This window comes from Chionomys nivalis, chromosome 9 (assembly GCF_950005125.1).
Source record: "Chionomys nivalis chromosome 9, mChiNiv1.1, whole genome shotgun sequence".
Classification (NCBI taxonomy): domain Eukaryota; kingdom Metazoa; phylum Chordata; class Mammalia; order Rodentia; family Cricetidae; genus Chionomys; species Chionomys nivalis.
This window is the reverse complement of record NC_080094.1, coordinates 79,403,057-79,475,145: the sequence shown is the minus strand read 5'-3', so window position 1 is coordinate 79,475,145 and position 72,089 is coordinate 79,403,057. Positions and strand designations below refer to the sequence as shown.

The 72,089-nt window shown below is 38.1% G+C and overlaps 1 pseudogene; it reads right to left on the bottom strand.

The window, feature by feature from the left end:
* Positions 1-28,460: 28,460 nt before the first annotated feature.
* Positions 28,461-34,202, bottom strand: LOC130881030 (peptidyl-prolyl cis-trans isomerase A-like; annotated as a pseudogene).
* Positions 34,203-72,089: the final 37,887 nt, after the last annotated feature.

The window sequence follows — 72,089 nt, the reverse complement described above, 5'->3', positions numbered from 1 at the left end:
GCTGAAATTGCGGAGTTGATTAGTGGAGACAGAGACTTTGTGACCCACCAAATATAAAGTGCTGTGCACTGGGCTATTTGCAGAAAAAGCTTTTGTCTTTCACAAAATAAGATTCCAAGTAATTGTCATGAAAATGGTTTGTTTACCAGGTGGCTGCAAGATAACCCATTGGGGAAACAAAAATATGCTTTGGCTTCTATTATTTCTTTCTGTTTTTTAAAGAATTTCTAAACAACTGTCCTTGAATATATAATGCTTATTCTAACAATATTTAGTGAAAGTATGCAACATACAGATTTATGTTTGAGTACATAGTATGCATATTTACAGATGGTTTTCAATTTACAATAATTTAGCTTAACAGTTTTTACTTCATGATATTTAACAAGTAACTCAGTCCCAGCAGAAGCCAGCTAACTACTTCACAAACTTCCATTCACTCTCCTGTCTTTACCTCTCATCTCACCATGGGAGAGTTACATGTGAATTAATTGTTACATTTAGCTTCACTTAAGTTCTTAGGATTCAAGCTAAGGTCCCCAAACTCTACCCAGTACAGAATGTTAGTCTGAATTCTAAATTTACTGAACTACACTACAAATTCAGTACTGTGCCCTGTGCTAGGCAGTAGTGATGAGAGTGCTGCAGTGCCAATTGGCTACAAGGGTACTGATACTTAGTGTGCTGTGTTGCTGATAGCTCTGTCATCTGTCTATATCTATCTATCTATCTATCTATCTATCTATCTATCTATCTATCTATCTATCTATCTATCATCTATCTATCTATCTATCTATCTATCTATCTATCTATCTATCTATCATCTATCTATCCATCTATCATCTATCTGTCTGTCCATCCATCTGTCCGTCTGTCTGTCTATCTATCTATCTATCTATCTATCTATCTATCTATCTATCTATCTATCATCTATCTATCCATCTATCATCTATCTGTCTGTCCATCCATCTGTCCGTCTGTCTGTCTGTCTATCTATCTATCTACCTATCATCTATCTATCATCTATCTATCTATCTATCTATCTATCTATCTATCTATCTATCTATCGCTTAAGGGAAAGAAGAATGAGAAAGAGTAAGAGGAGAGAGTATGTAGGGCTAAAAAAATTTAAATTATTTTAGAATGGCCAAAAATGCCAAACCAAATCAAACCAAGCCAAACAATCAAACCCCCCCCAGAGACAATCTTGCCAGCAGCTGTCATGCTATTATCACCCTGGGGAAGACTGTTTACTTTTAAACCAACTCTCCTCCCAGCCCATTGCTATACCTATATACCAGTATACCTGTTCCTGTGTAGACCTGGAACGCTCTCTCTTTGGAAGATGGCATGATGTAACTAAATGCTCATTTAAAGGATGTTGTGAAAGAATTAAATGCAACAGAAGGAGAAGAAGACAGACTGAGCATCTGATTACTGAAGCCAGACACACTGTGGAAACATCAAACGAATAAACAATCACATCTGCTTTGTTTCTGAATTTTAAAGAGAGTGGCATTTCTATTCATCATTTATCTTGCCTGGGATTTGAACAAATGTAGGGTTTCTGGCAGCAATTATTGATTTTTCAATATTTATAGAAAATGACACATGTTCTGCAAAATGTGATATTTGGGAAGTGAGGTGAATTCTATAAATGCAGAGGCCGGGAGATTCTGCTACCAGGACAATTTGTAAAATATATTTACACTGATTAATTAGAAATAGAAATGTCAATGAGTCACTAAAGCGAAACAATAAAGGGGTTGCTGAGACCCAGCAGGAGTAATGTTGCCTTGTTTCTTGGCTGGACTGGACTTGGCAGAGCATGGAAAAGCTTCCAGCCTCCCAAAAAAGTCTGGTAATAGAGCAAAGAAGCATTCAACAGTCTGTACAGGCTGTCAGTGGATGAGAAGATAATAAGCAATGTTCGTTCTTTCAGGCAATCTGGTCTTCTTTTCTATAGAATTTGCTGCTTAGATCTTTTGGATATCTGTTTCTTATAAATTTTATGCATATGCACATGTCTGAGTCCTGAAAACTCCTGGTATGTGGCAAGGGCTGTTTAGAAAATGTGACTCTTTGTAAGGATGGAAGGAGATGCTAAATCTTCTGAGACAACACTTTAGGAGAATGTGTTTGTTCTTGACTGCACTGTCTTGCCAGCCAACAGTGAATACTCATTCTCAGCCACATTGCCTGATTGTTTGAAGTTTCTGGAAGCTATAGGTATAAACAAGACTAACTTTCACCAAATTTCTGGGTGTAGTCATTGGTAGGCTTGTGCTATAAAATCACCAGGCAAGAGGAAAGTGTACATAAATAAGGTGCCTAAGCACTGAATATGTGGAAAGATTCAAGGCAGGAATAAGTCAGCCTTTAACAAATAGGCCCTTCTCTGTATTTAACCACTCTGCTGTGATAGATATGTGCTCTGAAGAGGGACAAAGAGAAGCACGTTGGTGTGGAGTTATACTGGGAGCCTGGGTAGATTCTTAGGTAGGTCCCACTCCCTGAGTGTAGCACAGGGGCAGATGTGGTTGATGTCAGCCTCGTGCTTCAGATTAGGTAGCAGTCTCGAGCAAGAGCCCAGTGGCTCTTTCCCAAGCTATTTTCTCTGTTTACTGTTAAATGTGATACTGAATTTGGTTAAACAATTTGCTTTCTTCTGCAGACCAAGTCCTGTAAACTAATCTTAGATCAGGTGATTGAATTTAGATATAAAATCCAGTGATTTTTAACTTGACCTTAACTAGTATAGTTTTTTTTTTCCCTGCAGTTCAGGGCTGATCTATGTGTTGATTTGATCTCTCAGTTCAAAACAAGTCCAATTCCAAATATTCCATCAACAACATTGTATTCCATCAAATGCAATAGACAATTTATCTATGCTAGATGAGAAAATACTTAGAAGTCTTGTTTCTACATGTCCCTTTCTTTCTGATCAGCTTGTGAAAAGCTGTTTTCCGCATGTCACCCTCAATATATCTGGCTTTGCTGTTTAACTAAAGATTTTTCACACTCATCAGGTCAGGGACTTTCTAATGTCAAATTAATAACTATCACATTGACTGTAGACCCAGTCTTTCAGATAATGCAATTTGTGACTTTCTTTCATGGTAATGTTTATCATGAGACTGTCAACATATATGCCGGATAACTAGGGACAAAACAGATCTTGCCTTTCATTGAATCTATGGTTTATTCAAGAATTCTCGCAGGCTCTTAGGCAGCCTTCTGGTCTCTGATATCTTGGGGGCAAATGGTATTCTGAACAATGAAGCAAGCTCCTTTCCTGCAGAAATGTAGGTGATAATGTTAACATTCACTGTGAAAGCCTGACCGTTGATAATAGAGATAAATACCATAGTGTTGATGGGGGTTGGAAAGAGGCACACACCATCAGGTTGGGGTTTTAATTTTTGTCCTGTCCACTGGCTCAGGCTTGTGGTTGAATACTTGTTTGGGGTAGGGAATCAGGACTTTGAAATACTGATGACCCAAAGATTTAAACACTTAAAGTGTAGACATTTACTATTGTTTTCAAAGACAGATTAATGCACAGGTTAAAGGGACAGATGGGACTGCCAGATGTGATCCAGAAAATTTAAGCTTCACCTACATTGCAGTGTTGCTGAGAGGATGTGTTCATTCATGTGACAGCCTTGAAATAGTTGTTAGTAAGTAGGTGTCCTGAAAATGTTTGCCTTTGTGCGAAGTGGGAGGAATGTCAAAATATAACTAAGAGATGACACCTGCTATCAAACTCCTAATACCACTATAGATGGTATAGAGAAGCTGAGTCATGAATGTACAGGGAAGATATTATATAATGCATAACACATTGACTATATAATTTCCAGGGTCAAAGAGGTATGGGTTTGAATTTTGGCTCTGCTACAAGCTGAAGCTTAGGCAGGTAGCAAACTTTTGGGCCCTATTAAGTTATTTGGGAAGTGGGATAATACGGTAATGGAGTCTGTGAAACTAGCTACTATTATAGATGTTAGTGTTAGAGAACTAGCATAGTTTGTAGGGACAAGAGGCACTTCTTTGCTTAGAAAATAGCATTTGACCAGGTCCACCCATTGCTACTAGTGTGGCTTTACAGTGTGGCTTGGAGATCTGTTTCATTAAAAACAGAGGAGGTTGAGAGGCTAGGTTGTTGATCTGGATGTAATCTTGGTGAGTCACTCTTCTGGGAATTTCATGTTTGCTGTACTAGAACCTGAATAACTCAGTCTGTGATGGCATCCATGCTTTTAAACCACGCATAGTCTAGTGGGTAAAACATCAAGAAGATGAGAAGTGGCAACACAGTGATGAATGTCAGAACTAGGAAAGTAGAAAGCAGAATGGAAAATTTTCGTCTAGTAGATGAGATGAGATGAAAGATGTGGTGGCTGAGTCCATAAATAGATGAGAAGTTACGTGGTGGGGTTACAGATAATAACCATGGTCTTCTTGGTATGCCTCCTCAGCTGATGTAACTCTGTCATCTCTGTATGCTCTTTAGTTTATACACGTAGGTCTTTCAAAGCCTCCTCAGCTGACAATGATCTTCTCTACATGCTCCCTTTACTTTACCTCACTTCTTTGCTTAACTTCTTTCTCTTGCTGGCAGTGTCTCTCCACCTACTCTGCCTGTCTCTGAATGTCCTCTCAGGGAGTTTATATCCATAACTCCATCATCACTGTTTCTAATTAATACTCACCTTTTTTCTATACTCCTCTTATATTCATTTTTAAGTAACTTCCAGGTTAAAGGCTTTAACATAAGTGTTAAGTACATTTAATGGTTCCTCTTTCTCTTACTGAACTTGTGCTTGGAATTGATAAAGATACCTTCTTTGTCTTCCCAATAGGTCCCAGTGTTTCTTCTAAGACCAGGAATATAACACACTGTCAATAAATATTGAATGAGGCCAGGCGGTGGTGGCGCACGCCTTTAATCCCAGCACTCGGGAGGCAGAGGCAGGCGGATCTCTGTGAGTTTGAGGCCAGCCTGGTCTACAAAGAGAGTTCCAGGACAGGCTCCAAAGCTACAGAGAAACCCTGTCTTGAAAAACCAAAAAAAAAGTATTGAATGAACAATTAAATAAATGATAGGATACATGAATTAAAAATCTTGTATTAAATTTCTTGTTCCAGTGACATGAGAAAAAATGCTAGGAAATGTGATATTTTGAGGTCATAAATTTGATTCTCATAGAAACATTGAAATCACAGAGTCTAACTATTTAATATACGTACTTGGTAAATATGTAGACAGAAACAAGGTATTATCTATTACGGACAGTGATTAATCATATGAAATGTTGATTTAATGTCAATCAGAGGACATGATGTCTGTGTATTTTATGCTGTCATAGAGATAAAGAGGAGAGAGATGGTGTAGAATTGGGTCCATGAAGTTAAGGGATTCATAGTTGTTATTATTTTCCATTATATAGCTGTGTTAGCTTTCCACTATTATATCAAACACATGATATGTGTGCGAAAGGTATAAGGTGGACCACAGCTTTAAAGATATTATTTCATGATCAGTTTTCTGTTATTATTTATTGACAATAACTGTTGGTTATTGACTAAGAATGTATTTCTTGCAGGAAATATAAAATGGATCTGATTCTTTCACATAATGGCCAAGAATCAAAATAAATAGAAAAAGACTAGAATTCAACAATCTACTTTAAAGACACCCCCACAATGACCCAGTCTTTCACTAGTCCCTCACTTTTCAAATTCACACACTTCCTAATAGCCTTGTCCTGGGAAGTAAGTCCTTATTACATAAACCTTTGGAAAACACTAGGACCCAATTTATATTGGTAAGTTTGACTCCTATGTTAGCTAATTTTCTGTTGGGGCAAAATGCCATGATCAGCAGCAACTTTTAGAAGTAAGAGTCTATTTCGGCTTATGGCTCCAGAGAGATAGTCTATAATGGTAAGGATAGCAAGGCCAAATGAGGTGGGAGTAGGGAAGCTGAGAGTTTACATTTTCAACCACATGCAGAAAGCAGAGAGAATGAACTGGAAGTGAGGAGTGGGTATGAACTCCCAAAGCGTGTGGTCATACTTCCTCTAGCAAGGTTCACCTTCCTAAAAATCTCACAAGACCTCTAAACAAAACTTCTAACTTGGGAGCAAATGTTCAAATACATGAGCCCATGGGAGACATTTTTCACCCAATCCAAGACAGTTTCAATTTAAAGTTTAAATATTACGGAAGGCCCATGAATATTTGTGCAAAACAATTCATAATTGTCAATATACACACCAAGACATATTTTTTTAACATGAGATTATAGTTTCATTTTCTGCAGAACAAATGCATGTCTATTGCAGTCATTTAAAATAGATTTTTTAAAATAAGCCTTTTATGCCAATTTATTCTTAAGTTTACATACAAAAATATCTTCTTGAGGAAAATAATGCTTAAAATAGTGATAAAATAAGATTTTTATCTCATCCTAAAATAAATAGATATTTAGAGGAACTTTTGATAGCAAGTGATTTTTCAGACTTTCAAATACTTTCCAAGATTATTTTTATTTAGTGAACTTATTCAGTATATACTACCAGGTTCATGTGCATAGGACTGTAATGTTTTTGAGACTAGATTCACATTCGCCTCCTTCTCTGACATGTCCCCTAAGTCTTTGTTATCCCCAGTCTTAGGATCTGAATCTTAGGAATTTATCTTATTTCATAACATGAGAACTCATGCAAAATCTCATGTGCATGATAGCTTGTCAAACACTGAAGTTTACTGACATCTGGGTAGCTCTAGATTCTCCCTTACTAATTCTGATAATTTTTAACTTTCATAAATTTTCAGTGACTCCATTTTTTCTCAAAAGATACACTGGAATACAATTTCTTCTTTATGACTACCATGATTCTCATCTTCAATAAATTCTCTTTAGGGCTGGAGAGATGGCTCAGAGATTAAGAGCATCGCCTGCTCTTCCAAAGGTCCTGAGTTCAATTCCCAGCAACCACATGGCGGCTCACAACCATCTGTGATGGGGTCTTGTGCCCTCTTCTGGCCTGCAGGCACACACACAGACAGAATATTGTATACATAAAAATAAATAAATAAAAAAATGAGAACATTCTTTAAAAAAAAATTAAATTCTCTTTAATCATTTTCAAAAGAGCAATACCACCAGGTAGCCTATCATCTATACAACAGCAACTGAGGCTCAACATTTGATGTGAAAAGTCTTTAAAATGGGAACAAGTCTTTATACCTCTGATTTATAGACTATCCCACTTCAACCCTGTTTAACACAAATCTTACATCTACTCCACTTTTCTTGACTATCTGAAACTTTAAATATCTTCACCTGGTCAATTGTCTCCTTCATCTCACCTGTTCCTCCACTTCTGTTTTTAGTTTTCTGTTTTTTTGTCTCATTGTTGTAACAAAGAACTGGAGAAAAACAATGTAAAGAAAGGTTTATCTTGATTCATAATTCCAGATTATAGTTGATCATAATGGACAGTGTATTGTAGCAGGAGTATGGCACAGTTGAACACATTGCATCTTCAATCAGAAAACATCTATAGCTGAATAATGATATTTAGCAAGTTTTCCACTTTTCACATGCAATGGTGCTGCCGACCTCAATTAACTAACCCTAATAAACTTTCATAGATTTACTCAGACACTTCTTTCTGTAGTTAGTTTAGATTCTGTCAAGCTGACTGTCAAGAGATGTCACCATATTCAGTGATTGGCTCCATTGCATACACATCTGTATAGGCTAGCAACCTGGCACGAGTCATTGGATCTTCCCTCTCTCTTACTCCTAAAACCCAAAACATCATCATACCATGTTGATTCTCTTTTAATTGTGCCTTTATTTTATTCATCCTCTTGATGTTAACTACAATTCTAGCTACTTATTTCTTATGATTTCCACTGTAAAAGGAACTATTCTTTCTTTTTAACTGATGTTACAAATTTCTACTCCTTTCCCAAACACTTCTCCTTTTCTAATTCATTCCTCATTTGTCAGTCAGAATAATCTTTAAAATGTTTAAATATGATTACACAATCATCTTTCCTTTAAATGTACATGACTTTATACTACTTTTAATAGTAAAAAATAAAAAAGATGGTATCTTAAAGTTGTCTTGATTTGCATTTCCCTGATTGCTAAGGAGGCTGAACATGACCTTAAGTGTCTTTTGGCCATTTGAACTTCTTCTGTTGAGAATTCTCTGTTTAGCTCAGTGCCCCATTTTATAATTGGGTTGATTAGCCTTTTACGGTCTAGTTTCTTGAGTTCTTTATATGTTTTGGAAATCAGACCTTTGTCAGTTGCGGGGTTGGTGAAGAAGAAAAACATATAGGTATCCTCCTGAATATTAACCTTCATCAGGCGATGAAAGGAGACAGAGGCAGAGACCCACACTGGAGCACCGGACAGAAATCAGGAGCAGAAGGAGAGAGAGCATGAGCAAGGAACTCAGGACCGTGAGGGGTGTATGCACACACTGAGAAAATGGGGATATTCTATTGGGAACTCACCAAGGCCAGATGGCCTGGGTCTGAAAAAGCATGGGATAAAACCGGACAATGAGGACTACTGAGAACTCAAGAACAATGGCAATGGGTTTTTGTTTTTTTTTTTTTTTTGTTTTTTTTTTTTTTTTTTTTTTTTCCCATTAATCTTTGCTTTATTTTTTAAGGCAAACTTCAGTTCAATAGGCTGGTTTTAATTAAAACTCCCCGCATTTCATGACTCGCTCCTGTTGTACTATGGAAAGGGCAGTCCATACAATTTCAGGGGAGCAATTCCCTTAACTACAAATATGCAAAATAGGGCTTGCTTCCTCAGTCTCGCTGGGCTGTTTTCTGCTTTCTGAGATGAGTCAGGGCACTCAAGGTTTCCGGGAAGAGGGGAAGAAAAGCATGCTGAGAAATGGTCTACCCCTTTAAAACAATGGCTGCTCTACCACAGTCTGAATAAATCTGCCCCCACCTCCCAGTTCTCTCTCTGAGAGAGCTAAGATGCTCTGCTAAGCTGTCCTTCCCCATTTATGGTTTAGCTTGGTACCTGGCTCTTCCATGCTCCTTGTCACATGGGCTAACCCAGACTAAATAATGTAGTATCAGACTTGGTGGCAATGGGTTTTTGATCCTACTGCACGTACTGACTTGGTGGGAGTCTAGGCAGTTTGGATGCTCACCTTAATAGACCTGTATGGAGGTGGGGGGGTCCTTGGACTTCCCACAGGGCAGGGAAACCTGATTGCTCTTCAGGCTGACGAGGGAGGGGGGACTTGATTGGGGGAGGGGGAGGGAAATGGGAGGCGGTGGCGGGGAGGAGGCAGAAATCTTAAATAAATAAATAAATAAAACTAAAAAAAATAAAAAAATAAATAAATATTTTAATCTGTGCAAAAAAAAAAAAAAAAGAATCATGGCACGGTTTTCATCAACTAGCATGGCCTGGATCCTCCTTCACTGCATGTTGTGTAGCCTTTCTCCCTTTTACCACTATTTGATGCAGCCACATGCTTTCCATTCTTTGTTTCTTGGTCCTCTGTCTAGATGTATCACATTGTACACTCTTCAAGTTGTTTCCTTTCTTCTTGACTGAATGATTGTTTCTTTACCTTTTATTTCATTGCTCACTTAGGAAAATTATGAAGTCACTAAGTAGGTCAACCTTCCTGGGATTGGCAGAGTACAACATGTGTTATAGTTGAAAGATCAGAGTTCCTGATGATGTATAAATTCTGTGAGAACTGGGTCATTTCTCATAATTGTTTTTCACAGCTTGGTACAGGATAGATGACTACTAAGTATCTGTTTAATAAATAAATGAATGAATAAGGGTATTTGCTTATATCTGATTATCAAGGAATTATCTCTGAAGCATGGTAGATTTACTTATGAAAGTTACCAACGATCTCTGAATATTTTAAAAGAATAAAGTGATACATAGTCATGTAAGTAAGGAGAGAAAGAAACTAAAATGTATTAATTAAAAATTTGTTTTCTTTTTTTGAGACAGATTTTGTCTGTGTTGCCCTGGATGACAAGAAATTGCTATGCAGACAATGCTGTCCTCCAACTCAGGGATCTACCTGTCTCTGACTCCCAAGTTCTGGGGTTAAAGGCATGTGCCACCACATCAGGCTCCAGGATATTTATTTCAGTAAAGGACTATATATAAAATTTAATTATTAACACTTGCTTTTATCTACCATTTTGTGTGAGTGTTGTGCCTCCATGTGCACCTTCATGCTCACACATGTATGGAAATATATGTGAGTGTAAAGACCAGAAGCTGATGTTGAACATCTTCCTCCATCATTTTTTAATTTATTTCCTAAGCTAGGATCTTTTTCAGAATCCAGAACTCCCAACTATAGCGAATTCAGACATCCAGCCTGCTTTGGGGGACCCCTTACCTCTGTCTCAGGCACACTGAGATTCTGAAAAATGCTGCCAAAACCATTGGTGATTATGTGGGCTCAAGGGACTGAATATTTGTCCTCACGCTTGCATGGCAGGTCTTTACTTGACTGATTCATATTTTCAGTCCATGTTTTTGTTTCTTACAGATTTCTGCTGTAATTTAGTTTGTGCTTGTGTATGGGCACATTGATACAGAGGTATACAACCAATTGAGCCTCATCTAAATCCAAAATGTTGATTTTATACATTGAGGATATTTAATTTTAATATTAATTTATATAAAGAATTAAATGCTGATCCTTTCTACTCTCCATTAGGGGAACTGAGACTAAAAAAAATCTCAGCCTCTGCAATGGACTCTGCAATTTCTCTTTATCTAAAAGGTTACTCACTTCCACCTTTAAGCTCCCTGAGCAATTTACCTCAATAATATTCTTCAATTCAGAGTTCCATAGATTAATTTTACATTGTGTAAGGATCACTTTCCTTTGATCTAAATGCTGTCATAGTCAAGTATTATGGGACAAGGTTAATCGGATCACACCATTAGATTTTTTATACCATCCTCATTATTTCATATATCTTTATCTCCTCTTATTATTCCCTTTCAGAGTCCCCTAAATCATCTGCCACATGCAGAAAGTATTTGAAATGTTCCTTGAAAAGCTAAATTGATCTGGGTTCAAGAACTGGTACAAACACTGTTGATAGCAACTTGTCTGTGTTTTAAGAATTCTACCTTAAATATGATACATATGCAATGAAAGCTTTCAGTGAGATTCTATGAGGCACAATGCTTGCAATGCATTCACATTTGGAAATAAATAGCATTGGTGACAATGAAGGACAATCCTTGTAGAAAGACATGCTAAAGAAGATTCTCATGACAAAAATATTCAGCAGAGATGAAAATAAACAGGAGTGGTAAATTATTCTCTCAGGGGTTTGATAGCGAATACACTAGGAAGAAGAAACAGGATTCACACGAAGACCTGCAAAGGAATAGAAGATGTACATGCTAGCTCAGGCATTGTTTCATAAACAGCATATTTTGAGTATGATTTTTATCATTTATTGTTTCAACTAGGAACCAATGAGGTATTTTTTAACTCCATATATATGATTCCCTTCTTTCTTTTCTCAGAAAGAACCTTTCCTCCTCTCCTTCTCTGCTTCTCTCTTCGCATCCCTTTCTATTTCTCTTCTTTCTCTGTCTTCTCCTTTGTCTCTGTTCTATTACTGTCTACTCCACCTTAAATCTTTAATGTCTCTATCGCTTAGAGTTCCCATCTTTGCTAGCACATGGTTCACACCACTGTGATCTATAAACCAAAACTATGTAATGATAAAAGAGGACAGTGAAGCACGGCATCTTTACATTTGGTTCACATGGCTCCAAATGGTCACTTCTAACTGCCTTTGTAACATGTACCATGCTTAAAGATGTGTAGTTTCCAGGTTCTGGGTTGCACCCACATACTGAGACAATGGGGATGATCTTTCGGGAACTCACCAAGGCCAGCTGGACTGGGTCTAAAAAAGCATGGGATAAAACTGGACTCACTGAGCATAGTGGACAATGAGGGCTGCTGAGAAGTCAAGAACAACGGAACTGGGTTTTTTTTTCTTGATTCTTTTTTACTTAAAATTTCTGCCTCCTCCCCGTTTCCCATTTCCCTCCCCCTCCTCCCACAAATTGCCCCCTCCCCCACTCTCCCCCCACTCATCTCCCCCTCTTCCCACTCCTCTCCCCCTCCCCCCACTCCATTCCCCCTCCCTCTAGGTACTGAAGAGCAGTCCAAATTCCGAGATAGAGACAGAGACCCAATTTAGAGCAACGGACTGAGTTCTAGGTCCAAATGAGGAGCAGAAGGAGGGAGAACATGAGCAAAGAAGTCAGGACCACGAGGGGTGCACCCACCCACTGTGACAGTGGAACTGATCTATTGGGAGCTCACCAAAGCCAGCTGGACTGGGTTTTGATCCTTCTGCACGTACTGGCTTTGTGGGAGCCTAGGCAGTTTGGATGCTCACCTTACTAGACCTGGAAGGAGGTGGGAGGTCCTTGGACTTCCCAAAGGACAGGGAACCCTGACTGCTCTTTGGGCTGATGAGGGAGGGGTAGTTGATTGGGGGAGAGGGAGGGAAATGGGAGGCGGTGGCAGGGAGGAGGCAGAAATCTTTAATAAATAAGTAAATAAATAATAAAAAAGATGTGTAGTTTCCATGCTCATTTGTCTGAAAAGAAGATTTCTCTACTTATAATCACCTGGTATCTCTTCGGTTTCTGTTTTGAGAAATTGTGGACCATGATTATGTGAGTGTATCTAGGACTCTTTAGTTGGTGGTTCTAATTCATTCTTTCTTAGATATGCTTCATATCTTCATATATTCAGCATTTACTTCTAGCCTTTTATTCTCAATTTGGTGTAAAGAACATTCTCTTTACAAGAAAAGAAGCAATAATGAACAACCAAACACCAAAAAGAAATCGGAAATAATAATTCAGCTGTTTTTTTTTTTCCTTTTAGGCTGTCTTCAAGCTTTTGTAAGGCTGCAAGAAGAGTTTACAGACTTCCCATTTGGAAAGCTTCTTTCATTAAACTTTATGTCATTTAATACAAAGTTTTACATAACTTTAATGGGATTGCCAAATTAGAAAATCAACGTGAACACTACGTCTTCACACACAGACTTTATTCATGTTTTCCCAGCTATTCTAGTAATGTTGACTAAGTTTATTGATATTGTGGTCGCCATAAGAAAACTGTATATATAGGTGTGTATATATATATCATATATATATGATATATAGTACATTGTAATTATTTGATATGTGTATATTATAACATAATTTTCACAACCAGGCTACTTAATATACCTATCATTTGATAGTATTACTTTCAACTCCTGAGATGAAAACAATTAAGATATACTAACTAATCTCAAGTATAAAACACTTTTTGTTAAGTATAGTCAGTCACTCTGTTTTAAGTTCACATTCATTTGTCCTATAACTGGAAGTGTATACCCACTGAATAGTATCTTATTGATACTTCCACATTGAGAAATGCTTATTTGTATCCTTGGCACATTTTTGTATTGCTTTGTCTTGACTTCTCTATTAAGTTGTATGAATTCCTTATATGTTAGAAGTAATATCCCCTTAGTGATTTGTCAATATTTCTCATTCTGTAGCTTGCATTTTCATTTTGTTGTATATCTTGAAAACCTTTTCAATTTGATGTGGTCCTGCTTGTTTGTTTTTCTTTTTGTTGCTTGTGCTTTAGAGTCTTATCCAAGAACACACTGCTAAGATTAGTGTCAAGGGGCCTTTCCCCTGTATTTTCTTCTAGGAATTCAAAGTTTTCAGTCTCTATGTTTATTCTTTAATCAATTTTAGATGACTTTTGTGTATAGTTTGTGTATAGTCTCAGTAGATGATTTCAACATCCTATTCTCAGCAGAAGACAGGCCATCCAGAGAGAAAATTAATTAAGCAATAGTAGATGAGACTATATTTTAAATAAAATAGGACCAAGAGACATCAGAAGAGCTGAAAGCGGCAGAATATGCATTCTTCTTGTGTCTTTGCTGAGTAGCTCTGTATGCTGCTGGATAGATGATATATCAGGCAGCAAGTCAAACCTGAGTAATTTTAAGGAGATTGAAATCATGATGACTTTATTTTCTGACCACAACAGTATAAATTGTAGATCATGAATATAATGTATATAGTATATAGAAATGAGATAATGTACTTCAGAACAGCCAGTAAAAATAAAGACATAAAAGGGAAACAAAAGCATAATTTTGTACAAGTGAAAATGAAAATAAGGATAGCAAAACTTGCAGGGTATAGCAAATGTCGGTATAAGCAGGAAGTGCACAAGTTAAGAAGAAAATATTTCAAGTTAACCACAGAACTTTATATTCCCCAAACACACGAAACAAAAGAAATGAAGCAGAAAGTTATCAGAAGGACAGAAATTAATCACAGAACAAATAAATGGTATTGATACTAATTTAAAAAGCCAGGCAGGATCAGCAAAATTAAGATGGTTTGGTAAGAAGTAGTTTGGTGAAAAGACCAAATAAAATTGATAATTCTGTAACTGTATCAATGAAGAAACGGGAAGAGAGATTAAAATTCTCCAAAATAAAGTATGATATATTATAACAGATAAGATATTAAAAGTACAATAATCACAGTACTATAAACAACTATCTGCACATAAATTTGGTAACCTGTTAAAACTGGTTATATCCAACATGTATAAGAACATCAGAAATTTCAGCTCATTCTTGCTGGAATATCATGGGTTTGAGTACACTTCAGGCTACATGTACCCTGAGGTAAAGAATGTAAAGTATGCTACATATAAATATCTACAAATAGAAGCCAGTAGAAATTTAGAATTATTTGGTAAGGTGGGTATGGAACCTAATGTTTTTTGATTAATAATAACCTGACAATGCTACGGAACTAACTTCTAAACTACCAAAACAACATACATCCAGATTTCTTTTTAAATTTTTAGTGCCAATTTACTAGAAAATATTAGGAAATAGGCCTTGGAATATTTTGCAGTTTTTGTAGTGCTGGGAGCTGAAATCAGAGCTTTCTCCATGCTGGGGAAGCATCTTACCAATTTTGCTATAACTCCATACCTGATTCATGTTTTTCAAAAACTTTTGCATATACCTAAAAGTAGATCTATAGAGTGCTCTGTGTACCATCACATAAGATTCTTACTGTCTTTGCCTTCATATAAATAATGTTAGACACATGAATGAATAGATGAATAACCAATTTTAAAATCATTAGGTGTTTTCCCTATAGTTCAGGCTGAGCAGAATGTAACTCTGTTTCTTAACTGAACTGCAAAGTGTTCCTGACATAAGCATAAACTACTTTTTAAATTAGAATAAAAAACACTGCCAAGAGAAAGTTTTGAATATAAACTCAACTGTTGGTTGCAAAATGGGTTGCAAAGGACAGGTAAGGAGATAAGAGGCCACGACAATCATCATGAAATGAGGGTTTTCAGAGGAAATGCTTGGTTGTAGAGAGATGACAATTTCTAAACACATTTTATAGGTGTCACCAGAAAAGCTTGTTTCTTGAAATGAATGAGAAGACTAGAGAGAGAGAGAGAGAGAGAGAGAGAGAGAGAGAGAGAGAGAGAGAGAGGGAGGGAGGGAGGGAGAGAGGGAGAGAGAGAGAGAGAGAGAGGGGGGGGGGAGAAATACTTAAAAGGTAGACTTTTTTCATCTGCATCGTATTTCAGGTTGAATTACCAGTTTGCCAAGACATCTGAAAGTTTATCTTTATTTAGCTGTATGAATAAAAACACCATTAATAACCAGACCTTCACAGACCATTCAGGAGGTCAATGAATCTTTTAACTTAGAATTTATGCATATGCTTTACTGCAAATAAAGTTCATAGCTTTCATCATATACTCAACGATGTCTTTGAACAAGGTTAAAAGCTTCCATTATCTTATTATCCTACAAAATTCTATGTAATAACCACTCCAGAACTCAGTGACCTAAACTGCCATCCATGTTTCTCATGTACATCTTAGTAGTTAGCCTGGTAGTTTCTGCTGCTTCCCACTGGCCTTGGCTGCATGCTGTTCTATGTCTGGAGTTTAGTATCTTATACTGGATGCATTGAGCATCCTTTTCAGCTCAAGGAATTTTCAATATACCATTTTTGAGGGGATAGCAGAATATGAGAGTGAAAACCTAGGCCAACAAGGACATTTCGTGTTCCTAATCAGAAGTGACAGCTGGTCTTCCATTGGCCCAAAGTGAAGAATCACCAAGATAAAGATGAGAACACTGCACCTTTAAGTTGTAAGAGTGCAAAATTACAAATGACAATCAAAATGGCCAAGAGGAATGAGATCTTGCTATGTATATTCTTTTTGTTCTTACTGTGTCAAGGTCTCATGTACAGAAGCTTCCACTCCAGCTTGCTTTGTAGATGAGCTAACCTTGAGCTTCTGATCTTCCTGCCACTTTCCAAGTGCTGGGTTACACTTAGTTTATACTGTTGTGTGGAACCAGGGTGTCATACAAATCATGGAAGCCACTCTACCAACTATATCCCTATCTATTCATTTGTATATTTATGTTTTTTAATTTTCCTTCTTTATCTTGTGGTACTATAAGTGTGGAGTTGGGACCTTGTGACTCTTGAATGCATCCAGTTCTCCCATCCTTGCAGCACTCCCTTCCAGTAATCTCCCTCCTAATCTTCGGATGTGATTTGAACAGTGCTAGCATGAGACATTGTAAATTGTCTTATAAATGAACTTGACAATAATCAACCTCATGGCTTGTAAGGATGAAATGGTTTTTCCCTAACTGAGTTTCTTTTCCCATTTGATAGTTATAGTCACGTCTTAAGTAGAAATTAAAGAACCTCAACACATAAAAAGTCTGTAAAGACATGTCTATCCATTGCAGTGTGATTTCAGATTCTCAGCAGATAGACAGTCCCTGGAACTCCATCTGGGGGGAAGGACATGAAAATAAGAAGGTACTACTAGGAAATAGGGAGGGGAATGGGCTAGGATATGAATGAGGCTAGATATGATCAAATTACATTATACTATGTATGAGAATATCCTTTGTAAAATTAATATACTAGAATTAAAATAAACAGAAAGTCCATTCAGAGTATATTATCTTTCCAATTTCAGAACACCTTAACCACAAAGTATCATATTTTAAATCTTTTGAAAATGCAAACAGTGAGATGATCTACATACAAAATCAGTAAATTTTGTACACTCCTGCCAACAGGAGAAAAGCTCATCTGTCTATAGAGCCAGAGATTCCCCCAAAATCACATTGAGAGGCATTTCAATCAAAACTCTGTATAGGAAAGTTTCTCATGTTCAGATGCATTTTAAAATATTTTCTTTCATTTTTTCATCTTTTCTTGAAGAACAATATGTGTATTTTGGAAAACAACCTGTCTTTCTTTTAAGAAAGACATGCAACTAAAAAATATTATATATATGTATATATAATTTTATTTGCTTTATTTAAATTGTATATAATTGAAATCTTTTTTCTGCCTCTAGCCTCTCCCAAGTACCCCCTCCTGATATTCTGTTTTTCTTTTATTATTATTGTTACCTATAAAGGTATATGTACACACATATAAATATAAACTGCTGAGTTTATTTTTGTTTGTGTGTATATGATTTCAGGATTGAGCATTTTACATTAGATAACCAATAAAAGGCCTCCATGGGAGATGCTGCCTCTTATTGGTTACCCAATATAAATAATTTTCTCAGTAGTCATTAGTTACCTGTAGTTCTTTTTCCAAGGGTAGGGCCATGAAATTCACCCCTTTCCAGGTTAACATTTCCATTGATATTTACCACTGTTCTGGCCTTTAAGCAACTATTTCTGGGAGGCACTGTTTCATGATAGACTTCCTGGTATTTTGACTCTTATAATCTTTCTCTTCTTTCTTCTATGATGTTTCCTGAGCCATAGATGCAGAAAATGTGTTGCGGAGGTGCAGCATGAATAATAAAAACCCAGAGTCAGATATTGGGGTTCAACCCCAAAACCAGAAAAGCAAAGCAGCCAAGCCACTAGAGAAGTCTCGTCTCTACCAAGACTGGGCAACCATAGACTAAGCAAACAGCACCTTTCTCTTCTCATTTTATATTCCTTCTAGTGCTGGGATTAAAGACATATGACTCTCTAGTACTGGGATTAAAGGTATAGGCTACCACCACCTGGATTCATTTCTGCATTGATCTTGTGTAGCCCATGGAGGCCTTGAACTCAAAGATAGCCATCTGATTCTGTGTCCCAAATCCTGGGATTAAAGGTATGTGTCACCATTGCCTGACCTCTCTAGTGGCTTTAGCTATGCCTCTTGTCTTCAGGCAAGATTTATTTATCAAAATATAAATAATATATTACTTCACAGATGTGTCCTTTGGGATGGGAATCCCTACAATTTATTAATCTTTTTGTTGTGTTCATTCATTCTTTTGAGTGGTGGTCTCCATTTGCTGTAAGGAGAGGCTTCTTGGATGGTATGTGATAGCAACGCTTACCTGTACATATAAGGATAAGATTTAGAATGTGTCGAGGAATTATGCTGGTTTACTAAAGTGATAGTAGTAGATGCTTTTTTATGGCTCATGATCTCATGGCTAGTTTTCCACGACCAGGTATAATTTTCCTCTTGTTGAATGAGCTTTTAGTCCAATTAGACAGTTTGTTGGTTACCACTAGCAGGTAAGTACCACTTACTATGCCTTTAGAGATCTTTTGTATCTGGTCCTTGTCATTTGCAAGATGTTGTGGCTATGTAGGACTGTTTAGTTGCTTCCTTTGCTAGCTTCTGTTCTAGTACAACGGAAGCTAGGATACAGGAAGGAGGCTTCAGGTCAGACCCAGCTCAAATCATCCTACTCTCACGTCCTGCATGTGCAGTATCTCCCGCTAATGGAGTGAGTCTATGGTCCTTAAAAGGAGCATTGTCAGCAGCTGAACGTGTGTGTGTGTGTGTTTGCATATACTTACATATATTGTGTACAAGTTTTTGTAATTATAAATTAATATGACTTTTCAAAGTTTTATCAAACAACCTTGACCTTATTTTTCCTTCTCCCTTCCTTTTCCTTCTGTATTGAGCTCACTTCCTCCATCCCAGTTGAAGTCCACACCCAATTCACATCATCAGTATTCTATTACTCCCATCTCAAGCCTCTCTGGCCCCTTCTATACTTTCCTGGTTTCGGAGGTTTTCTGCATTGTACACTTTCATCAGAGGACTTGGAGTTAGAAACCACAGACAAGAAAGAGTATGCAGTCTTTCTGAGACTGAGTTTCCTCACTGAATTTAATTTTACTAGTTCATCCATGTACTATCAAATTTCATGATTTCATTTTTCGTTAGAGCTAAATAGCATTCCATTGTGCATATGCACAAATTTTCATTATTCATTCATCTTTTGAGGGACATTTAGGAGACAAGTGCAGTTTTTAATTTCCTCTTCATACCAGTGCAATGATGGAAGGAATCCATAATTAATGATTTGAAAAACATTTACACATTTTTAAAAAAGAGATCCAAGTCATAAAGAGGTGCATATGACCACATGTGTCCTTCCATTGAAGACATGCCAGAGAATTCTTCAAGAACTGCTAGATTCATTTTAGTATCTTCCATTTGACCTATTAACTGATTTGGAGGTCTCTATAGCTCTATTTCAGAGGCTTTCCTGATATTCTATGATGAGCAATAATTAACCTTAGATGTTTAAAGTATATTTTTTTTGGTAGCAGAGGACTCACCTGCATGACCTCTTTGGTTTTAGATCAAACTAACATTTCTTAATTAAACATGATTTTCTTGCTGTTCTTTCAGAGCTATCTGTTCTTTGGGAGTATGTATGTATGTATGTATGTATGTGTGTGTATACTAATTTCTTACCTTATAGATTATGTGACTGAAAGAGAAAGTTCCAACACAGTCTGTCTTCTTTGTAGAAATAAGAAGACAGCTGAAATTTTAAAGACATCAAAATATAAGAGGTAAATGAAGGACTCAGATTTGTGTTTAAATCCTGATATCCTGGCTCAGCTACTCTGTGACTTAATGTTAGCTTATTCCTCCAAAGTTTTACTCATGCAGATCAGGAAGAATTATATATTTAATATTTCATGGCCAACATACTGCCACAATGTATGAATTTAAAAACTGCTTAATAATAAACATCTGCATCTACTAGTCTTGCTTGTCTAAAGAGACTATAAAAATGAATGTAAGTTGTTGAACTAAAATGAGAGTTGAGTGTACTTCCCAGAGAAGCTTTTTACCTCTGGGTGACACCACAAGCACTAAATGACATTCTACTGAAGTGACATTATCAAAGTAATTTGTCAATAACTGCTTGCTTCCAAGATCTAACCAAAGGCTGAAAGTGTGGTCTTTGTCAAGTAGGTTATTTTTCAGAGAGTCCCAAGAAAGGCTGATTTATAAATCAAGGTTTGAATGGGAACAAGAAGAGATTTTGCCACTTTGTTATTCACCTTTCTTGTTTGACTGTATCTCGATAGATGTACTTGGATTTGCCTGCTGTCTTAGTTAGTGTTCTATTTCTGTGAAGAGACACCAGTACCACAGAAGGTCTTATGAAAAAAAAAAAAAAGAACGTCACTAGGGCTTGATTACAATTTTAGAGGTTTAAGTCCATTGTCATTGTCATGCTGAGGATCATGGTTGGATGCAGGAAGACATGGAGCTGAAAAAGTAGCTATGAGTTCTACATTTGGACAGCAGCAAGGGAGAGAGCCACTGGACCTTGCTTGGGCTGCTGACACCTCAAAGCCCACTCACAGTGACATACTTCCACGCCTATTCCCACAAGGCTACACCTCCTCATCATCAGGGAGTACCACTGATGTCTAACTAAGAATCTAAATATGTGATCCTCTGGGGGCCATTCAGATTAATCACAATTAAAATTTAGTGGTGAGATCAATAGGCAGGAAATAACTAGAACTGTGATTATGTCTGGCAAAAGTTGTGCTGGACAGAGTAGGTGACATATGAGTGGATAGATAACCATCACTAAAAGTTTTTAAAAAGAACCAAATCTAGAGAAAAACTTAAGCATATATATTTTTTAAATTAGTGTATTAACTACCCTTAAGGGTAGACCCCGGGCCCAGTAGTAGATGAGCAGCAAAAAAAATGAACTCAATGGAATTTTTGTAGACTTTTTGTCTCACGTTGTTTGGCTTGGTTATTGTTTTCTCTTACTATATTTTATGGCTTCTGACTTTGTGCTTTATGTTTGTTTATTTATTTATTTATTTATTTATTTATTTTGTGTGTTTCTTGTGTTTTTTTAAATTCTGGTTTAATTTCTGTTTGCCTGCTTTCTAAAGGGATAGAAAGAAAGGGTGTGGAGTTAGGTGGCCATCGAGGTGGTAAGGATGTAGGAAGAGTTAGACATCATGATTTGATTAAAAATTAATTTTAATAAGAATATATATCATATTGTATTTTATAATAAATTTATTTTAAATTAAAAATAACTAAAAAATTTAAAACTGACTGAAATCTTGGTAATCTTACCAGGACCTTAACAGGAGCTGAGGTATGAGTTGGCATTTGCAAATGAAGTAAGAAAGTCATCTTAAACTGAAACACAATGACAAACAACAACTAAACAAGAAAATCTTTAAACAGCAACAACAGATAAGAAACCCAGCAGACTGTGACCAGACAAGAACATGGAGCAATTACAAAGATTCATGTTCCAAATGGGTAAGAAAGAGAGTACGAAGCAGAAAGAAAGTGACGAACAGTCTCAGACCACAGAGAAAGCAGTTTTAGTTAGAGTCACATCATAGTCAGTTTCAAAAATGTCAAAGGGATTTTCTTGAAAGAAATGGAAGAAAAGTGTTCTTATTTATAGAGAAAGAGAGATCAGAATTACAGTGAATTTCTTGTCAGGATATATGTAGGCAAGAAGAGATTGGAGTGGGCTGTTTAATTTACAGAAAAGAAAATCCATATACTTAAAATTCTGTATTGGATAAAAAAGCATTGAAAGTTGATGGAAAAAAGCAAGGATTTTTTTTATTGGAGCTCAACAAGAGGACAAAAGTAAAAATAGACAAGTGTGATTATCTCAAGCAGACAATTTTCTGCACTGCAAAGAAAAACTCGTGAGTGAGGAGACGCAACCTTAAAAACAGGGAACTGTGTGCAAACTTTACATCTGACAAGTGGTTGATATTTATAGAAACCTTAGAAGCTGAATAGGAAAAAATCCAATTGAATATAAAAATTTCATCTAAACACTCATGTCTCCAAATAATACAAACAAATGACCAACAGAAATGGTACAGTAGCTAATCACCAGGCAAATCAAAAGCACAATGAGGTATTAATGAATTAATTTGTTATATAAAATATCTAAAAATTAATGAAAAATATTTCAAGGACTTGGGGAGGAGCAAGCACTGTTTGTTGAAATGTAATTTGTTGCAGTTATTATGAAAAATAATATGTAGATTCCTCAAAAAAGTCCAGAATTTCCACTAGTTACATAATATCTATAAGAAATAAAATCACCTTCTTTAAGAGACATCTGTGCTTCTGTGTTTGTTATACTCTTCACAACAGCCAAGAAATAGAAGTTGTCTAAGTGTTTATCAATTGACGAATGGATAAAATGTGGTACACATACATAATGAAGAACTACTAAGCCACACACTGAATGAAATCATGCAGCAGTTGAGAAGAACTGGAGATTCTTCAGCAAAATCAGTCAGACATGGAATAGCAGGCAGTGCCTCATCTCATTCACATGTTCAGCCCCAAAAACTTGATAGTGTGGATTTGAGAGAATGGTAAATATTGAGACTAGAGAAAAAAAGGGGGGGAGAAATAACGGGAGTTTAATCAATGTGTATGAAGTTACAGTTAGATAGGCCTAGAGCACTGGTGTGCGGTTTTATGGGGTGAGGATAGATAATAAGAATGAAGAATGCACTATACTTTGTGAAAGTGTGGGACAAAGAATTGTTCAAGTTTCATCACATATTTTATCATAAATTATCAGTGTATGAGAAGGTGAATGTGTTGACTCGATTTGAACAATGTTTATGTCAAATAGTATATGATATCCCATTAGTATGCATAAAATAGATTTTAGTTAAAAAGTTGAGGTGAAATAGTCTTTCTTAGATCAATGGAAAATGAAGGAATTCACCCCCAACCGATCTGCCCTGGGGAGAAACATCATTAACGTTACTTACAAAGAATGAAAGTGATGCAATCAGAAAATGGACACACATGGGGAAAGAGCATCTGGAGTAAAGGCAGAAGGTAAGAGAAAGTATTTTCTTTATCATTAATTGTTTTAAGATATAGTTGTTTAAAGAAAACACAGTGTAGTTAGTAGTCATGGTGTAGGTATAAGTGAAATGAGTGGAGGCAATAAGACAGATTTATAAAATGTTTCCCTCATTTTGCTTTCTGCTTCTGTGATAAACACTTTTGGGTCAGAATCGATAATCAAGGGAAGCCAAGGAAGGAACCTGGAGACAGAAAGTGAAAGCACAGAGCCTGGAACAATGCTGCTTCCTGGATTGATCTTTCTGGCTTGTTCAGCTACTTTTCTTGTAAAGCCCAGATGAACTTGTCTAGGAATGAGACAACCACGGTGGGTTGGCTCCTCCCACATCAATTAGAAATCAATAAAATGGTCAACAGTCTCACCTACATGCCAATATGACAGAGCCAAGTTCTCTACTGAGGTTCCTTCTTTATTGATGTGCCAAGTTGACAAGTAAGACTAACCATCACAGATGTCTTCCTTACATAAGAAGAGTTACTTTAAGGTGGTCTTTAATTGGCTGGGAAACATATGTTGAGAGGTTATGGAGATTTCTCAGTGGGTAAGTCACCTGTTCTGAAAATGTAAATAAAATGTGAGAACCAGAGATTGGATTTCCAGAACTCACATAAATGCTGATGAATGTGGTGGTCCACCTGTAATCCCAGTGTTTTGGAGGTACATGTACTAAGAACTGTTATTTTCTAGTAGGTTTACTCTTTTATTTATGCAACATATTTTCATATTATCTTATTATATTTGTTCTAGGTGGAATTGAATTAGCTTTCAATTAGTGTTTCTACAGCATGCTGTCACATTGCTGTTGCACTGACAACTTGTGCACTCCCTCCAGCATACTGGCTAGGTAGTCTGCCCACATAAGCCAGCACTGGGTTGAGGTGAGAGACTTTGTGTCATTATACAGAAAGCAATTGAGGAAGATACCTAGCATCAACTTCTGGCTTCCACACTCACTCAATATATGTGCACCTCAGCACACATGAACATATATATGTATACATAAAGCACACTCACATACACATTGGAAATATATAACCACTTCTAAAAGTTTTGGGGGGTATAGCTAATATGTTGGGCATTTTATCTATTCTTAGATAAAATGTAATTACATAACATATTTTGTGTAACAGTAAAAGGCAGAAAGAGAAGGCACAGGAGAAATACACAATAATACAATAAATTGTATTGAGAAGCTGTGGACTGTGTTCCTGACCAGCTCCCACATGCCTAGCTTTATACCCAAAATAAAAACACACAAATTGTATTCTTTTAAACACTGTCTGGCCCATTAGTTCCAGCCTCTTATTGGCTAACTCTCACATCTTGATTAACCCATTTCTATTAATGTGTGTAGCACCAGCTTACCGGGAAGATTCTTAACCTGCCTCCATCTTGGAGAAGAGAGCTATGGTGTCTGCCTGAGTTATCTGCCTCATTGCCTTCTTCCTCCCAGCATTCTGTTCTGTCTTTCCTGCATACCTATGTTCTGAACTATCAGGCCAAGCAGTTTTCTTTATTGATTAACCAATGAAACAAGAGATAGATAGAAGACACTCCCCTACACCAATAAATAGAAAGCAGCTGCAAATACTTTAGATATAAAACTAAATATAGCAATTGTCACCTTGATGAAGAATGCTTTAAATATTATAATCAAAAAGCAGAGACTATCACAGTAGGCAAAATGACTGACTCAAAGACTAGGGAAAGATGTTCAAGGTGATTTTGTAGTTGAGGCAATGTCAAGGAGACATGGGTATGCACTGAGGAGTTTCCAGTGACTGAAGCTGGAACTATTTCAGTACCAAAGTAAAGCAGCAATACTGTAATGTCCCAAAGTATACAGTAAAATCAGCGAGGAGATCCTGATGTGTACACAAGCAAACAGAGGGAGAATACAGACTAGCAAAGCACTTATACTCTGCTCTCACTCCACAGTGCAGTTTCCATCTGCCTGACTCGTAAGTGTAATGTGTGGAAGGTGAAGAAAAGAGTCCCCTTCTAGTGGATCAAGATGAAAGTCATTGCTTCAGCATTACCCTTAAGCATGGTCGGTTAAAAATGGCCACTTTGCTCAGTGGGCTTCTCCCTCTCCAATCACTAGAAAGACATTCTCCATACTGACTGTGTAATAATTGTCTAGTAAGTTCTTTAGAACCAAGGTAAGTCTGAGAAACAGTCACAGTCAGGAGGAGGCCATGAAGGCAGACAGACTGAATGCCATGGGGTGTCCTGAACGACATCCTGGGATAACAGCCACAAACTAGAGAAATCTGACTAATGTGTACATTTCTGTGACTAGTGGAGATAATGAGTGATTATTTGAAAATTGTGTCAAACACCAAAATTGATAAACATTAAACTGCCTTAGGAATAAAATGCTTTTATGTATTTCATTCTGCAGCTTTCTATGAGTGAAATAAAATATAATTATATAAAGACATAGCATGAAGGACATCTTTTCTTAGAAAAAAGTTCAGGGAACATCATACAAATCCTCTGATTACAGCTTTTTCTGCATTTTCTTTTACAGACAAGTAGAATTTGTTTCAAATTTCCAGAAGCTATACATGCTGCCCTTTCATTTACCCATCTTAACCTTTCTTCATGTCTTTAGATGCTCATGGATGAGACGGTCCAAAGAGCTCCATAGTACCGATTGATCACACTGTGTGGTTTGCTAGCCTGTATTGAGTAGGTCCTCTGCCCTTAGGTTACCTTGGAGGGGATGGCCAGGTAGTACTGGATAATTTTATGGCTTATAAGGTCAGGGTTTTATTTTGATTGTTCAATTGTATACTCTTCCCTTTCCTGAGTCATAACAAACAGGATGAATGAAGTGTCAAATGTTGAAATTCGCATAATATCTGCTACATAGGTATCAGCAGATTAGAATTCTTAATGTAGATATGAAGGGTTATTTCTGTTTTTAGGAAAGCCCCTTTTTCAGTGGAATATTGGCACCTGGTGACTGATTTCAGCATCTGGTCAGAGATCATGCATCTTCAACATGGCTTCTTTGTTTAAATTATCCCTGGGTATCTGGGGAGAAATATCTGTGCCTAACAATCTGCTGTCCACTACACTAAGTTCTTAGCCTTTGATAAATGTTGAATGTGTTCCGCATACCTGGTCTCAGCTAATAATGTTTTTCTAGTTAGTTTTCATGGTCATTATAAGATACAACAGCTTGAATAGAAATTTCATTCCCCATAGTCCTTGAGGCTGCACTTAAAAGATCAAAGTGACAGTGAGACCCGTTTACTGTGTCCTCAGGTGGCCTTCCTGTGCATGTGTTTCAGAGAGAAAGAACTGGAGATAAGGGAATGAGAGAAAGTGGGGACCTTTTGGTATCTTACACACACACACAGAGACACACAGACACACAGACAGACAGACAGGCACACACACACACACACAATAAGTCTTATCCTGCCAAGGCCGCAATTGTGTATGTTTACTGAAATTTTAATATTTTCTTAAAGGTACTTCCTTTAGAAGTTAGGCCACAGTGAAATTTATTATGATTTCCATGTGTGGATTTTACAGGAACACAATGCCATATGTAACAAACCCTGCACAGTACAGTGAAGGCTGAAATGAATTTCCTGAATGATTAGGAAAGTGTCTCCCATCAACATCATGGGCTATTGTTTCCATTCTCACTATCTTTATCCAAACTTGATCAGGGCAATGTATCTGTAGTCATCATTTTTTTTCTAAAAACTCCATATTTTTGAGGGGGAGGATCTACAGTTGTATTCCTCTTCTGAAATTATGCCAAATGACAGTCAGAAGGAGCTAATGAATTGTGGCAATGGGACTGCCCTAGAGTGGGAGGCTTTGTGAGTTCTAGTTGCATAATTTCTCCTAATGACAATAAACCTTTGATCCCATGAACCTTCAGCATCTGTTAGGTTACTTGAATTTGGTCTTGTGAATGTCTTGGTTCCCTTTAAGTGTGTTCTAAAGGCTAAGAACCTTTCTTCCTGTCTTTGTATGGCCTTTGGTCTCTGTCTGCTCCTCAGTTCATTTTACATCATCATCCCCTCTCTGTCTCTTTTGGTATCAAGTGCAATTTGTAGTCTTGTCTGAAGCCACCAGCTCACTTCACAGATGGTGAATTGCAGTTGAGAGTAATGGGCCTATTCGGTTCAGCCCTGAGAGTACATTAGTGTCTGATAGCCCATAACTGCTGAACATTAGACATCGTTCTCACTGCTCCAAGGTCATCTGTAGGGCTGCCTCTCTCTCTCCTTCTCCCCTCCTTTCCTCTCTTTACCTCCATCAGATTTGAATTATGCCAAAGTCACAAGGCCATTAGGGCCTGTTCTTGGACTGTGGAGCAATGAGTCTTCATTACTGGTCTGGGTCAGTTTTGCTCCAACAAACTGAGCAGACTGAACACTTGAAAGAGAGCTCAGCTCATGAAACTACAGAGCCAAATGTATCCACTTAGGGCTTCTGGGTCTTGTCATAAGAGGAGTGTCGGCCACATGTTTCAGGAAGCATTATTTCAAATACGAAATCAGAAACCAAGCAGCTGGTGATGCATGTTAACAAACATCTAAAGCATCCGTTACTGTGTTTGCAACACAGTGCTGCTGACACCGATGCTGCATTCTGGGATGCTATACTAATTAAATAAAGCAAGGTGTGCTTGTGGTAAGCAAATATCTCTTCTCTTTTGTCTCTCTGTTGCTCTCTTTTTTCTTTCTCTCCGTGTCTCTGATACTTCCTCTCTCCACATATTCTCTCTCTTCTCTCCCTTCCTGTCCCCCCACATTTTTGTTTACCAACCCACGATAGTGAGCATTGAGTGGCAGAGATTTCTTTCTAGTCTATTCCATATAAATTAGGATTGGTATTTTCTTTTCTTTTTTTTTTTCCTTACTTAGTTTTTATTCATAATCATAAACTTAACTCTGCAATCCAGCTAGACTTGAAGGGGAATGAGGAAAATATGGAACCCAAAGAACTTCAGTGAGAGCAGAGACTACGAGATACTGTGAGCAGATGGGGCTGGGGTGCTCTCCTGAGCTGCAGAAGGAATGGTCTGGTGGGTAAGAAGCCCGTAAGTCAAAAGAATTAGAGTTGTCCACAGTTGGAAATGGTGATCTTCTTGCTGGTCTTGCCATTCCTGGACCCAAAATGCTCCATGGCTTCCACAATGTTCATGCCTTCTTTCACCTTCCCAAAGACCACATGTTTGCCATCCAGCCACTCAGTCTTGGTGGTGCAGACAAAAAACTGGGAACCGTTTGTGTTTGGTCCAGCATTTGCCATGGACAAGATGCCAGGACCTGTATGCTTCAGGATGAAGTTCTCATCCTCAAATTTTTCTCCGTAGAAGGATCTGCCACCAGTGCCATTATGGCGTGTGAAGTCACCACCCTGGCACATGAATCCTGGAATAATCCTGCGAAAGGAAGAACCCTTATATCCAAATCCTTTCCAGTGTTCAGAGCATGAAAGTTTTCTGCTGTCTTTGGAACTTTGTCTGCAAACAGCTCGAAGGAGACGCGGCCCAAGGGCTCGGTTGACCATGGCTGCAGCAAGCATTGAGAGGGGACAGCGGTGTCTGCAAAGCGCTGGTATTTTCTTTTTCTTTTCTTTTTGCTTTTTTGATTTTTCGAGACAGTGTTTCTCTGTAGCTTTTTTGGTTCCTGTCCTGGAATTAGCTGTTGTAGACCAGGCTGGCCTCGAGCTCACAGAGATCCGCCTGCCTCTGCCTCCCGAGTGCTGGGATTAAAGGCATGCGCCACCACTGCCCGGCTAGGATTGGTATTTTCAAAAGCATTTTCTGGTTTTGTTTTTATAGCTTTAAAATACTTTCCCCCAAACATCCTTGAATACAATTGGTAAGACAGAAGGGCAAATTGAGAACCTGGAAACTTGGTGTTTGTCATGCCTTTGTTACAAAAAGCAATCTGCAAACTATCATTAATTGGTCTGTGGATGGCAACTAGTTTAGAAGTATCAAGAGCTGCTGAGGTCTGTGGTTACCTGGCAGCATCAAATTTCCCCTTGAATTCCTAGGGCTCACTGCTTTGGGGTAGTCAGCTTGGGTTGTGATGAGACCTACATCTTCCTGCCTGCTCTTTCTTTTCTTCCTGCATGTGCTCTTCTCTTTCCCCTCCCTTCCACTGTCCTTACCATTCTCCTTTTCTTTTATCTGGGGTAGTATTTTGTTGTTGTTGTTTATTTGTTTTTATAACAAAGGTCTCAAGTTGTGCCCTAGAAGGTGCTAGAACTGTTGGAGACCTTTAAACAGAAACAAGGTCTGCAAAGGATTCCTCTCCTGCATGTCTGTCAGCAGAATAGGGCTCCCTGGTAACAGTGTAAAACTCCCTTTATCTTGAAGGGAGGTGAAGAGAGGGTCAGTAGCTCATTCATTGTGGTTTTTGCCTGATCAGCTTCAATTAACTTGAAGCTGGAACAAGCTTATTCTCTTTGTCTGTGTAACTTAGCCTGTACAGCAGAGAATAGGAAAAAAAAAAAAAAAAAAAAAAAAAAAAAAAAAAAAAAAAACAGAAAAAGGAGGCAGGCATTCAGTTCCAGAGTTCAGCTCTTTTTTGCTGGGCCAGCCTTGCCACCAGGGCTTCTGAAAGGTCCCATGTTGGGTTTCAGAACTTGATGTTGAGGTCTTATAATTTTTAGCAGTGTTTGAACAAAGGGTCCATATTTTCAGTTCATAGAAAACTCTTTGTATATGTTCTTATTCTTGCTTTGGTGATCTTGAGCCCTTGGTATGTGCATGGTTCAAAGAATTTTCCATAAATTTTCACATCCACCAATGCCACTTTCTCGTTCAAATGAGAATGTTGGTTTTCAGTTGCCATCTGCTATTAGAAGCTGTGATTTGTCTAGAGCACACAAAGCAAGCTTTTCAACCAACAATGTTTGCGGAATTTGTAGATAGAGAAATACCAGGTACCTTTCTATGCTGTACTTGTCGCCTTTGTGCTGTTTAACCACATCATCACTAATTAGCCCAGATATTTTATAGACACAGCTCAGCAAGATGAATGAACTTACTCATGACCACATAACTCCTAAGAGCTAAAGTTAGGGACTGAACTTCAACCACATTGCCTTTAAATATAGTCAGACACATCATTTTTCTGAATAATATTGGGATGAAGGAAAGGAAATGACTAGTGGCAAACTGATATAGATAACTGAAAATATATTGAAGGCACACACACACATATACACACACATGCACACACAGAGAGAGGGGGGGAGGGAGAGAGTCATAGTAAATCAATTAGGACTAAAAACTGGATGCAATAAGATTTTATAGTCAATTATCTCTGAAGCACCAAGAGATAACAGTAAACACAGCATTCCGTGCAGGATACAGATGAAAGTTTTAGAGATAAGGTCACAAGTCTTACTGTAAAATCTCCTGAACCTCTTACCCATGTCAGAAGCTGTAGAACAATACAGAGTGAATCTTTATAAGGAGAAGTTGTAGGAGTAATTTTACTGTGCTGTGAATCACATTCCTCAACACAAGTGAGTCTGAGTTCATTCCTGTCTCCATCTTAGGCTTTACAACTGCTTTCAGTGGTCCAATATTAGGTAAGGCCCATGCCTCCTGGGACATTATAGTAATTGAGGTGTTGGATGTAGACCAGAACCAATCCCATGGCCTTGTGAACTCAACTCTACTACTATTTGGTCCTGACACCAACCTCAGTGGACAAAAGACCAGGAGATTACATCTCATTTGTTATGTAAGATTGTTATGCCCATTGACTTCATCTCTGGCTACAGACCCAGAAGAAACCCTGGTCACTCTGATTCAGCCTTTGCAGTACCCTGTTTCCAGTTAGTAATAGACACATAAGGACTGCCCTATTTTGATTTCTTTTTCTATGATAAATCCCATAACCAAAAGCCATTAGGGGAGGGATGGGATTATTTGGTTTACATATCCTGGTCACAGTCCATCATTAACTGAATTGAGGTTGAGAACTCAACAAGGAGCAGAAGCACTCAAGACTTGCCCTCAGAAACAACTGAGAAGCTATTGGTCCTGTGTACACTTCAATGGGAAAGGCTACACATTAAATAATTTCATTTATCATCTCCCATGACTCAGTTGTACAGAATTCTGGCTGATGAGAGGTTATTTCTAATTGTGGCAGGTGCTAATGCTCCATAGCAGGTGGTATCTAACACTGTTGGATACTGTGTATTTAGAAAATGCCATATGAATATAAAATGTGGGAATCTAGAAAGGTGGCCAACAAGGTAGTTAATGAGTTAACTCATGAGCAGACTACAGAGATGTGTCTCAGAGTCATTTCTTGTGGTAGACTGTTGTGGGAGCTGCAGGCTGTGTTCCTGCCACCCAGCTCCCCGCCTGGTCGCCTGGCTAGCTTATGCTCCAAAATAACAACACACAAACTGTATTCTTTTAAACACTGCTTGGCCCATTATATCTAGCCTCTTCTCGGCTAACTCTCGCACCTGGACTAGCCCATTTCTAATAATGTGTGTAGTAGCACCCCAAGGTGCTCTTACTGGGAAGATTCTAGCCTATGTCCATCCTGGGTCGGAGCTTCATCGCATCTGCCCTAGAGAGGAGAGCTATCGAGTCTGAGCTCACTTCCTCTTCCTCCCAGCATTCTGTTCTGTTTACGCCACCCACCTATGTTCTAACCTATGAGGGCCAAGCAGTTTCTTTATTTTTTAACCAATGACCTTCCTCCATCAGTAGACATTTGGTAGGCCAATTCAGATAACTTCTTTACTAGATTCAAGTTCCCATCCATGGTTGTTGGAACACTGGCTGGTACAGGTTCAAACCTTCTTGGGAATTTTCTTTGGCTGACATGACTACTAACATGTTTAGAACACCATGTTTATGTCTTAGTTGTGATCCCATAGTGGTTCTTGATACATATGAAGATTCAGAAGTCTTACAGCTTTGCCTCAAAATAAAGCATGATTGTAGATCTCTCTCTCTCTCTCTCTCTCTCTCTATATATATATATATATATATATATATATATATACTCTCCAAGTGTTCAATCAAATTCTAGATTTCAAAAAGCATGTCTTTTTAATTTGTTCTCTTTATTCTGTCCTTTTTAACTCTATCAATTTCCTTTTGAGAACGTTCTTTCAATAAACCACTTTCACAAAACTGCCTCATATTTTGATTCCCAAAAACCTGTCATACAACAAGGAGTAACTTTAGAAGTTTGACTTGACTAGAAAGATTGGCATTCTAGAGTTCAAGCACTTTCTGGATAAACAGCAAAGATGACCCCATCATTAGGTATGACTAGAACATTCCTGAATCTCATCATGATGCCGTAGTGATGCACCATGGTTTTCACCTGTGATAAAGTGATATGTCATGTAGGTGGTAGGAGAGATACTGGTTTGTGCTCCATCACTGTAGCTTTATTAGATTGATAACTGTAGATGCTATAGGACTGAGTGGTGGAACAGTGACCAGGAGGGAGAATTACAAATTTAGTCTATTGATTACCAACTTGAAGCAAAGGGTGAAATTTAAAGGTTCATCATAGAAACATTTAAAGATATATCAATTTCTAAAGATGCATGGTAGTCTGAACAGATGACTAGAGTCCTTTGAGTTTGGTTATAGCATATTTCAATGGCAAATATGCTTTTACTTATGTATTCTTTAGTATTAAAAAGCTACTTGTTCTGAACATGAATTAGAGCAAGAAGAACCTCATCACTTCCAGGCTTCTGCTTCTTCACTTGAGCCACACAACTCTTCTGATATCATGTTAGTAGAGGTAATTATAGAGAGCAAAGACAACATGTGGTATTGCTGGCAAGCCCCAGCAGAAGAGCTAAACATGTATCACTAAGGCTATGGAGTATAGTCATGCTATCTGCAAAAAAGAAACATACATAATTCAAAAAGTAGCTACTGGCATGATTCTGAGTCCTTGAGGAAACTGGTTATGTAACTAAGGATATTAGTTGAGTATGCAGACAGCAGTGCCCATTATGAACCATGTGCCATTAGGCCCTCCAGTCATGGCTGTTGAATGCATACAGCAGCAGCCATTGCAAAATGGATTTTATCCTTCCAGAACTATACATGAGCATGCTAGAGATCATTGTTGGCCACATGAACAGGTGGTTCTGTCTCCTACATCATTTACTGTTATTGCATTGGTGATCTTCCTATGGTTTATAGTTGTAGTCGTATAGAGAGTTCTTATGACCAGTTAGTTGGGGAGAAATCCAATAAAAGAATTGTGCCTGGGTTATGCAGCATCCACTTCAGATATAGCAGTGAAATTAAAAGACAGAGTGTGGCCACCCTATTGTTCTCCTCATGAATAAGCTTCTAAAAGCCATTGCATTATGTGAACAAAGAAGTATCATAAGCTACACAGACCTAGGTGCTATGGTGAACTGCTTTATTGTTTATTTCAGAGATTAAAAGAAGCAACATTGTTTCAAGAGACACACAGTTGAGCCTAAGAAAGCAGGTATGAAGTATGGAAACCCCTGGGTGGCATTTTGATGACTTGCCACACCATCTTCATCTCAGATTATTTGTTTGTAACCAAGTACACAAGATAAAATGGATAATACATGTTAACAATCCATATTTAAATATTACACAATGGGCTCAGAAAAGGTAAAGTTGCAATGGTGGAGACTGAGATTATGTAAGATACTGCATGTGTTTCCTCCTACCAGGTCTCCTGGGGAACTACATTTGATGATGTGCTCATTCTCAGAGTAGAGTCGTTTCACATTTTGCTTTCTGTCCACTTGCTTACATCCTCTAGTCCTTATTTTGACTGTATCTTCCTCCATGGATGTATACTGTCTGTATTCTGTATATATGTTTATATGTTGACCGAGGTTCCTGTCATTAGAAATTTGAAGGAGGGTCACACGAGGTGCCACATGTTACTAGGGAAACTGGCATGCCTTCTTGGGAATTCCTAGTTTCATTAGTAACAGAATTTAGGAACAGACTCAGAACAAAGCTCAAGGACAACTTTCCTAGAGTTTAAGAAAAAGACTTCAGGGTAGGCAAGCTGTAAATATCAATATCTCTTTGTAGAAGGAGGGGAGGGAGAGGAGAGAAAACCACACCATTTGTTAGTAGCCACAAAAGAGATGGGAGTGGTGGTGGTGGATTTATAACGTTACAGAAACAGAACTAGAAAGTCTGGTGCATCCAGGAAAGAATCTCACAAACTTACTTGGTTTCCAAAACAAACAAACAAAAAAGAGGTAATGTGAAAAATGAATGAAAACCCACAAATTTCTGAGGTATTCAGAAAAGGTCAGGCTTAATCCACCTGTGTAGCTGTGGTTCTTAAGCAATGGTGGCAGCAGTGAGCTTTCTGGGAAGGAAAAGCACAGTATCTCACTAGTAGTGTAATTATTCCTCTTCTCTCTTTAGAGATGCATAAGTTGAATCCTGAGGGATCATCCCTTAGCTAGGCAATTGGCCATCCTAGCTGGATTAACTCTTATGTTTATGAGTAGCTTGGGTTACAAGGTCTCCACTCAGGCCAATTTCCAATCTTTTGACAAAGAGTAAAATCTTTCCTTTAATTGGCTTTTAATGTTACCATAACAGTACCACTGTAAATAATGCCTCTCCTTCCTTTGAAGTGAAGCTTCTCTATGGTACAATTCAGGCTTCAATATCTCTGCAGGGATAGATTGCAGCATGTCATAGCAAGATGTGGCCTACAGTGAGGTGACCATTGTCTCTTGAGGGTAATATGTCTGCCTGTAAATCAGAGTTACTGGTATCTTTAAAAGGACTCAATTTCCTCTCTCTCTCTCTCTCTCTCTCTCTCTCTCTCTCTCTCTCCATAAGAGAGCATAAGAAGTGAAAAAATGATAGATGCTATTATACTTGGTGTTAGCCTTGTCTTCCCTCTAATGATTTGTTACCATGAATATTTTTATTAACTTTTCAAGATGCAGTGTGAGATTTACTACCAATGAGATATAATATAGCATGTAGTATATATATATATATATATATATATATATGTAAATATAGATCTAGAGATAGAAATAGACCTACAAGATTTGTACTTTCTGTGTCTTTGTTTTGCTTTAAACTTTATCACAGTTGCCAGACAATATTAGGTCACTGTGAAGCTTCCTCAGAGCAATAGAACATCCATCTGCTGAGTATGTAGGTGGTTATTATAAATATATTATTTTATCTCTCCATTCTTCAACTGTGCTGTGAATGTTACTGTATGATTCTTTCTTTGGGCTAGTCATGTTTTCAGATATGGACATTTGAAAGTAAGAGGTAATCTTTCTTTTATCAGCTGTGTAATTAATTAGTCTGATGAGTGGCATTGTACATCTAATAAAAGCTTTTTAGATTAAGTAGTAATATAACAATATTACATCAAACTTTTCTGTTATTGGCCTTGGAATATGCTGACATATTACACATCTAATAGTCTATATGAGGCGCAAACTAAAGATTAAAACTACAGTCTGGAACATTTTCAACTTGGAGCTAATATTTGAAACCTAAGCAGTATTTCCCTAAGCCAGACCCACTTGATGTACATTTATATTTGCCTATTTTTATGAATGTATCTGTGTCTTTATGTATCTATATATCTTTCTATGTATCCATCCATCTATCTATATTTATTCATCCATCCATCATTCTATCTAGCAAGAGAATTTACTTGCAAACATTTGGCAAGAAAGAGAGCAATGCTCTACAGAAACCACTAAAAGACACTAGACATTAAAGGATGATTATAAGGTACAAATAAGTATATTTTGCAACTAAACTTACTGAGAAGTTAAAACAATTTTCAATATACATGCACATAATAATTCGGTTTTAACATCTACAATGGGAAAATGGGCAGAGCTAAAAGGCCTTAGAAAGTAACGATGAAACAGAAAAACAAATAAGTAAATGAACACAGAGGTCCTTTTGTGAAGGGCATTTAATATAGGGAGAGAGAACCTCAGGTTCTTTTTGCTGACTCTACTCAGATGAAGGAATCCCTCTTTAGAAATGACGAATTACATAAGAATTGCTTCTCTGATAACTGCTTTTATACCAAACTTAGAGAAGAAATGAAAAACTAAAAATGAGGGCAAAATCAGTAAGGAAGTGCATCCTCAAGGTCAAAAATAACCAAGAGCTCAAAAAGCTGGGGAAACCAGGATGCTGAGTGCCCTGTGTGATTACAGGATCTTTGCCTGCACCTTTGGCTCCTTCTCACTTGGTCCTCTGCCGAAAGCACTGTTTCTCGGAAAAGATTCAGAACACACCTTTCTGAGGAAGGCCTCCCAGGTCCCAGGGAGAGACTTGAGCATATGCATTATCATGATTCATGTAGGTTTGATTCAGCTTGGTACACTGAACTCTGACATGTGTCTGCAGGTGCATCCCCAGCAAGATGGGGCTTTACATTCCCAGCAGTACCACATACCAAGCTTACCTAAAGTCCCTAATGATTAAAGTATTGACTTTATGGATGCCACTCAAAGAATATTTGTTGAATGAGTTTTTAAAAAGCTATTAAAATGAAAAGAAAGAATCTGAATTGCTAATTCTGAAAAAAGTAGCAAATATTCTTGCCAGGAGTAATTTTCTGAGGAATTTTGACATGCACTAGCTGAGGAGGCACAGCACATTCTCTGTGGAATTGACTTCTTCACTAATCAAACCAACATGCCATTTAGTGTTGTCTTTCTATGTTTTAGGGACAATTTTACTTCTGGATTTAAGTAAACATTTTAATTTGGAAAAACAATCATTCTGCTTGTTTTGCTGTTTGATCTGGTTTTAAACGGGGTTGTATGCATCCAGAAAGTGTGGTGTCCCAGTCTCCCCTTGAGTGTCTTTGTTCTGTTTTTAATTTCTTTTTTTTTTTTTTTTTTTTTTTTTTTTTTATTTATTTATTTATTTTTTTTGATTTTTGTCAATTTTATTTATTTTTTTTTTATTAATTAATTAATTTAATTATTAAAGATTTCTGCCTCTTCCCCACCACCACCTCCCGTTCCCTCCCCCTCCCCCAATCAAGTCTTCCTTCCTCCTCAGCCCAAAGAGCAAGCAGGTTTCTCTGCCCTGTGGGAGGTCCAAGGACCACCCACCTGCATCCAAGTCTATTAAGGTGAGCATCCAAACTACCTGGGCTCCCACAAAGCCATTACATGCAATAGGATCAAGAACCCATTGCCATTGTTCTTCAGTTCTCAGTAGTCCTCATTGTCAATTATGTTCAGCGAGACCGGTTTTGTCCCATGCTTTTTCAGTCCCCGGCCAGCTGGCCTTGGTGAGTTCCCGATAGATCATCCCCATGAGGCATTCTGAGCACAGTGCGGCTAAGACCCACACATCCCGCAATGTCCTAAGTACATGTCAGCAGGTGTTGAAAGGCTGTTGGATGAGAAAGTGCCATCACTTCCTGGGTAATTGGAACAAGGCAGAGGACACTGCACACAGCGATTTGACAAAGGATTAACCTGTCTCCTCCACTGTAAAGCTGTAATGGGCTCATTTGTGACTCATGACACTGCTTGTCACCACATGATAGGGCTAACACAGATTCCAGCACACTTTCCCAGGATCCTCCACCAAAGAGCTCAAAATGGAGATGTGAAGACACGATCTAAAAATTGATCTATTCATAGGACACACATCAAAGTTCCTAGGGGGTGTTTTGCTAAAGACACGGATATGAGTATCAGCCCAGGTGCTTAGTGGTTCATTAAACTCTAGTGAGTCAGAAAAGATCAGACAGCACGCTCCAAGGTCATGTCTTTCCAGTTCACATCCTGTTTTGAATGATTTTCAGGGTAATTTGCGATTGGGGGAAAGCTTGGGATATTTGCTCATAGGATGTTGGTGAAAAAAAGGCTACAGACAGAAGACAGGAGTGTGTTTTACTGCTCCTAGATGAAGCCCAACAGTGTGTAAATCTGTTCCCTGACACTGGCTAAAAGTAATGATTATATAGAAACTGATATATGAAATACGAAAGTATTGTTAAATCCCAGTGAGAAACACTCTGTGGGCAAAAGCATACACTTTCACATTGTAAAAAGTTACCAATGCTTAACTCACCAAAGAAATATTTTAAAATCAGTCATGTATGATGGTTTATTATAATAATTCCAGTCATTGAAAAGTTGAGGAAGGGTACTTGCCACGAGTTCAAGGCCAGTCTAACCATAGAATAAGATCCAATCTCAATAAATGCACAGTAACAAATACTCCCAATTCAAATTTATTCAAAAGAAAGTATTCAATACAGAATTTAAAATAAAATACCCTTTATCATAAGATTTGTTTTAAAAAAACCTCTGCTGTGATAATCAATGTCATAATAACAATCAAAGGAGAACTTACAAAACTATTTTTCAAAATTGTTAGTAAATTCTCTCTATGAGAGTTAGTGCTGTGTCATCAGACACACATGGAAAAAGCCATTTTAGCACTATGAGGTGGTGCTCCAGCGTGTGCTAGATAAATCCGCATAACACCTGAGAGGGCATGGAAAGGAATTCTAGACATGAAAAAACAAAGTTTAACCACATTGCTTTTTTTCAGATGGGCTCTTCTTGCTGGTGGCATGCTGCATCTTCTTTAAGAGAAGTCTTCCTGACTCAGTGGTAGCAGAAAGAAAAAAAAATGCAGAAAAAAAAATCTGTGCAGTTTCAAAACGGTGGCATCCAGAGCCATGCCATCAGCATGAACTCTGGCTTTTTTAGGAGGCCAAACACTTGAATGGGGTTTGTGGACAGCCTGCTACAAGTTACTTGGTGGCAGCACGGGGCAACTTCTTACCAGAGTTCAGGTGAAGAGCATGGCTCCCACCCGACAGTCTCAGACACAGTGAACAGACTTCTGCCATGTTGGACTGGGTGGAGCCAAAAGGCAAAACAACCTTTTTCGTAATAATGCTGGTTAGCATTTTAAGAAGCACTTCTGGACAGAAAAGGATTTCAGGTGCACAATAGGACAGATTCAGACATAACAGACCTCTAGACGAGATGCAGCATGTTTTAAAAATGTACTCAGGCTTGGGAGAGAGAAGAAAAAGAGTAAAGAGACAGTAAATGTAATATAAGAGTACAGACAGTCATATATTAAAGGAGTAAAGATAATAAAATAAATATTAAACTTTAGAAAAAGAAATATACACAGAGAGTCTGGATTATGTATATTATTGTACTTTTCTTTGAATTTTTTACTTTCAAAAAGCTAAGTACAGAGAGACATTTAACTGTATGGGCTACTACGCTAAACCAACCTATATATTTGAAAGGTATCCTGATTCCAAAATGTGAGTCTAAGGATTTGTTGCTTTGTAAAAGAGGTTCTGCTTTTGTTTTCACAGATGATGAAAACCTGTGAATTAATTCCAGACTAATGTAGTTTGATGGACCAAGAACCCCTGAAAGGTTGCCATGAACACCCCCCAAAATACTTCACCCAACAAAGAGCAGGAAGCAGTTTGGAGAGAACTATGCTCATATTACCTAGTATTGTTTTTAAATGTTTACTTACATTTAACTGGAGATATACTATAGATATGAATACTTTGCATTAATATGGATCTTGGTCTATTGATACAAATTTTAGGTCAATTTTGTTATATGTGTATTTCTGCTCTTGATTAAGGTATTGTATGTATGCACCATACTTAAAAATGTAATGTATAATTAAGAAACATAAGTTAATAGATCATCATCTATAATAGTCAAATTTGTAGTCATGTTAGTTAGGTTTTTTAGATATATAAAGATATTTCAATTAGATAAATATCTTCAAACCTTTTAAAGGCTTATGAAATATGGCATTTAAAATGTTTTAAGTACTTAGGTATTTTCATGACATGAGACACAATTGTTCCTGGCAGCACCAATTACTTCAAGAGGAAAGTGGGCATTAAAGAAGCTCCTTATGGAGTTCGCTAGCCATCAGGCAAGAAACTGCTCTTGCATGGACTGTTTGATGTTATGCTGTATGAACTGGACATGCAGGACCTACAGAAAAATCACTGCTGAAGTTGCCTAAAGAAGATGAGACAGTCCTTGGTGTGTCCTACTTCATGAAGGAGACTGCCAGACACTCTTCAGGACACAGAAGAAAGTGACCGACAAACTGTCAATATAGGTTGAAATGTCTTTGAAATTCTCTGCTTCCTAAAAAGTCTGCAGATACTATGGGGCTATATAGGCTGAAGATGGATGGCCCAATGGTACAGAATAACTTTGGGTGACTGTCCAGGCAGTGAGATGCCTGTCAATTCTAGAGTTTTGGAAGTTGCTTACAATGTACTTCCTGTTTACTTAGGTAATATTATTTACTTCTGAGGCCTGGATGGAATTGAAGAATAGATAGCTATAATTATAGTTTTCCTTAGTTATGATACAAGATAAAATAGATATAAATATTGTAATTGTAATTCTTATTGATACCTGTTTTGTATATGTAATTTTACTATGTTAAAATTAAAACCTTCCTTTTCATTTAGACAGAAAACGGGAATTCATGTGGGATTCCCCTCTGTATAATGTGATTACCATTGATTAAGAAAGGAACTGCTGTGTTGGTGAAGTTCTTCTCCCAGTCAGTGGGTTGCCTTTCTGGCTTAGTGACAGTGTCCTTTGCTTTACAGAAGCTTCTCAGTCTCAGGAGGTCCCATTTATTCAATGATGTCCTTAGTGTTTGTGCTGTTGGGGTTATACGTAGGAAGTGGTCTCCTGTGCCCATGTGTTGTAGAGTACTTCCCACTTTCTCTTGTATCAGGTTCAGTGTGTTCGGACTGATATTGAGGTCTTTAATCCACTTGGACTTGAGTTTTGTGCATGGAAATAGATATGGATCTATTTCATTCTTCTACAGATTGACATCCAGTTTTGCCAGCATACTTTGTTGAAGATGATCTCTTTTTTCCATTGTATACTTTTAGCTCCTTTATCGAAAATCAGGTGTTCGTAGGTCTGTGGGCAAAAGTCAGGGTCTTCTATTCGATTCCATTGGTCGACTTCTCTGTTTTTATGCCAATACCAAGCTGTTTTCAATACTGTAGCTCTGTAATAGAGTTTGAAGTCAGGGATGGTAATGCCACAACTGACAAAGGTCTGATCTCCAAAATATATAAAGAACTCAAGAAACTGGTCCGTAAAAGGTTAATCAATCCAATTATGAAATGGGGCACTGAGCTGAACAGAATATTCTCAACAGAAGAAGTTCAAATGGCCAAAAGACACTTAAGATCATGCTCAACTTCCTTAGCGATCAGGGAAATGCAAATCAAGGCAACATTAAGATACCATCTTACACCTGTCAGAATGGCTAAAATCAAAAACACCAATGATAGCCTTTGCTGGAGAGGTTGTGGAGAAAATTGTACACTCATCCATTGCTGGTGGGAATGCAGACTTGTGCAACTACTTTGGAAAGCAGTATGGCGGTTTCTCGGGAAATTCAGGATCCACCTACCCCTGGACTCAGCAATACCACTCTTGGGAATATACCCAAGAGATGCCCTATCATACAACAAAAGTATATGCTCAACTATGTTCATAGCAGCATTGTTTGTAATAGCCAGAACCTGGAAACAACCTAGATGCCCTTCAATGGAAGAATGGATGAAGAAAGTATGGAATATATACATATTAGAGTACTACTCAGCAGTAAAAAAAACAATGACTTCTTGAATTTTGCATACAAATGAGTGGAAATTGAAAACACTATCCTGAGTGAGTTAAGCCAGACCCAAAAAGAGGAACATGGGATGTATTCACTCATATTTGGTTTCTAGCCATAAAGGACATTGAGACTATAATTCGTGATCCTAGAGAAGCTAAATAAGAAGGTGAACCCAAAGAAAAACATATAAGCATTCTCCTGAATATTAACCTTCATCAGAACATGAAAGCAGACAGAGACAGAGACCCACATTGGAGCACTGGACTGAAATCTCACAATCCAAAGGAGGAGCAGAAGGAGAGAGATCACAAGCAAGGAACTCAGGACCGTAAGGGGTGCACCCACATACTGAGACAATGGGGATATTCTATCGGGAACTCACCAAGGCCAGCTGGCCGGGGTCTGAAAAAGCATGGGACAAAACCGGATTCACTGAACATAACGGACAATGAGGACTACTGAGAACTCAAGAACAATGGCAATGGGTTTTTGATCCTATTGCACGTACTGGCTTTGTGGGAGCCTAGGTAGTTTGGATGCTCACCTTACTAGACCTGGATGGAGGTGGGTGGTCCTTGAACCTCCCACAGGGCAGGGAACCCTGATTGCCCTTTGGGCTGAGGAGGGAGGAAGACTTGATTGGGGGAGGGGGAGGGAAATGGGAAGTGGTGGTGGGGAAGCGGCAGAAATCTTTAAGAAATATATAACATAAAAATAAAATAAAAAAAAGAAAGAAACTGCTTTGGGTCTATAGTAGGGCAGAACAGATCTGCATGGGGAAAACTAAACTGAGTGCTGGGAGAAAGAAGGTGGAGTCAGAGACACCATGTAGCTTGCCACCAGGAACAGATGAGTTGGAACCTTGCTGGTAAGCCATAGCCACACGGTGATACACAGATTAATAAAAATGGGTTAAATTAAGATATAAGAGCTAGCCAATAAAAAGCTAGAGCTAATAGGCCAAACAGTGATTTAACTAATAGAGTTTCTGTGTGTTTATTTCAAGTCCTGGCAGCTTACATACATCCTTACTTATATAAGGATCATTATAGTCAAAATGCATGAAATATAGGTTTAGAGTACCGTGGAATCATGTAGGGACATTTTCACTGATAAAAAGATTGAGCACATTCCTTCCACAACATTCCATTCTATACCATAGTATATGTGCACCATAGAAATCACCAGACACCACAAATCACTGCTTTTGTTTCTTTGTTTTTCTAGACAAGTTGCTAAATGATTACCTATGATGCTACTTTATGGGTTTTCTTATTCTTATGATTTTGAGGCATTGAGCTGACTAGATGACTTAAACACCATCCTTTCTTCCCTCCCTCCCTCTTTCTCCTTCCTTCCTTCCTTCCTTCCTTCCTTCCTTCCTTCCTTCCTTCCTTCCTTCCTCTCTCTCTTTCTTTCTCACTTTCTCCCCTTTTCGGGATGAGGTCTAATGTAGTTTTTGTTAGCTTACAACATACTGTGTAGCCAAGGATGACCTTGAACTTTTGATCATCCTGCATCCACTTTCCAAGTGTTATGACTACAAGCATACAAGTTCATTCCCAGTTTGTGTCTCAGGTACTTTAGTGCTTCTTGACAGGCTCTTACCCCATGCTGATCACACGTGGATTTGTAAGAGGCACTGACTAAGCAAGCTGCTGAACTGATGATGTGTCATCAACAGCTTTCTCAGCTGGACAGGTGATTGCCCTTCTCTGATTGGCTTGCTATCACCCCTTCTTCATAAAATTGGTTACTTGTCATTCCTTCTTTAAGCTCTCACGACAAATTTTAAGAGAGGAAAGTAATTCACATATTTTAAAGTGATGTTATATACATCTGGCATCTTCAAAGTATTATGGAAGAAGACCTCTTGAGTTTGTTGCTAAAGGTAGATATCCCAGACTATTTGTTGATATTGGCTTAGGTCAGAATACAAGACGTAGCAATAAAAGTGAAATGAAGTAGGTTAACTTCTAAACTTCTATGAATAATGGAAGATATTTCAAGATGTCTTCCATGTGTCTGAATCTTAGGGTCTATGAAGATTTGTTTTTTATTGAATAAGAATCAACAATCTGAAGGTTGACTGAAACAGGAAAGTTATTGACAATTTATACTGGAGAGGATTACACTTGAAATGACCTCATTTTGTCTAAGAAGGGATGTACAGTGGGACACATGGGAAGGGAGCATAATGGTAATGTCTAGTGCATTTTCAGCCTTTCAATTTGATTTGTTTTTCTTTATGATAATATGTTGCCTTTCTGTTAGTGGGTGCATATATTTTCTCAAGAGCATTTGTGTAAACAGGTTCAATGATATATGAAGATATCTTGAGAATCCTTAGTAAGCTCTATGAAGATGTCATTGGGAATCCTGATGGCTTTTGGACCTGTTAGATGGAACAGGAAGTGGTGCTGGATGTCTTGTATTAGTACCCATCTGTTCTGGACATTCACTTTACCCTCTGTTCTGGTTGAGATGGAAGACAAGTCTAGAATCTGTCAGGATCATTCATTTTGAACCATAGCAAAGAACGTCACAATTTACCTTCTGTTATGGAGATAATTCATGACTTCCTGAAGCAGTTTAATGAGTGCCTTGCAGAGCCATGGCTAAGTTGCTCCTTTTCCTCCACTAAGAGTGCAGAGGAGATATCTGTACTTGTGGAATCTGAGATTCAAGTGCATTATCTTCTATTTGTTGTCCTACATTTATCCGTAAAATATTTCAGTCTGTTATTTAGATAAAATCTTATTGGAGATGACATTTATTTATTGGAGATGAGAAATTTTCTAATGGGTAGAAATAGGTTCTATTGTTCAGTTCTTAATTTAAATTTCATGGTAATTTGAAATAGCAAGTTGTCTCATGGTTTTGACCTAGAATGAAAAAATACAATTATCTCTTTCTTCTCCGGAATCCTTCACTGCTGCCTCTTTTTTATCCAGAACCTTTTGTAATGACTTCTGTATCCCGCTTTCTACCAAGCAGGAAGAGAAAAACTTGCTCATGTTATAACTTTAATATCCCCAATTCACGGTTTTTAGTCAGATTCTATTTTTAAACCATGAGCTGTATATTATGTAAAAGGTAGCTTCTGGATTTTGAAAATTCAATTTCTCTTTTGACCAATTCTGCCCTTCAAAACTAATGTATGTTTGTTCGTAATAAAATTGTCAGGTACGAGAATTGATGAAAACAGTAGTCTATTTCTTTCTCTTGTATTCCTTTTCTTAACAATATAAATCATTCTCAAAGCAACCAAACTCTTAAAAATTGAGTAAAATGCAGTAATGTAGAAAATAAATAAGGAGAGTATCAATTTGAATTACCTCTCTATCATCTATTTATCACTAAAATAAAATTTGAAATGGTGGGTATTAAGCATGTGTGGCAGTGTGCATACTGCACTAACGAATAATTTTTGAAAAATATGTAAGTGTATTTTTGATTGCTGATTGGAAGGATCTACTCAGAGAGAGAAGACTAATCTATGAATAAAACAAATTTAATAACTAAGATTCCTGGAGACTCAATGTAATTGATCTGAAGACTTTTTACAAGAGGGTGGGAGATCTCTTCCACTGTTAAAACCTATAGAAATGCTGAAGGTTCTGCAGCACTGTTGCTCCGATCTGTGAGAATTCATGATTTATAGCTTACTCTCTCTGGGTGGACAAGATATGACAAGGAGAACTATGACCAAGGAGAACTACAGCCACAGTTTGGTAATTGTGACTCTGAGTTAGTCAGTGATTTAGACATGAGGCAGACATGGAAACTAGTTATTCTGGGGTAAATGCATTCCCCGATGACATTTTGTGGAAGTTTCAAGTATTCTTGAAGTTGTAGTTATATTTTCCCTGCTCTATCCCAAATTAAGACACCAAGAAACTTGGTCAGTTGCTACAGTGAACACCAATGAAGGGTCTTTAACCCTTAGATGATCCTGGCTTCATTGTAATTCCATTTTCACTGTTGTTACACACACACACACACACCCTTCCGTCATGAACCTTTCAAAAGCATCAGAAGAAATTCCTAAAAGGTGTGGGGCGGTCTGTTTCTACCATTATTTGAGAAAGAAAATGTGTTCTAGATTCATGAATATACTAGTCACCTCTTAATGCTCATAAGAATCTTAAAATTCCATAACTCAGAATCCATTATGCTGCTAACCTCTGCTGTAGGTCAGACTTCTCCAGTCTTTTTCTGAGGAGTGTTCTAAAATGAATAAACTGCTTCAGTTATCTGTCCCACTTGGGTGAATTCTTTCCTTTGAAATAATAAGATCTAAAGAGAAACCAAATAAAAGAAACAAAATGGCACATGCATGCCTCTTCTGCAGCTTAAACATGACTTCTTGAACGTGATTTTGAAACATGATGAGGTTATCTGTCAGTGTGAAAGAGAAGGTAGAAGGAGAAAGAATAGAGAATGAAAATATGTTAAATGGTAAGTACAGGTGTTAAGAGGGTACAAGAAATATCAAATACAAATTCTAAATTTGGTGCTCTTTATGATCCGAATGGGTTCTAGTCTGTATCATTCTTTGGTGCATAGGAAGAACATTTTCTGATCAGTAAAGCTGAAGTAACGATTTTTAGATTTCCCCTACTCCATAGTTTCATCCATAGTATCTTTGCAAATGTGGAAGACTTGTCATTAGGAGTCACTTACTCTCTGGTCTTTCTAAACCATTGGAGGGATGAACAATGCTGTAAGATTTCATTATGGCACAACTTACTATTCTAATCTTCTCTTAGGACCCATGCACTTCTCCAAACTTCCTGTTCCTTTGAGTCTGTTAAATGAAAGTTTTGGAAAATTAATCTAGGGACTTTAAATTTGTTTATTGGTATAACTTTGACTCTTACAAAAATGTGTTTGGGATTTGACACTCAGGACAAATGAGGAAAGATCCACTATTGTTCAAAAACAAAATGAGTTTCCGAAGACATCCCAAGCTGGCTATTTATCCTTCCAACTACTGCCATGATACTTAGGTATTTTCAGTACACACTCTGAATCTTTATATATACCATTTCTGGCTTTGAAACTCAGGAGTACTTGTAGAGGGCTTATTCTTTGTGATCGTATTGAAGAAGTGATGCTTCGGCAGTAGACAGGACTGCCTGTGCCAGCTTGTCTCTTTACTACCCCCGGTGTAGTATTCATTTAATTTTTTAGTCTACTCCTCCATTAGTTTTTTCCTATGGAGGGACTGACCAATTTATCCCTGTTTAAAATTTAATCAGACGTTTCACTGCTCATCAACATTTTAACGGGACCATTTAGAGCCGTGGAACTTCACACATCTCTGCTTAATTACTGCTAGTTGACAGATGTCACTTTCATTGTCCTCTGTCCCCTCTCTTTCAGCTGCTCAGACTTGTAGGAGAAGCTTATTTTTAAAATAAACCTTAAAACAGAAACACAACCAGAGATTAATGGAGAGACAGTAACCCGTGACTCTGCCTGATTGGACTCTAGTCATTTGAAGGAGATAAGGACTGTATCTGGTACCTTTTCAGGGTCTGATGACCACTCTGTCTTTTTCTTGTACATATCGAAAGGACCTTGGGGAGGAAGAGTGCAGAACAGATGCCTGGGTTCCCTCATTGGTTGTGTTTGTCATTCTTTTCTCAAGCTACTGTCTGCTCACACTTGTTCCTCACTGAACTGTGAAATTGGAAATGAGAGTGGAACGTTGCTCTTCCACCACTGACACTTCTCTTGTGATGGAATACAGTGAAGGGAGACTGCTTTTGGAGCTGAAGAAGGGGACATGGCCAATGACACATAGTCATGTCGTTCAGCAATGGACTGTATTTATTTGGGCTTATAAAGTCCTGGCTTTCTCCTACTCTGAACACCACTCCCCATTTACACATAAAGAGAATGTTTTCATGGTTACTGTAAATATTTTTACATGGAAGCTTTAACATGAAAAGTTCCTTCAAAATAAAATATTAGTAGTTCATTGCCTTCTCTTTGAAATGGCTACATAAAGAGCAGGTAGTATGTGTTGCTTTGAAAGTATGGAAAGATTCCAAATTCTTGGACTGAACGAATGGGGATTTCTATAGACTTCCTCTAATCTGCCGTTTCAGTCATCTAGTGTCACCATAATGTAGCATCCCAGCAATCATAAAATTTTATGAGTGCCAAACAATAAATGTGTTTGTGAGTTCCAGCTGCTGTCCTGGCTCAGGTAATCTCGGCTGGGCCTGCTAAGGTACCTACAGGGAGTCATCTGCAGCTTATTGGTGTTTTTTGCTTGTTTTGGTAGGGTTTGCTCATACATCTGGAAGGGGATAACTATGGCAATAGTGAGGAAGCTTGACTTAGTCTGTATTTCTTTAATTTTTTAACTGGTTAGCACAAATAGTTTTTAGGGATATAGAAGAGGTTAAGAGAGTACATGGAAAAACACAGACACTTTCTCCAATCTCTTATTGATTCATGGTTGTTTAGAGGCTTTGCCAAAGTTAGACACATAGCAATATCCAGAGTCTCAGAGAGCATAATAAAAGAACAGAGGGATGCCAAAAGATAGAAGGAAGAATGGGGCAAAAGATACTCAAATCCACCTTACCTAAGAATGAAGGAATAAATATTTTTCACCTAATATCACAGACAAAGCAGGGTATTCATTCTAATAATATTAATTCAGCAATGTTTTAGGGAACCTTGCTCATGCAATAGTGCAAGAAAAAAATCTTAAGATGAAAATATTTTGGAAAGGGAGTAAATTGAGTTTTTTTCACAGATAACAGGTCAAATACTTAGAAACCTTTAAGGTATTAGTAGTATTAAAACTGGTTAATAGACTTAGCAATGTCATAACATCTAAGACCAAAATATAGTAGCTTATGTTTCACATGCTGCAACAAAAACTGTATTTCCTTTACGGTATATGATCTTTACAGAAGACTAAGCATGAGTTGTGTACATTTCTAACTATCTTCTAAATACTAATCCTTATATTCATAGATAAATGTAGCTCTCATTGCTCATCACAAAATCCCTTTTGCAGTAAATGGAGACAATTTAAAAAATCTACAACAATAAAAAAAAATGTAGAGAACAACTGATCCTGGAGTTATTAGCCTTGGATGAAACATATAAAATACAACTCCCCCACCTAAATCTCAAATGACATTGTGGAAGTCAAGGCATTCAGATTATAGGAGTCAGAGGACTGGAGTTATGCTGCAAGACTGTATCTTCTTTACATTTCATGGAAATTTCACCCAGGAATTCTCAACAATATGGTCACCCAAGCTAAGAATTTAATAATAACAAGACAAATTGACATGCCAATGTGGATGCTAAAAATCCACCCCTAGGTGAAGACTTATAAAGGAATCTTTTTTTTCTTCGAAATATTTCATTAGATATGGTCTAAATATTTACCTGTGTGAGCTAGTTAGCTTTGCTTTATGGCTGAGGGGTTGTTTATTAGCATTTGTAGTGTCCCTCAGAGGAATACACCTTCTGATAGCAGGCACAGTTAGCATTTTAAAGATGTTCAACAAGAATTCACAGAGTTTACTCTACAAATCTTCAACCACTCTAATCAGAAAGTCTCGGTGTTGGGGTGAACACGTTAGCACAAGGATTGACGGTGATGACATTTCTGGAGGGGAGAGCGTGGTCCTCAAGATAGCTTCTGTGTTGTCAGGCTTCTCTGTGCTTCTGGGTAGGAGTGCAGGCAGCTGGAGGACCCTTGTCCTCCAGGGCAGGAGTACAGGCAGCTGGAGGACCCGTGTCCTCCTGGGCATGTCTGTCCTTGGCTTCACACTTTCTCACTGTCTTGATTGCTGATTCAGTCTCAACTCTGCCAAAAACCCAAGGAATTCCTGAGGGCTCACAAGCTGGGTCTGCAGTTTCAGGAACAGATTGATACCTTCTTTTTTTTATTATTATTAAAAATTTCTGCCTCCTTCCTACCTTCCATTTCCCTCTCCCACCCCCCATCCCCCTTCCCCTCCCTCTCCAGTCCAAAGAGCAGTCAGGGTTCCCTGCCCGGTGGGAAGTCCAAGGTCCTCCCCCCTCCATCCAGGTCTAGGAAGGTGCGTATCCAAACAGACTAGGCTCCCATAAAGCCAGTACATGCAGTAGGATCAAAACCCAGTGCCATTGTCCTTGGCTTCTCAGTCAGCCCCCATTGTCTGCCACGTTCAGAGAGTCCGGTTTGATCCCATGCTTTTTCAGTCCCAGTCCAGCTGGCCTTGGTGAGCTCCCATTAGATCGGCCCCATCATCTCAGTGGGTGGGTGCACCCCTCACGTCCTGACTTCCTTCCTCATGTTCTCTCTCCTTCTGCTCCTCATTTGGACCTTGGGAGCTCAGTCTGATGCTCCAATGTGGGTCTCTGTCTCTATCTCCATCCATCGCCAGATGAAGGTTCTATGGTGATATGCAAGATATTCATCAGTATGGCAATAGGATCGGGCCATTTCAGGCTCCCTCTCCTCAGCTGCTCAAGAAACTAGCTGAGGACATCTCCATGGTTCTATGGTGATATGCAAGATATTCATCAGTATGGCAATAGGATCGGGTCATTTCAGGCTCCCTCTCCTCAGCTGCTCAAGAAACTAGCTGAGGACATCTCCATGGACACCAGGGAGCCCCTCTAGAGTCAAGGCTCTTGCCAACCCTAAAATGGCTCCCTTAATTAAGATATATATATTTCCCTGCTCCCATATCCACCCTTCCTCCATCCCAACCATCTCATTTCCCCAAGCTCTCCCCATCTTCCCCTTCTCACTTTTCTCTCCCTGTCTCCCCTAACCGCCATTCCACAATATACATCAGGGAATGAAGCACGAAGAGATTAAATAGTTGTCCAAGGTAACCAAGCATGCTACCTTGTAAGCTTGGGGATTAAACTGAGGTCTCATGAGTTTTTTTGCTATGATTTTCACCATTGCACTCTCCCACTACTTCAGGTCTAATAAATATATTGCTGTCAGTGAATGTGTCATATACTGAATGGAGATATTTTTTTCCCTGAATGAATATCAAATCAGGGTCCTATATTCTAATGTTGTGTGTTGGCTCTAACTATTATTTGTGGTGCTCAGATGAAGCCATATGTGCAGGCTCATAGAATTTCTTTATTTGGGAAAAGGTAGAAAGTAAGTGGGTAGTATTGAAATAGCTCTTGGTAGTAAAATACAATGACAGCCTCATAGAATTTGATTCTGTTTTCAATATTTTATAACAAACTCACTTTAGCCCAAATGAATGGTGGCTCATACAGTTGCAAGATAAATTCTTTCCATAAAGACTCTTACTCTTTAAGAAATATGGACACAGCCATAAAAACAATTCAGTCTTTTACTTCATCGCCTCCATTTTCAGCTGGTAATAAATTGTTGACTGAGCCTCAATAGGCACATAATAGGCAGCGGGAAAGCCCTCTATCAAGAAGGAGATTTATCTATGAGTAGTCTGAGAAACGTTCCTTTATGCAATAAATACTAGAAGAGGAAGATACAGGCCAGCGAGGAGCAAGTTGACTATAAAGAGGCATTTTAAGGATAACAGTTAAACATCAACCTTCAAAAACAAGGAGAATTCCATAATGCACAGTCAGTTCTTAAATTGTGCATATGCTCCATTGGATGGGATCTGCTCAACTTAAACAAACATATCTCATAATTCCATAGAGATTTTGTTCAAAACACTTGTCTGTATTATGCACGGAAGAAATGTTGTTATGAAATATAAAAGACTTTGGGTGTTTTGGTTTAATTTATTAATTCATCAGTGGTCAGCATATTTCATAGCTTCGTACTTAGTACGTGGCATGCTATTATCCACATGGGTAGAGAATGCCTAAGGTTGCTTTTAGATGATCATTTGAAAAATGATTAATGCACAGAGGGCTCCACAATTAGTTGCTGATTGCTTTCTGGGACTGACTGATTTCTTACTGAAAGGCTCTTGACTTAGTTTTTGAAGTGGTTCCTTTTAAGAAGCTACTTTCTTTGAACTCTTTATTATAGGCTTATGTAATTCTCCCTTCTTTTGAATCTTACTTGTTTCTCTATTTTTTCCCTAATGAAGAGATTTGCCTGGAGAGTTGTAGAGGATAGCCCTTGTAGATAACCAAGCGCCTGCGTAGATTTCACTTTATTTCTTTAAACATTTATTCTGTTTTCTGTGAAAGTCAGGATCAAAGTCAGACCTAAAGAGTAGAAGATGAAATTATTTTTCACTCAGAGCTTTAGTCTGTTTATGGTTCATCTTATTTTATAAATAGTTATATTTTAGAAATTGTTTTAGTGATATTTAGAAAATACAGCAAGGATATCAGTGAATTTTCGGCTGCTTGCTCGTTACTATAGTAATTTTTAATAAATAGAAATGTTCTGATATTCCTATTATTCTTAGGTTTGCTCTTTTTATTGTGTCCCATATTTCCTGAATGTTTTGTGATGAGAATTTGTTGGCTTTGTTGTTTTCTTTGATCAGTGCATTTATTTTCTCTATGGTGTCCTCTGACGAGGGAGGGGGACTTGATTGGGAGAGGGGGAGGGAAATGGGAGGCGGTGGCGGGGAGGAGGCAGAAATCTTTAATAAATAAATAAATAAAAATCTTATGTAATAAAAAAAATAAATGTTCTGATATTAGGATGTATAGGATAGGCTTGAACCATAAAGCTTAAGTGATTTACTTATGGTTCACCCACCAACCATCAAGTTCACTTATGAATTCTTTGATTAAAAATGGAAACACTCAACTCCTTGCCCAATGGTGCATCATTTTATTGTATAATAGATAAAATGTTTAGACTGACAGTTAAAATAAATGTATTTAAGAGGACAGGGAAATTGACTTACTGGATAAAGCTACTTGTACTCTCATGCAATCCCAGTTACCTTATTTTTATCCCAAGAGCCCACCATGGAAGAGGAGACTGACTCTTGAAAATTGTCCTTTCATTTCACGTGTTCACTGTGATGTACATGCACATGCACATACACACACACACACACACACACACACACACACACACACCCCACAGAGAGAGACCAGACAGACAGACAGACAGACAGACAGACAATCACTCCCCTTCCCACACACACACAGAATAGAAACAACCAGGGAACTTATATGAGTTTAGTCTTTTGCATTAATGCAAATAAGGAAAGGTCAGTGTAGATCTAGAATTCAAGTTCAGTGACTGCTTAGTATGTGTCTAGCACTCTGGGTAGCAATCTAGATGCAGCATTTCATCTAATCTCGTAAAATATCAAAGCAGACATTGCTATTATCTGTAGTTGATTGTTAAGTGCATGGAGGTTCCACAGGTCATTCACCTTACCACAAAACTGCAACTCCAGCCCACACTTTCGAGATTCCAAAATACCCATCAGAACCTGAACATCATGAAGCATTAGAGCTGAGAGAATCCATGGCTCCAACTACCCTCTGCAGCTTCATTTAGCATCCATGCAAGAAAATCTGAATTTTATTCCCTCTGTATTTACAGTAATTGAAAACCCACTTGGCATTTAGTTTGTGTTCTACAAATGTTAGTGATTGAATGCATGTATCAGAAAGGATGTTTCTCCTCAGGGGTTTGTGCACTGACCTTGAGTGGCTTCTCATTTCATCTGTTAAAATCACAGACAATAATGTAGAAGTATTCAGAAGGACAAAGAAGATCAAAAAGCCAAGTTAAAATGTGTTTTTTCCAAACACTAATAACACAACATTGAAATGAAAGCACTGAATATAACAGATGATTTTCTCGTCCTCTAGAGAGTACGATTTTTTATGAAATGAAGGACAAAACATTTTGTAGCATTTTCATGAAAGAAAAACATATATCATAGGACATAATGGAATTTTTGATAATAGAGTTTTACCTTTTTATGCCAAAGCTATCTTACAACATACATTCTTGATGAAGGAAAAAACGCAACAAGCCACAAACAGATCTTTTTGTGAGAGATAAAGCAATTATGGAATACAAAGAAAAGAAAAGAGAAAGAGGCTCCAATAAACTGGGAAAAAATTACAAGCATTATAAGAAAATCAATAAAATCAAACCCACTCTTGAGGCAAGAAGTCTATTCATGCATGGTCCCGGACTAGCTGATCATTATGTAGGGGTCTCAGTTTCCAGAATTAGAGGGGGACTAAACAAAACCACTATGTTAGTAATCAAATACAGTAGAAAAAATAACATCTATGCTCTGCAAGAAGCCCACATTTCAAAGTGCCCTTATGCAGCAGGAGAGCCACAGAAATCTGGAAATGAAGGCAACAGAGGTGAAATAGGCCGGAACTGGGTTTCTTTCCTTTTACCCAAATATTCTTAATCATTCCAGTCTTATCACTTCCTCAATGAGACCATGTTATAAGAAAAAGACCGTGTTACAAATGTAGAAAAAAATTGCTTTTCAGAAGTTCAGTTCTCCCTTTGCCTTTAAAATTTCTACTCATCCCTCAAGAATCATGTCAGTTGCCACTTCCTCTGGGTCAGTCTCCCTGGTTCCTTCACTCAGAGTGGATCTTTTGAGGGGGGCAGAGGTTATGTATTTCTAAGTCTCACCATTGTCAGTCTTTTTTTCACTGCTATGAGTTGCTGGCAGTTGTCTTCTTAATTAAGGGCCATGTCTTGATTGACAAAAGCAGCAGAGCAATGTACGGCCAAGGGATGTTTTCTGAAGATGAATAAAGGAATAGAATATTTACCTTAACTGAACACCCACTTACAGTTCTTATCTTCTCTTTCTTCAATCCTACAGAAACCTGAGAAGGTCATTCATCATTGATCCATCTCAATAATTATTGACATACTCATTGCTTGAAATCTCTTGTTACTTATGCGCTAGCCCTTGGTACCAGAAGCTTTATCTAAGGAACCCAGACCACATCTCCCAACAACATGGGGTGTAGAGGGTTTTCCACATAAATAAACTATCTGGATAGGAGGCATGCTCTTGGGTATCTTCTAGTTACCACACACATGTGTTTCCAACCCTCTTCCTTTGGTTCAGGAGACTTTCTTATGGTCTCTTTACTTCACCTCTAGCCTGTGTTTATAACCCAGTTCCTTGCCTCTATAAACCTTGGCTTTAAACGGCAATAAAATATGACTTCCTTATGGGTCTCTCTGAAGCTTATAATATAGGTTCTAATGCTTCATGGATTCTTTCTGAAGGTGAGTGTGATATGTCTATTTCTTTCTTATTCTGGAGAAGTGAAACACATCACACATGGATAAATTGTTCTATAAATTTCATGATATTCTATGTTGTGACAGTAAAACCTTTCAGATCCTTTGGATACATATTTACTGCATATCTAATATGTGAAACACAATAACGAGGAAGATACTTTTTACAACAAACAAATTTATCATTTGATATGTAAGGGACACAATCCTCTCAGTGGTCACATTCCACAGTTGTGATAGTCTATGAGTGACTCTTCTTTTAAGAGGAGTCTCACTTTTCTCCTTGATGTTACTGCTTCCCTTTTACACACTGAGCGCACACAAAAACACAGGTGCAAGTGTGTACCATCTGTGATAGGGAAGTCATTTAGACATTCTTTAGTCTCAGTGATGCCAAGAGCAGTGGGCGTTCCTCATTTCTTTCTTTTTAGTTGATGTCAACTCTTTACTCCTCGATAGCACAACTGGGAGACATTGGTGTCCACAGACACATGCTGGGTGCAGAGACTAGCTCCAGATGCTGCTATAATGTCTAGTTCACTCAAGCAGAAATATTCCTTATCAAGACAAAATTCTGCCAGCATTAATGCTTACCTGGATTATCCTACTGTGTGATATTTAAATATTCTTCCATTGGGGCCAAATTCTAACATTATAATACCCCAGGAGTAGTTATTTAATTGGATATTTTTGAAAGTACAAAATAATGCGTTTGAGTTGCCAATTTTGTTCTCCCTGTCCTGAATTTCCTTCCCAAATTTAAAATGAGAATTTCATAGATGTAAGAATGTATGTCAACTCTAAACAAATGACTTGGTTGAAGTCTTTATATCAGAATAATTTCTCTGTTGAATGAACTCATTTGCTTTCCATCACCGCATTATGTAGGTACTGTTATCTTTCACTTTATTTGTAAGTAAAGTGAACTTGTTCCATGGATGCTTGATCCCAAGGTCAACAGAATAGATGTATGATGGAATTAAATATTCTTGTCCCAGCACCCATGCCTTTAAGCATGAAATCATCCTAGCCTAGAATGGGCACAACATCTTAAATGATCTTCAGTGCAGTTCTGATTTAAAGCATCAGTTGCCTTCCTAGAGAAGAGCATCTCCTCCATTTCTTTGTTTACATGATTGGCACCAGTCTCATCGGTACCTATTTCAGAGGTACTTTTTACTTGTTACTGTATAGCATGGGTCTAAAGAATCTATCTGTATTATCCTTATTCATGAACTCCACAAATATCAATCACCTCCTGTACAAAATGCCTGCTGCTTATTATTTATCACAAATTCATTCATTTTATATTACTATTCTAACAAGCCACCACAAACTCTATAACTTAAACTGGCATGTCTGTTAACTCAGAGTCCCAGGTTTCAGAAGTCTAAATCATTCACACAGAGATGGAATCAAGGTATCAACAAAGCAATGTTTTCTCTAAAGGGCCCTGCTTTCCTTTTCAACTTCTCAAGTCTGCTCACATTCCTAAGCTCATGGGTCCTTTCATGTAAACTCAACAGTGGCAGCAATTTTCTCGCATACTTTGTCTGCTACTCAGTGACTCATCTTTCTCCTTCAGTATCTTTATTGAGCAAAATATTAACTTCATTCCTTCTACACCTTTAATTCTTTGATAAAAAATCGTTGTTTTCAGAGATGCTTGGCATCAAGGCAAAGAGTCTGCTCTTCTTATTACCACAGGCAAAAGATGACTTCACTCCACTGCCTCTTCCTGCTTGGCAATAGCCAATGCCACAAAGTCACCCATAATGTGTCTTTGATTTGTACTTCTGCAGCTAAAGAATCCAATTTGTTCACTGCAGAGATTTCTGCACCTGTGTTCATCATGGCATTATTTGAAGTATTTAAATTATGGTATCAACCTAGGTGCCCATCAACAAATGAACTTGATTAATCCATAAAGAAAAATAAAATCATATGATTCTCAGAAAAGTGAATCAAACTGGAAATGATCATGTTAGGTGAAATAAAACTGGACTTAGAAAACACCACGTTTGTTTATTCTCATGTGTGGAAGCTAGAAAAGGTGGTAGAGATGGGAGACCACAGAAGTTGAAGGGGCAATATTGGAGATATAGGAGGAAAATATGAAAAAGGGCAAGGAAGAGTGATAAAAAGTAACCCAGTGAATATACCAAAATACATTATGCATATATAGAAATCATATATGAAATGTCATACTTGGTCAAGTAATCAATATACATAAGTATTAAAATCAAAATAAAAACCGTCTTGATACTCTCCTGTCTTCTCTGCTCTCTTCCAGTCATGAAAAGGGTGTATGCATTACTCTGGGGAAGAAATAGCTTTCTGAATGAAGGAAAGATAAACTGGGGTCTGTCTTGGGGACAAGTATATTTCCTGCATGTCTTGGTTAGGGTTTCTAATGCTGTGATAAATACTATGACAAAAAACAACTTAGAGAGGAAAGGATTTATTTGTCTTACATATCCTGAAGCACAGAGCATGGAAGGAATCCAAGGCTCGAACTCAAACAAGACAGGAACATGCTGGGAGGAGCTGATGCAGAGATTCTTCCATGAATGGAGGTGCGTTGCTTACTGGCTTGCTCTTCTTGACTTGCCCAGTCTGCTTTCTTATAGACCTAGAATCACTGGCCCAGGGATACCTCCCATGCACAATGGGTTGGGCTCTCTGCCATCAATCACTACCCTAATTGTCATCATAGAGGCATCATCTAGTAACTGATCAAAGCGGGAATGGAGTTCCACAGCCAAGCACTGGGCTGAGCTTCGGGAGTCCAGTTGAAGAGAAGGAGGGATTATATGAGCAAAGGGGATCAAGATCATGACAGGGAAACCCACAGAGACAGCTGACCTGAGCTTTTGGGAGCTCACAGATTCTGGACTGGCAGCTAGGGAGCCAGGCTGGGTCCAACCTAGGCCCTCTGTATCTGGGTGAGGGTTGTGTAGCAGATTTTTGTGGAGCTCCTAGCAGTGTGACAGAACCTGTCCTGACACTTGAGCTGGATCTTTGGAACCTATTCCCTGTGGTGGGATGTCTTGCACAGCCTTGATGCAAAGGGGAGGATCTTGGTCCTGCCGCAACTTGATATGACATGCTTTGTTGACTCCCATGCAAGGCCTTCTACCTTCTGAATGGAGATGGGGGAGATGGGAGAGGAGTGGATGGAAAGTAGAGAGCAGGTGAGTGTGTGGGAGAAGAGGAGGGAGGGGAAACTGTGGTTGATAAGTAAAATAAATAAATAAATAAATAATTTAGAAAAAAGAAAAAATAGAAAATGTTCTATGAAGTAGCCTATAGCCTGACCTTATGGAGGCATTGTCTTAGTTGAGGTTCCCTCCTCTTAGATGTCTCTAGCTTGTGTCAAGTTAACATAAAATTAACCAGCACACCAGACAAGCCTAATACATCCTTCTCCCTGCTAGAGTGACAGGAATCATTTCTTCTTCCTGCTTCACTATTTCCTATTTAGTGTGACTAAACTCATCCATGGGTCTTAGAGGCCCTTAACTACTTAGAGCCTAAAGCCTGGGGCTATAGTGTTGGGAATGTAATTGAAAATTTTGATTTTACATGAGCACATGAGCATTCTTAAGCAAGGCTTATTGGCAACTGCTGAACTTTCTTAGCTTATGGAATATTAAAGAATATGACTTAAACTACTTTTTTGTAGACAAATTCCAAAAAGACAAAAAGATTTTCATAAGGGTCTGCTTTCAATATCTTGCAGAGTTCCATTGTGATTCTAACAGTTTCTTGCATGCAGTTCATCATGTTTATTTCCTTTAGGTGGCAATTCCCTTACACTATAATTCAGTGTCTTGCCATGGGTCACAGTACTCTAGGGCCTAGGTTCCTTGTTTCCCTGTCTAGAAATCCCCAGTATTTCTTCTTTCATACAACAGCACATTCAGGGATAGAGTGTGGTTGGGAAAACATTCCACTTCTGGATGAAGCATTTCATGAGCATTAGAAGAATAGTGAAGTTTGAGTAACTACAAAGGTGAGGGGCAACATCAATATCAGGACAACAGAGTGGGAACACTGCTAAGTTTGAACTTGCATCCTTCATACAGACTGTCACTGCACTGAAGCAGGCATTTTGTCAATCTTTCTATCTACATGTGCGAGGTATTGCTGAGCTGGTAACATCTCATTTACATTTCCTCAACAAAATAAAGAGTGTATCTCTCAGCCCATAATGGAAAAGGCTGCAATCCACAAGGCAGTTCTAGACAATGACACATGAACAGAAAGAATACATATCCCTTCAAGGCTGAGACTGCATGAAATTCTGGGCAGTTCTGCATGTCTTCTGCTCATCTACACCATGCACAAGGGCTATACTTTTGTGGATGCAGGGAAAGGAGGTGACTGGACAGTAGGCCTCCTGTCAAATGTCATGATGCATGAAAATTGAGCAATAAACTCACATTTTGACAGAACTTGTTGTACTGCAGCTACAGATTCCAAACTGAGCCTGGTTGACCATGCTAATATAAGTAGGTACCAGTTCACACTAGCTGGTGAAGACTAGGTGTAAACAAGTGGGGTGGATTATTAATTAATGACAGAGCAGAGATGGAACAGGTCTGTGCCTGGCTTCCTTCAAAGCCTGTTCTCTGGATCTGCGTGCCTACACTTGCTGTCTCCTTGCTAAAGAATGGATAGAGAAGAAGCTATGAGAAAAAGCATAAGCTACTTTTATGGAAGGCCTACTGCATTTGGTGTCTTTAAGATATTTTTCTCTATGAGTATTCAGAAGTTACTACTTCCATTTTTTCCTATCTCCCCTTTTTTATTCTGAGCCTGTGCCATCAAATAACTTCAAACCCTTAAAAAAAATTAATAGCAGTTCCAAGTCTCCCTCCCTACCTCAGGGCATTTTTCATGTGACCTTGAATAATTTTCAGCCTTAGCTAAATTTTTCTCTCTCTCCTGAGAAGTATGTCTGCTACTATCTCTTTCAAAAATACTAAACAAGCAACCAAAGAAAGGGAAGAGATATAACATGAGTTCCTGGGAATGAGGAAGGAGGGCTTTTTTGGGAAAGGCATTGATTGGAACAACTTTGATATGGAGATTAGCTTTGACAAATATACCACTTACCAGGGTAGGGACATAGGGATTAGAAAAGTTAGTAAAGAGAACAAAGACATAAGTAAGACAATAAAACAGAAACATAGGGTAGTACAGGGAGGGAATTCCAATGAATATTGAAATTGCTTATGTTTAATTTTCCATACACTTTTATACACCAATACAACAGGGGAAGGAAGGCAAAGACTGCTTTAACATAATACAAAGGACAACTAAAGCAGTTACTTGCTTCAATACTTGGAGATATCAAGCCATTAGTTCATGAGAAAAGCATTCTGTTGTTTAGGCAGTCAACCTAGAGCAAGTATTCTGAAGCTCCACTCCCTAGCTGAAACTTTTAATTCAAAAGAAGGAACATAAATATTCTAGAGTTCTCTGACCTATGTTCAGGGGCAGAGTGGATCTACCTGTTTGGGATGTCTTTATTCCAAAACACTAAGTAACCACACCCTAGGTCAGGGTGTGTAGCAGCTGCATTTGTTGTTAACAACTTTGAGTAAGTTGAAACTCTCTCAGCTTCAGACAAGGTGGAAAAACTCACATTTTAGGCCCTGTACATTTTGGCAGACACAGGAGGGTGCATGTGTATCCACTTGGGAACAGGAGAAAGGAAGCAGACACTATCGGGCACTGGGAAACTTGATCATCTCAGGCTTGACTTCCCAGGGCTGTTCATGTCAGTCTTATTGCCAACCATTAGGCTAGGAAAACTACAGTGAGGTAGAACCTCTGACCCAAGAGAGACCATGAGAAGGGAGGCCTTTTGACACTTTCCACCCTTATTTTCAGAATAGTAATTATAGACAATTATCTTCATTAATCTCCACAATCTATATCTTACTTGAAATAGCAGAGGACAATTTATTTTTCTAGACTTTTGATAGATATGTACAGGTCAGATACATATGGCTTCTGAATGTAAACCTAGGAAATTTTAATGAAAAAATTTTATGATGGGGTTCTACTTTACATGTGGTAAATAAATAGACCATAACAGATTGTATGAGAAAATAATAAAACCATAGTTATCTAACACACAGATGCTTGGGAGAAGTGAAAATTACGTGATGCTTCTATGAGTTTCCAGATCCATGTAAGATTTTTTTTCTCTGTGTGTTACCCAACAGAGTTAAAAGTGGTTGACAACATGGTCTCACCAACAACAAAACAAATAATTAAATGTAAACCCATCTGTTGTTGTTGTTTTTTAAGTAAAGAAGGTTAGATACCTAAACATCATCCCCATCAGTATAGAGCATTTAACAACTTAAAATTTTTCATTTATTTAACACATATTTATTGAAAACTTACTGCATGTGAAATACTGTATAAAGCATGCTCACAAATTTTAAAAAATATCACACATTGTCAACATTTTCTTTAAGAGTATAAAGTATGTTAGGAGATTCAGAGAAAAGTCATGGCAGTGCTTTCCAATAGTAAGACTGTGACATACCAGACCATAAGACAGCATGCAACGATGAATAAATAAACAGGAGTACAGGAAGTAGAATATACATGTGTCTCTTTCACCTGATGTTCTTCACAACCAGTGAGACCAGATTTTCCATGATGAATCCAATGGCAAGAAAGCCATCTTCACAAACACTGTGTTTGTAAACTGGGACTGGAGCCTTGTTCCTCTTTCTCTGATTCCTCAAGCATATTTGCCCACATATTTTAAGTTTCTGATGCCTGTGCATCAATTTATGCTAGCAGGTTCCTTGATATTTTGTCACACAGATTTGCCTTGAATATTAGGAAAGTTTTTGTTGCAAGACTCAGAAGCCTAATCTGACTTAAGTAGGGATCAACACAGGCTTTAAATTCTATCAGCACTACCCCGTGTTCCAACACTTCCCTTCAGTGGTTTCAAGCATTACAAAATTTTGACACTTTGTAGCAAATATGGCTCAGTGAAGTGCCACCCTTGACTTTTAAAAATTTGTTTGATATTTTTGAATACAGTGAAGAGGTGTAAGTTATTATTATATAGTATGTAGGAGTCTGGTTAAGTACCATGAAAATCATTATTAATTTTAGGATCTGCTTGTTTGTTGCCTATCCTTCCTTGAAAGTAGAGAAATAGGATTTAGTATTTTTGATTTTTTTCTCTCTTTTTTTAGTGTTTGAGAATTTCATATGTGTATATAATGTGTTTTGATCAAGGTAATCCTCTTGTCCCCCCTCCTATTTCTCCCTATGCTCTCCATCATTATTCTTTCTCAAATTCATGTGCCTTTTTGTTTATATGCACATAGTCAACTAGTGTGTATGGGTACAAGGCAGTCTAGTGGAGCATATTTAGCTCCTTGGGGTCCTAACCCTAAAGAAAACTGAGTCTCATTCCTGAGCAGTCATCCATTGCCATAGTTCCTTGGCGGATGGTGGAGTATCATGATCCTTTACACATCTATGCAGGGACTCTGTCTGGCATGATCTTGAGCAGGTCTTACACATGATGTCACAGCTCCTTGAGTTCACTGGTACAATAATCCCATCAGGCCTGGCAAACATGGTTCTTTGTCTCTAGTTCTGAAAACCCTTCTTCCTTCTCTTCTGAGATGAATTCTGATTCCCAAGCTGTGGGCTCCTTTTATAAATGTATATGCATGCACTTTTTAAAATGTATGTGACAAGTTTTTTCTTTATAGCCCTGACTGCCCTGGAAGTAGCTCTGTAAACCAGGCTGGCCTTGAACTCAGAGTTTCATTTGTTACTGCCTCCTGAGTGCTGGGATTAAAGATATGTTCCACTTCGTGACTAGCTCTATATGTATGTATTTTAGGAAGATGTATCACCATTATTATAAAAATAAGATGCTCATTTTATCCATGTTTTGAGCAAATACCCCAAGGAAGAAGGTAACTAGAAATTGAGATATAAGTGAGAGTTTTGTAATAATTCTGGAGCAGGAGGATGACAGAAACCCAGAAAAAGATAGTGCTTGTGAGAAACAATAGAGTCCTACAACCTCATTCTTTAAAAACATAATTCTCTAAACAAATAACTGATTCCTTGCTGCATGATTTTAGCAGAGTTGAAAAGAAAGGATTTCAATAGATTCATTTCGGTTTATGTAATATCATCCAAATAATTCCACCAGTACTCTAACAGTGTTAGGAATGGTAGTTCTTTTCAAGCCAGCAACCTACACAGGTGCAGGCCTGAGCCAGCAACCTCTGTGGAACCAGACCCAAACCATAGACCTCTGTGAGAATAGGCCTGAGCCAGTGACCTATGCAGGAACAAGTACAAGGGAGAAACCTCCAAGGGAGCAGGCCCATGGCAGTGACTTTCACAGGACCAGGCCTGAGTCAGCAACCTCTGATTGAGTACCAGACCTGATTGAGTGACCCCCATGAGACCAGGTCCAAGTCAACAACCTCCATGGGAGCAGATATGAAAGAGTGACCTTTGAGGGAGCAGGTCTGAGACAGCAACCTCTGCCAGAGCAGGTCCAAGCCAGCAACCTCCATGGAACCAGACCCAGGCCAGCAACCTATGCAGGAGCAGGCCTGAACAGTGACTTCCACAGGACCAGGCCTGAGTCACCAACCTCTGCAGAACCATGCCCAAGCTAGCAACCTCCACTAGAGCAAGCCTGAGCCAACAACTTCCATATGATCAGGCTCAAGCCAACCACCTCCACAGGACCAAGCTTGAGTCAAGTGACCTTTGCAGAAGCACGCCTAAGCCAGTGACCTTAGTGAGAGCATGCCTAAGCAAGCAACCTCCATGGGAGCAGGCCTGAATGACCTCTGGGGATGCTGAAGAACCCCTGGTAGCACCAAGCAACCTTGGGTTGACCAGAGCTGTGGCACTGACTCCACCATAAGGAGCAACTATTTGAGCCTTGGACCAATGGTACCTGGAAGATTGATCATCAGAGATATGGCAACAACTACCACAATCAGAGGAAAAGATGGGTAGGCAAGGTAAGAACAGACTCAACACTGCAAACATCAATATGACACTAACAAAAGCTGGTGGCTCTACAATTGCAAGACATGAATACCCCAATACAGATGTATCAAAAGAAAATGACCTAAAAATAGCTTTAGGAGAATGTATGAAGCCAATAAAGAGGAAATGAAAAATTCTTTCAGACTAACAAAAATTGGAAGACATAAAGAAACGCCTTAAAGAAAGTCAAGAAAAAGCAATCAAACAGGTCAAAGAAATGATTCAAGACTTGAAAACCAAAATAGAGATAATAAAGAAAACACAACCAAGAGGATTCTGAAAACATTAAATATGGGAAAATGATCAGGAACCACAAATGTGAGTATAAACAGCAGAATACAAGAAATGAAAGATAGAATCTCAAGCGTTGAAGATACATTAAAGGAGATAGACTCATCGGTCAAAGAAAACATTAAATATAACAAAAGATTAACATAAAATATCCAGGAAATATGGGACACCATGAAAAGACCAAACCTAAGAATAATAAGGATAGAAGGAGGAGAAGAAGTACAACTCAAAAGTACAAGCAATAGATTCAGCAAAATTATAGAAGAAAACTTTCTCAAACTAAAGAAAGATATGTATAAGAAGATACAAGAAGTTTTCAGAATAACAAGTATACTGGACAAAAAAAAGTGTTCACTCGCCACATAATAATCATGACACTAAACATGCAGAATAAAGAAATAATATTAAGAACTGCAAAGGAAAAAGGCCAAATAACATATAAAGTCAGACCAATCAGAATTGTACCTGATTTCTCAATGGAAACAATGAAAGCCAGAAGGTCCTGGTCAAGTGTTATATAGACATTAAGAGACCACAGATGCTAGCCCAGACTACTATACCCAACAAAACTTTTAATCACCATAGACAGACAAAACAAGATATTCCATGACAGAACCAGATTTAACTAATTCCTAGCTGCTAATCCAGCCCTACACAAAGTACTACAAGGAAAACTCCAACCCAAGGAAGTTATAAACATTTGAGGAATATGGGCATATTTCTTTCCACACTGCATTCTGCTTTTTGTTGAGCAAAATATTTTCTTTTTAAGGTTTACAGAGAACTTTCAGAAGATCTTGGTCCATTAAACCACATTAGTCTTGAAGGATTCCACAGATTCTCAACCTCTGTGGAAGCAAAAGAAGAATCTCTTTCCCAGAGCAACATATTCTTAGACTCAAATTTGAAATCAAGAAACCTTTAAAACATATATATGCTAGTATAGCGTAGCAGCCCATACAATGAAATGTACTTACCTCCTTCACAGTCAAAAAATTTAAAGAAAACACAATAATATACATGATCCAGATTCTCTGTGTATATTCAAGCTTTACCTGACTAATTTTTTTTACTCTATTAAATTTTCTATAAGTTTAATATTTATTTTATTATCTTTACTCCTTTAACCTATTACTGTCTCTACTCATTTATATTATAATTGTTTATACACTTTCCCTCTTTCTCTCTCTAAGTCTACATACATTTATCCAACACTCTGATTCATTTAGAGGTTTCTTTCATCTGAATCTCTCTTTATTGTGTATCTGTAATCCTTTTTTGACCAGACTGCTTCTTAAAATGCTAAGTTACATTACTAGTACTAAGGCTGCTTTGCCTTTTGGCTCTGCCCAGTCCAACATGTTGGAGGCCTGTTCATTGTCTCTGAGACCCTGTCTCTCCATGCCAGATGCAGGGTCAGGTCACAGCATGCCCATGTTGCCAACCAACATGTCAAAGGTGCATTCCTTGCCTTTGGGAGTCATTCTCTCTGCCCCAGATCCAGGATCAGGTCGCAGCAAGTCTGTGTTGCCATTAAGCAAGTTGTAGCACTCTGGTTACAAACCCCATTTAAAGGTTCCACATCTAGATCTCCTGAAAGAGATACTTGCAGAATGGCCCAGGAAGCTGTTTCAAAACTGCACATTTTTTTTTTTTGGTACTACTGAATCAGGAAGACCTCTCCTAAAGGATCTGCACATGTCACCAGTAAATAGAGCAAGAAGCTTTATTAAACTCTGTGTGTGTGTGTGTGTGTGTGTGTGTCTAGAATTTCTTTTTAAGCTTTCCTAGGTTTTACTTGGAACCTAGTCAATCACTTCAGTGTGTCGATCTGTTGCAGGAGGCTACTTGTCCATTCCTGGCCACTGAAATAGTCACACATAAACTTTGTTAATTAAATCACTGCTTGGCTTATTAGCTTATGCATATTTCTAGCTAACTCTTACATCTTAAATCAATCCATCTCTATTAATCTGTATATACCCACATGCCTGTGACTTTCCAGCAAGGTTCTGGCATATCTGTCCCTAGCAGTGGCTACATGGTTTCTCCTTGACTCTGCCTTCTTTCTCCCAGCATGCAGTTTAGTTCTCCCTCCCTAGTTCTACTCTATCCTATCACAGGCCAGGGAAGCTTCTTTATTCAATAGCCAGTAAAAGCAACACATATATAGAAGGACTTACCATACCATCTTACAAAAAGCAACCTAAAGATTCAATGTAATGCCCATTAAAATCCCAGCAAAATTCTTCAAAAACCTCAAAGAATAATACCCAACTTTATATGGAAAAGAAAAATAACCAGGATAGCCAAAAGAATCTTGTACAATAAAGGAACTTCTGGAGGCATTACAATTCCTGACTTCCAAGTGTACTACAGAGCTACAGTACTGAAAACAGCCTAGTATTGGAATAAAAACAGATAGGAGGATCAATGCAATTGAATTGAAGATCCAGATATCAATTCACACACCTAGAAACACCTGATTTTTGACAAAGAATCTGAAAGTATAAAATAAAAAAAGAGAGCATCTTCAACAAATGGTGCCAGCCTAACTGGATATCAACATGTTGAAGAATGGAAATAGATCCATATCTATCACCATACAAAAACTCAAGTCCAAATGGATCAAAGACATCAACATAAAACCAATGAGACTAAACCTCATAGAAGAGAAAGTGGGAAGTACACTTAAACATATTGGCACAGGAGACTACTTCCTAAATATAACCCAGTAGCATAGACACTGAGAGCAACAATTAATAAATGGGAACTCCTGAAATTGAGAAGCTTCTGTAAAGTACGAGGCATGGTCAAGATAAAATGGCAGCCTACAAAATGAAAAAATATCTTCACCAACCTCACATTGGAGAGAGGTCTGTTCTCCAAAATATACAAAGAACACAAGAAATTGGTCATTAAAAGAACAAATAATCCAATAAAATTGGGGTACAGACCTAAACAGAGAACTCTCAACAGGTGAATCTAAAATGACTGAAAGAGACCCAAGAAAATGCTCAATATTCTTAGCCATTAAAGAAATTTTGTGTGGTAACCCAGACCCCATAAAGATAAATATAATATGTACTCACTCATAAGTGGCTTTTAGACATAAAGCAAAAAAAAAGCCTATCTTTTCTACAATTCACAATCCTAGAGAACCTAGATAACAATGAGGACCCTATGAAAAATATACATGGATCTAATCTACATGGGAAAAGACAAGATTTCCTGAGTAAATCGAGAGCATGGAGATCATGGGAGAGGGTAAAAATGGAGTAGGAAAGAAGGGGAAGGAGCAGAGAAAAATATATAACTCAAATAAAAACAATAAAAAATGGTAATTCTTTTTTTTATCCAGTAGTGAAGATTTTTTTTATTAATTAATTTATTTAATTATTAAAGATTTCTGCCTCTTCCCCGCCACCATTTCCCATTCCCTCCCCCTCCCCCAATCAAGTCTTCCTTCCTCCTCAGCCCAAAGAGCAAGCAGGTTTCTCTGCCCTGTGGGAGGTCCAAGGACCACCCACCTCCATCCAGTCTATTAAGGTGAGCATCCAAACTACCTGGGCTCCCACAAAGCCATTACGTGCAATAGGATCAAGAACCCATTGCCATTGTTCTTCAGTTCTCAGTAGTCCTCATTGTCCATTATGTTCAGCGAGACCAGTTTTGTCCCATGCTTTTTCAGACCCCGGCCAGCTGGCCTTGGTGAGTTCACGATAGAACATCCCCATTGCCTCAGTGTGTGGGTGCACCCCTCGCAGTCCTGAGTTCCTTGCTCGTGCTCACTCTCCTTCTGCTCCTCCTTTGGATCGTGAGACTTCAGTCCAGTGCTCCACTGTTGGTCTCTGTCTCTGTCTTCTTTCATCGCCTGATGAAGGTTAATATTCAGGGGGATGCTTATATGTTTTTCTTTGGGTTCACCTTCTTATTTAGCTTCTCTAGAATCACGAATTATAGTCTCAATGTCCTTAGATTAATGGAAGAGAAGTACACTGGAACACCCTAAACTCTACCTTTGTTTATCTACCTATCTACCTACTAATTATGTATATGCATGTCTGTTTGTGGATATGTGCTCATATTTACAGGTGACTAGAAGAAAGATTTGGATCCTTTGGAACTGGAGTTACAGGCAATTGTGACCCTCTTGCCATGGTTGCTGGGTCTGTCTTCCACATTTTTTTACATTAGAGCAAACCATTTTTATTCTGTCATGCAATGTAAAACTGGCTGATTGCTTCTTATTGTTATTTACAACTGACAACAATTATTTACTCCATGGGAAAATAGAATGCTATCAAGGGAATCCTGTAATAATTAGTTGTAAAGGTGTATGCGAACATAATGTAATGAAGCAATTAAAATCAAATTTACAGGTTGTCATTTAATATGCTTGGTGTAGGGTAAACATTTATTTTAAAACCCCATTGAAAATACTTCAAAGCTATCTTTTCTTTCAAAATAGAGTTTACCAACACAAGTCCCTAGGAATACTCATAGAACATATTTAAAATAGACTTAAATTTACCATTTTCTATTATTTGAAACTTAGCTCAGGCAACAATAACAAGCTGGTTTGCCAGGGTTCAGCCTTCGCTTGATTTAGGTCCTGAAGTGAGAAAGAGGCTTCAGTCAGCACAAGGAAAAATTCTGACTACCAAGTGGATTGCAATCAAGTGGCCCTGAATATCTCAGGCTGTCTTTATTTATACTTAAACAAAGTTTTTCTTACCAAGGTCACATAAAAAGCTTTATTATTGGCTCCTACTTTTGACTTTTAAGAAATATATCATCTTTTAAGGAATAGATTGTAATCACTTTAAAGTCCCCATTGTTCCCTATTATGTTTCTCCAAATACTCTTTTCCACACCCTACATAAGCTTTTTCTAGACACAGAGTTGGGATATTTTGCAAGCTTGACTAAATATTGTGCCAGACACATCCTGCTCTTGCAGCACTTATATCAGCTGGCAGCTACTTGCAGTAACAAAGTTAAAAAGTAATAGACATGGGCATGATGCTTTAAGGACAACAATATTCAAACCCAGACAATTTTTCATGTCCTCAAGACATCTTTTCATACAGTTCCCTTTTTTTGCAAGATGGTCCCATGTCTAACTCTCTCTGGAATAGACAGACTTTGATAAGGCACTGCTACAACAGCTCCTGTGTGTGGCAAAGATGGATTTCTCCATCCCATATTTTGCATTGTGTTCTTTCCTCTTGGAGCATTCCAGATCCTTCCAATGATTCTATGCTTGGTGTCTGAGGAACTTACCCTCAACAGTTGGCATTACATGTATTCCTGAGGCTTCTTCCCTATTCTGTGTCTTCAAGTCTTACACTCCTTTCCAGAACTGTGAGACATGGTTAGTGTTCCAAGTGTTTTTTCTCATATATACCTAATTGTTTCTATCGAGTCAGAAAAGTTACCACAATTAGGAGTTTTAGTAAGCAATTCCAGATAGAGATTTGAAAAACATTAGTCCACTTTTAAATCTTATGGGAAAATATTTGAGAAAGAACAAAATTTAAGGGTAAAAGGGAAGCTGTTGCGGTGTAGGCCAGATGCTTTTGTTAAGCTACATTATGGTTATTCCAAGCACACTTTCCAGTGCATGGACAAAGTAAAACTAAAGACTGCCCAAAGAATCACCAATATAATGAGAGAAAAACAACCTGTAAGCTGCACAAAATTTGCAAATTCCTTTACTGTCCCATGATCTGTGCCAAGTGAGAGTACATTTCCACTGGTGCCTTGCCTGAGGAAACCCGCTGGTCAGATAGTCACATGCTGATTTGAGGCTAGGGTGAACAGCTCCCAACACTGGTTAACTTAAAAAAATGAATAATATGATGGTTCTTGATTGAAACAGAATCATCTCAAAAATTGCTGTTGCCCTTGGTTACTGCCCCACCCCAGAAAGGAAAGAGAAAGTGCCTATTTCTGAAGATAATGCACACCAGAAACATGGCCCATAAACCCATGAGCTAGAACTGACCTGAAAGCTATTTCCCTTTGGACAGGTTTTTATGGTAACAGAAAGCTTCATGCAAACTCCCAAAGAGGGAAACAGCCAACAGTCCAACTCAAATATGATGCCTGTGAACTATATCAACAACTAACATGGCATAACGCCAAGGGTGCAACAGGGGTGTGCATACCTTGGTGGCAACCAGCAACTGTCTAATTGAAATTAAAATATGATCAACAAGAGGGAGACCATTTCTGGTAAAGGAAATCTATTCAACTACTCTCAGTGCTAGGGACATCATGGCTATTGGAGGGGAATCTACAACCTCTAATTTACCAAATTAGAACAATTCCTAATAGCAATCTATAAACATTTATTCTTTAAAATATAGTTTTAACTCCTCACCAGAGAATCAGGGAGTTTGCCATGATATTGTGTCTCCTAGTACATCAGAAGCTAAATTCTCACCAACATGACTGCCCAAATGTGAGCTGAACATGAATGACACAAATGAACATGCAAAACTGGATAAAGAAAATCCTACAAGGCTCAACCCTACAAAAGGACTATAGGCAACTAAGTTAAGTGAAGAATAGGAGAGGTGACATTTCCCAGGTAAGAGCACATCATTGGTTATCCAGTGACAAACTTTAAATACTCAAAATATACACATAGGTATCATTATAAAGATGGAATAGGGGAGGAAAGAAGGGGAGCAGAGAAAAATATAAAGCTAATAAAAAGATGGAATTAGCCTATGTCTAGGAATATATTATGTATATATTAGTATATACTTATCCACATATTATATATGTATATATTACATATATGCATAAGTATATATGCACATATTTATATACATGCCATAACAATTAATAAGAAAAGAAGTTAAGAATTTGAAGGAGAGCTAGGAGGAGTATATGGGAAGATTTGGAATGAGGATAGAGAAGAGATAAATGTCACAATAAAATTATAATCCTAAATTTAAAAAAAGATCAAAAAGAACAACTGGATATATTAACAATGCTCTCAGTTCTTAATATGATGCCCTGTGGAAATCTGCAAATTGCTACCCAAAATAATAAGCTGCTGTGGTTGTGGACTGAGGTTAGGCCTATATTCAATTCTTTATCTATCACCAAAAGACTAAGCCCATTCATGTATTTTTATTGTTGTGATAAAACCTATGACTGAAAGCAACTTGGGAAGGAAAGGGTTTATTTTCACAGCCTATTATGAAGGGAAGTCAGGGCAGGAACTCAAGAACCTGAGGGCAGAAACTGAAACAGAGACCATGGAGAAATATTGCTTAATGGCTTGCTCATCATGGCTTGCTTACCTTACCTTCCTATACCACCTGCCTAGGGATGACACTGCCCAAAGTGAGCTGGGTCTTCCCAAATAACCAGGTAATCAAGAAAATGCCCAACAGACTTTCCTATAAGTCAGTCTTAAGAAA